At 36.8% G+C, this 62,899-nt stretch overlaps 1 protein-coding gene across 2 annotated transcripts; it reads left to right on the top strand.

The window, feature by feature from the left end:
* Window positions 1–2,406: 2,406 nt before the first annotated feature.
* On the top strand, window positions 2,407–26,442 carry LOC121417335 (proton-coupled folate transporter-like). 2 transcript variants are annotated; one of them, XM_041611009.1, is made up of 9 exons: window positions 2,407–2,645; window positions 2,891–2,988; window positions 6,763–6,931; window positions 18,101–19,040; window positions 20,488–20,658; window positions 21,910–22,053; window positions 23,589–23,672; window positions 25,298–25,454; window positions 25,989–26,442. In XM_041611009.1, the coding sequence occupies exons 4-9, from the start codon at window positions 18,164–18,166 to the stop codon at window positions 26,101–26,103; spliced, it is 1,548 nt and encodes a 515-aa protein (XP_041466943.1). In that variant the 5' UTR covers window positions 2,407–2,645; window positions 2,891–2,988; window positions 6,763–6,931; window positions 18,101–18,163; the 3' UTR covers window positions 26,104–26,442. The 2 variants fall into 2 exon arrangements, with proteins under 2 accessions (XP_041466943.1, XP_041466942.1); XM_041611008.1 differs by lacking the exon at window positions 2,891–2,988.
* The last annotated feature ends 36,457 nt before the right edge of the window (window positions 26,443–62,899 follow it).

Genomic DNA, 62,899 nt, shown 5'->3' with positions numbered 1-62,899 from the left:
CAATGTCAATATGGCTCGACTATTTCTTTATGCATGTAATTATCTACTCATGTGATGAAAATATGTCATTTTCCAAAAAAAAAATCAAGAATGTTTTTAAAAGATTTTCTATACTTTATACCTTAATATGTTCTAAAATGTACAAAAAAGGAATGTATATATATTGATGAAAATAAAAGATAGCAACCTACTAATGACTTTTTGCAGAGAGAAAAAGTGATTTTGTTTGCTCTGCTCCTGTTGTGTTACTTCGAGTCTACTTGGCCAATGAAATCATATTTTGATTGTGTTTAGGTGAGCTAGATGCGCATTGTGGGGGGGGGGGGGGGGGGGGGGGGGTGGGGGGAGTGCAAGAGAAGGAAGAAGAGAGAGGGACACAAAGCGAGGAGAAAGTGGAGGGACTGCATACTCTGCAAAAACTCCGGTGTTGATTTAACACCAGCCCGGAATCTATATATGTCCACACTAGAGAAGTGACTATTCTAACACCAGATAGGTGTTTATACAACACCAATTAGTTTTAAAGCAGCATCAAATTGATTCCAAAATGGTGTTGTTTCGATGCGTCTCTGGTGTGGACATCCTGATTCCGGGCTGGTGTTTAATCAATACCGGAGTGTTTGCAGTGTAGGAATGGGGGTGGGGGTGGAAAGAGAGGGGTAGAGGTACAGGGGATGGAGAAATAAAAGAGAGTATGAAAATAAAGAGAATGAGTAGGGGGTCTATATCTTACAACTTGTGTGTGTGTATTTGTTTTTTGGTAGACCCCTCCACTTCATGTAAAAAATGTGCATATTCCAAATGAATGAATCAATAGTTAAATAAAAGTTAGAAAGTTCTGTAGAGCCTATATGTTTATGCATTACTTATTGTACTAATATATAATATTCCGATAGCGCTTAATACATCGGAACGACGTCTCTTAGCGCTTTACAGATATATTATTACCCCGGTCATCGGTTCCTTGCATGCCCGCATACAATGTATGCACCTTCTCCACTCTCTGGGGAGCATTCCAACAAGAATTCCAAGACTCTATTACTAGGCATGCATATACATGTAGGCTTTCACATCCTACCAGGTACCCATTTAACACCTGGGTGGAGAGTGGCAAAGTGTGGATTAACGCCTTGCCAAAGGACGCTAGGCCATGGTGGGATTCGAACACACGACCCTCTGATCACAAGACCAGAGTCGGAACCGCTACACCACGACGCTTCCATAAGCTGGTACATTGGTGAATATCATTTTTTATGAAATTATTATAATATGAAGTTATGATGCTATGAAATTTATGAAGTCAGATTGTTTATACTCGCTCACTCACCATTGAAAGAATACTTTAAAAGGGGAGTGAACTTTGTGTGGTCTCTCAATTGACTGTGTGTTATATAAATACATGGTCTTAAAATAAGCGTTTTCAGATATCTACCAAAACTACAGAAAATAATTTGACCTATAATTGTATTTTGTATAGAGAAACTAAAACGTTTTGAGAGGAAAAGTAATTGTTTTGCTACTTGGCAACATAATCATTGTTCATGGTTAATTGTGTAGTATTTATATAAATTTTTATAAAATCTAATTTTTCCATTGTAAAAGAAAACTGTTGCTCGGCTAGCGCCATGAGCGTCTACTGACGGTGTGCGCGCTCTACAAATATACACTATTATTATTATTGAGGTATAAATGTATTGAGTGGTAGTAAATTAGCATGTTATCATTCAAGTGGGTCTGTATTACTAGACTAGACAATGTGGGTCAGGAAACTGACCAGGTAGTGGATAGTTGAGGATTCGATGTTGTGCTATTGGTTCGTATCTTCCAAAAAAGGAAGGAGAAAGGAAGGGGCAGTGGCTAAAAAAAATTGACAAGCAAAAAAAGAAAAAAAAGTCTTGCAATCAGAAATAAAGGATTCCGTACCAGAAAAAGAAGCTCGTCAAGGGGGGCCGGGGCATGCAATAAAGGTCTTTCAAGCTCGTCAGGGGGCAGGGATACGTCCTTTGCATGGGTTGTGGCTCGTCGGGGGGGGGCAGACGTACTGCCCCCCATAGGTACGCTAGTGGGAGGGGTATAGAGCGAAGAGATAAGAGAGAGAGAGCATGAAGAGACTTCAGTTACCCCCCCCCCCCGGCCCCCCGCCGTGATGCGTATGTGTGTCAGTGAGGGAGGGGTGGTACAGGCAACATGCTCATTTGAAACTCACATACGTTCTTAGCGTTCTATAGGCAAACTTATCCCCTGACATGAACTTTATTAGAATTTCAACGAGGTCTTTCCCTGCAGACTATACTCTACCTGTTCAAATAGACGTCATGATTGAGTGGACGAACACAAAAAGGTTCAGATCAACTATTGTATAGTGTTTTCAATAGATTTCATAGATTTTCAATCTTTGAATTGCATAACTACATAACCAGTAATCCACACGAATGAAAAAAGCTCCCATAATATCAAGGCATGATAGTGCACCGATCAGTACATTAATCTTCAGGCACTGTAGAGCTTGAATATGAAGTGTAGTACTGCTCTATGCCAATAATTAAACTCCGTTTTTATCAGATTGAGCATTGCCGGAATGGGATGCAGAATTTGTCTGTAACACGTTAGGTATACAGGAACAAATGCAGTCGAAATAAGTGTTGGTGAGTACATGCAGTACAGTACGTCCCGTTTAATTCATTCTCTTGTGATGATCTACGACAAGTTTACCATAACGCTTTAAAGTTCATATAGCAGAGTGATTACTTTGGCATTACTGGATAATCTAACACTATATAGACTCTGTTTCATGCTTTGTTGCGATTATGCTGGTCCATTATTTATTAGAGCTTGAAGAAGAAGGGTAGTACTACTCTATATATGCCAATAAACTCCGTTTTTTTATCAGATCAAGCATTATATATGCCGTGCCGGGAATGGGATGCAGAATTTGTCTGTAACACGTTAGTGTATACAGAAAATAAAAGCAGTCGAAATAAGTGTTTGGTGAGTACAGTACGTCCCGTTTAATTCATTCTCTTGTGACGTGTTTATGATTTACGACAAGTTTACCAACGTTCCAAGTTCCAAGTTTATATAAACAAAGTGATTACTTTGGCTTTACTGGATAATCTAACATTATGATTATAGACTCTGTTTCATGCTTTGTTGCAATTATGGGTCCATTATTTAGGGTAACGTCAATATAGTTGTAACTATAATCTCTCATCCTTGATAATATGAAACATATCCCTATTTATAAAGCCAAATTTTAAATGGCTACACTCTAAAAACCATTCAGTCAAAAATGAGCTGGGTGCAACTGTTATTCTAGTCACATTTGACTATTTTCTAGTCATATTTTACTAGAACATAGTTATTTCTGACTAGAATATATATCAGAAATGTGAATATCAGTGATAGCTGTATCAGTTCCTCCTAGCTGACTACTGGTATAGTCAATTTGACTGATTTGTTTTAAGAGTGTAGGTGAAGATCAAACTTGTATACAATTTATGCATGCATGTGATTGATCAGAAAAGTTGTGCACTTTATATTAAGCATATTTAGAAGCATAAGAAGATCATCCTTTTTGCCTGAAATTGCTTGCATGTTAGCAAGCTAGCAACCAGAGGACCGACGTCTTAATGTCCTATATAGGGACTGGTGAAGATCTGCCTAAAGGCGCTGTCACACCTTGGCGTTTTAGACAGCGTATGCCCGACGTATGAGGAATTTGGCGAATACGCTGGCGTACGTCGAATACGTTACGGGTAAGTTTTGCATACGTTGAGAGTACGCTAAAACACGCTGGTATACGTCGTCATACGGCGAGGTCGTCGAAAAGTTTTGTGCAAGCACAAAATTTTTCGACGTATGCCAGCGTATGGCTCATACGTCCCGCATACGCGGGTCATAAGTTGTAGGCAAGTTACGCGATCGTTGATACACGTTGACATGCGTTAGTCGAGCGGCAGCATTTTTTTAGGCTACGACACGTGTTCGTCAGCTGCCGCGCGCTATGCGTAAAGGTGGTGTCACACCTTGGCGTTTTAGACAGCGTATGCCCGACGTATCAAAATTTCTCTAAAACGTCAGCATACGCTGAACTTTGATTTTTTTTTTTAACTCTGGGCGTATACTTAGCGTATTCATAACGAGTTGGACGTATACACAACGTATTAGTAACTTATATCGAACGCTTCGTTAACTATTTCCAACGAATGCTTAGCGTATTGCTGGCGTACACAAATTATGCCCCACGATAGCCTAACTTACGCATAGCGCGCGGCAGCGTATCGCTGACGAACACGTGTCATAGCCTATAAAAAGGCTGCCCTCGACTATTCAAATCATAACCGCACGATACATCACCGTATCAACACCACCGCCATGCCGAAGAAAACTCCTGTGAACCCCACCTTTGCATACCAATTCCTATAAACGTTGTCAATACGCCATTATACGGTACCTGTAAGTTATAAACACGTTCAGTAAGTTTTGTGGTCATCCGGAGCACGTCTTCATACGTCAATATACGTTGGAGTTAAGTTACACATACGTTCAAAGCACGTTACTCATAGGTTAGAAGTAAGTTTTAGGGTACGCTGGACATTATCTCGACGTACATCGACTTATGAGTAACTTACGAGTAACGTGTGTCAACGTGTATCAACGATCGCGTAACTTGCCTACAACTTATGGCCCGCGTATGCGGGACGTAGAGCCATACGCTGGCATACGTCGAAAAATTTTGTGCTTGCACAAAATTTTTCGACGACCTCGCCGTATGACGACGTATACCAGCGTGTTTTAGCGTACTCTTAACGTATGCAAAACTTACCCGTAACGTATTCGACGTACGCCAGCGTATTCGCCAAATTCCTCATACGTCGGGCATACGCTGTCTAAAACGCCAAGGTGTGACAGCGCCTTAAGTTAGGCTATCGTAGGGCATAAGTTGTGTACGCCAGCAATACGCTAAGCATTCGTTGGAATACGTTACTTATAAGTTAACGAAGCGTTCGATATAAGTTACTAATACGTTATGTGTACGTCCAACTCGTTATGAATACGTTAAGTATACGCCCAGAGTTGAAAAAAAAACAACAAAGTTCAGCGTATGCCGACGTTTTAGAGAAATTTTGATACGTCGGGCATACGCTGTCTAAAACGCCAAGGTGTGACAGCGCCTTTACCAAAGGGCACTAGTGAACCAAGTGGGAATCGAACCAGGCGGGTATGGTCACCAGCCCCCGCTCACCGACTGATCTCGCGCCAAATGCAACACTGATACATCGCCTCAAACTGATCTGGAACCATTATGTTTTGATGTTGTGCATGTACGCCAGATCGAGGCCCAGCCATGAGACCAAGATTATAAAGAGGCCAGATGGTATGGGGCAATATTTCTAAAAAGCTGAGAGCGATCAATCGAGAAAAAAAATATGCCTTAAGTTTATACGATCCAGCTAAAGTTTAACATGATAGGCCATATAATGGTGTCATAATTTCAATAGTTTCACTCTCTTTGTATTCCGACTTACTTTCCTTTTCTCCCCCATTTTTTAAATTTATTTATTTTTATTTATTTATTTATTTTTTCGGGGGGGTTAAAACTTTAGGGGCAATGTCGCCATAAAGCCCCCCCCCCCCATCGATCCGTTAGTGATGTGTAAGATAAATGTATGATATAACATTTGTTTTTAAAAAAAAGCAGGAAGCAAAAACTTGATTGTGAGCGAGGTCGAAGTCTACTTGTATGGGACAATATTTTGATAAGATTCTCGGCTCAACAAAGTATTGTTAGATGTATATTCGCACTCGTTATTTAACAATGGTTTATCTGGTCGAATTTTTACTTTCTCTTTCCATGGTATGGCAATTCATAATGGTCAATTATTTTGTATACGCCTACTCTCTTAATCATGACGACTAAATGACGGCGAATTTTATTCAAGCACAGATTGAGGTATTACATTTTCTACAAGCTCTAGCTGCTTCTTTAAGTGCAACATTTCTCATGTGTTCTAGTCATGTGCAATCAACCTATTGATTCTGTATATGTCTGTATTATAATTTCTTCAAAATATCTTCAAAAAAGTAAAGTATCTTCAAAATTCATTGCCAATTTACTTCAACATCCATGTGCCATTTCTGTATTGTTGTATGTTCATTCGACACATGAGAAGTAAAAACGCTTGAACTGAACTTGAACTGAAAAATTACCGGAAACGGCTCAACTTATAGGAAAAGTCCACCCTGGAGTCCACCCTAAAAGGAGAATTCAAACAAACGTAGATACGAACGATTTCATCAAGATCGGGTGTAATTTGAATAGTTATGACATTGTAAAGTTTCGCTTACATTGCTACAAAACACATTCTGGTCTGATGACATCGCCTTTATATTATTCACAACTTTTTCTGTTTATTTTGTCAAATATTGTATCCACAAAAAAGAGAGAAAATTTTCCTCATTGTCACGTGAATTATTACTCTCTCAACATGGGGTATTACCATTGTTTTGAAATTGTGTCGCTCAATCAAGAGGGTCCTTGTAAAAAGGATCAAAAGTTTTCTTAGGTCGCTTCGCTACCTCACATATTTTTTCCCCTTTTTGTTGGCTCCTATGTACGCCATGTATGGCCACCCTCAAGATTCTTGTCTCGTTGCGCCCTTAATATACATGTTCATGTAGCTCGAAAGAGCTAAAGAGTCGCCAATAAATCATGATCAATTGATCCATAAAACCCTTCCGTTTTCTTTCTTAATTCATTAGAATTCTAATTATGACGCCCAGTCACGTGCCGACTTGTCAACACAATCTTAGACTTTGGAACCTCGATGGACGTTCGTCTTCTACCAAGAGTACTCTGTATCTCATTCATGTGACCGCAATAGACCTATAACTATAGTATAATCAACCACGAGATATCTCTTTCGTTGCGGTAAGAATATAGTTTCCTTAATTCTTTATAGATTACACTTGAGACCGAGTCAGTTGAAATGTGTGTAATAATAATGTTTTGGGATGTTATAATCTAGTAATTCATTTGCTGACGATGGATGCATCCAACATCATTCTGTAGCTTACTATATTATACAAATAGCGAATAGGCATGAGTGCGATGGTACGAGATTTCGCATGAGGTGAAAGAAAGTTGCTCTATTCAACGAGGCGTTAGCCGAGTTGAATAGAGCGTTTCTTTCTTTCACCGAATGCGAAATCTCGCACCATTGCACGAATAAGAATATTCGCTATTTGTGTTGTACAACGCCTCGGAATCTACCGAAAATATGAAAAAAGAAGAGTTTTTCCCTCCAGTTATCTATGAAAAAGGAGCAAAAATATTGCAAGCGAAAAGCAAAATCCCACAAGCTGGGCCCACGTAAGCGCACATGATCTTGGACAGCATTGCGCATTTAGCCAGCGGGTTTTACGCGCATTGTCATCTTATTCAATGAAATCGCATTGTGACGTCACCTCCTAAAGCCGTACGTGCAATGGTACATTTTGGATGGTACGTCTTGTGTGCAACGGTACGAATGTGTGACATTCAGCCTCCCATTTGATCGCGTACAACAAGCTAAGTAGGCGTTGTACAATATGCACTAGTGTTCATAAACTATAATCCAATGATAAACAATTTATAGTAGGCCTAATATAGTGTCATATAATAATGCTAATAATAGCTGGATTTATAAAGCGCTTTTTGCCTGAGGATACAAAGCGCTGCTATTATTACCCCGGCTTTAGCTCGAGCTACCATCACCGGCGCTCAGTGCATATTCCAGGAAATAATCCCGCCGAGTAAACATTCGCCTCACCTGGGTCAAGTGCAGAACATTGCGGATAAATATAGTAGTTATGAACTTGCTGCTTCATTGCCTTTCCCTGACTTTCTTACCTTTCCTAAAAGATATTCTGAGTAGGGGTATATTTTTTATGATGATAACCCAAGCATGGTAAGGGATATATGTAAGGTACAATACATACACATGGTAGACATAGGCGGCGGAAGCGGGGGGGGGGGGGACGATCCCCCCAAAATTTTTACCTGATGACCTTTTTTTGTACTTGTCAATTTTTTTGCCTGTGTCCCCCTCAATTTTTTTTGCTTGTCAAAAAATTGTGGCGGTCCCCCCTAAAATTTTTGGCTTCCGCCGCCAATGATGGTAGATATACAATGTATTTACGATCCATTTGCTGAACTTGAAGGAGTTTTTGCATCGCAACACACATCTCTTCTTAAAACACTGAAGATGTATTGTCAAAATGCCCTTCATGCCAAAGCACAACCAAGAAGTCTCTGCCGAAAATCTGTGAATCATAACAGAAATTTCGTCCTGCACTCTAAAATTCCAAGGATTCAAAATACTCCAGATCGGCTGTGAATAGTGACAGGCGCGGATCCAGGATTTCGAAGGGAGGGGGGCCCAAATTCGACCTGATTTTTGCGCCCCTGTGTACTTTTCAGAAAAAATGGCGGCCCCCATAGGCGGCGGAAGCGGGGGGACGTGTCCCCTCCTAAGTTTTAGGTGGGGGACGGTCCCCCCTAAATTTGTTTTTGATAAACTTTTTTTTTTTTTGGGGGGCTGGGCAATTTGTTTTCCTGGTTCCCCCCTAAATTCACGTGGACTCCCCCTGAAACGTGTGTTGTCCCCCCCCCCCCCCCCAGGTTGATGGCCTTTTTTCTTTTTTTTCTGCTTGTCAAAAATTTTTGGTTTAGCAACTCCTAAAATTTAGATTGATAACCTTTTGGGGGGCTTGTCCAATTTTTTACCTGTGTCCATCCCAAAAATTCAGGTGCACACCCCATCTTTTGGCTTCCGCCGCCAATGGCGGCCCCTCCCTCCCCCAGGCAATCATAAGTGCCTTAAATGCATGTTGAATTATCTTATTTCATAGGCACATGAATCAGGGGCGGATTCAGCCTTCGCCAATAAAGGGGCCCGGAAATATTTTTTCAGCCACATTTTCCCCGATCGGCCGCTCGAAGATGTTTTTTTTTTCGTTTGTTTCTTTGAAGGGGGTAGTCCTATAAGTCACCTCTTAGCTTTATTCTTTAAATCAACATAAATGTATATCATAATCCTTATTTTATAATGACTGCGCGAAGCGCGAGCAATTTTTTTTTGAAATTGTATGTATTTTTTCCTAAAATTTGAACATTCTGAAAAAAGATGTGCCTGCAATACTGCGAACGCGAAGCGCGAGTATAATTTTTTGATAAACGTTTTGAACTGATTGGAAACGTAGGCCTACCAGTCCTGTTAAAGACTGCATACAGTTAGCCATGAGGACGTTATATATTTCAACAATCAAATAATGCGAGCGCGAAGCGCGAGCTGAAAATTTTTGACATTTCTACATAAAGAATGGAAAAATTAATAATCAGTTTTTGTAATCATGAACAGGATAGCTATACAGTATAACTAAACAATTGATGCGAGCGCGAAGTGCGAGCGGAAAAATTCTAGTTTTAGACCTAGAACGGGACACTCTATTCATGTTTCCTAAATCATGAAAAAGATGAGTAAGAGGGGATCTTCCCACATTAATAATGCGAGCGCAAAGCGCGAGCAGAAAATGTTTGTATACGTTTTGAACTGATCGAAAAGTGCCTTTTAAGGACTGCTTGCATTTAGACATGAAGACATTACGTATTTCATCAATTAAACAATGCGAGCGCGAAGCGCGAGCTGAAAATTTTTGACATTTCTACATAAAGAATGGAAAACTTTAATACAATTTACTTAATTACAGAAAAAACAATTCGAATCTGTACTGATTCCCAATATTTATCACACACAAATCCATTATTCCATAAACTAAAGACTCTAACAGTATTTGACATAAATACACTTCAAAGTTTACTACTTATGTTTAAGTACGTAAATAACATGCTCCCACCTACCTTCATTCCACAATTTTTATTCTCTGAATACATCTATTCATTCATACCCTACCCGTAACTCTTCAAATTTCCATTTAATCAACCCCAAACTACTTATTGCGCAGAAATCCATAAGACACCATGGTCCAGATTTGTGTAACTCTCTACCAGCAGAGTCTGTAAACCAATCTTCGTCTCTTCACTCATTTAAGGCAAACGTTAAATCTATGTTATTATCAGAATATTTGAAGTAAATTATTTGTGTCATATCCTTTTTATCGTGAATTTATTCCTCCTTCGATTTCGTCATTACCAATATCTTCATCATGACCACCATCATCTCCATGGCCTTTATCATCATCATCATCATAATCATCATCAACATCATCATCATATCACCGTCACCCTCAGCTTTATCATCTTCATCTTCATACTATAATATTGCATGAATTCATGTTTCGTATTTGAAAATATATGCCAATTCTGCTTTATAAATGTATTAATTCAATTAGTATAAGTTTGGGATTGTCATTTTTTCAAGCAATCTGCTTATGATGACAATCCTCCTGCAAATTGTGAATATCATATAGTTAATCATTTTTGCCTGGAATTATTTTTTTAGTACTCATTATTTATGATTCATGCCAAAAGTGCTTACATATTATGTTTTTTATGTTGTGAAAAATGTATTATACGAATGTTATGGATGCAGAAGAAAACAATAAATCAAATCAAATCAAATCAATTGATGCGAGCGCGAAGTGCGAGCGGAAAAATTCTAGATTTAGACCTAGAACGGGACACTCTATTCATGTTTCCTAAATCATGAAAAAAGATGAGTAAGAGGGGATCTTCCTACATTAATAATGCGAGCGCAAAGCGCGAGCAGAAAATGTTTGAACACGCTTTGAACTGATCGAAAAGTGCCTTTTAAGGACTGCTTGCATTTTGCCATGAAGACATTACATATTTCACAATCAAATAAATACGTGCGCGAAGCGCGAGCTCAAAATTTTTGACATTTCTACATAAAGAATGGAAAACTTTAATCAGTTTTTGTAATCATGAACAAGATAGCTATATAACTAAACAATTGATGCGAGCGCGAAGTGCGTTTTGAACTGATCGAAAAGTGCCTTTTAAGGACTGCTTGCATTTAGCCATGAAGACGTTACATATTTCACAATCAAATTATGCGAGCGCGAAGTGCGAGCGTAAAAAAATCGAGATTTCGACCTTGAACGGGAAACTCTATTCGTGTTTTGTAAATCATGAAAGGGATGAGAAAGGGGATCTTCCTAATACGAGCACAAAGGGCGAGCAGAATTTTTTGATATTGTGATCTGAAACTGGATAACTGAATGAAAATGCGCGCGCGTGTTTCAGATTTACACCTAGAATCTAGGCATTCTAAACAATCTTTTATCAGGAAATAATCCAAGCGAGCGCGAAGCGCGAGCTTAAAATATTTGATATTCCGATCTGATATTTCAAACACTTGTAGGAAACTTGTAAGGTGGATATAAATCGCACTTGATAAAGAGCTGATATGTTTCATTATTACTTTAATTTTGAGACATAGGACCTTGACATCCTTAGGACATGTTATCATATGAATATGATGACTATATATCTTCCTATTCATCTTGCTAAGCGCGAGATAAAACAAAAGTGACAATTTAATTATTAAATTGATATCTTAGTATTAATGCATAATGAGGGCGCGGAATCTGATGATATTATGGCCTGAACACTGAACATTTCAAGCACCTTTTTATTCATGAATAGGATGCATCATTAATTAGTTGATATATTTTTAACCATTAATGCGAGCTAGCTGATGCGTTTTGACAATCAGACCTGAAAAGGGATATTTTGAAAACTTTATGGAATACATGAAAATAATAGGTACCTGATAAATCAAATTCGCGAACGCGCAGCGCAATTGGAAAATGTTAATATTCAGACCATAAAACTGACATTTTTACAGAGCACTTTTTAAAAATCAATATGTAAATCACAAAAATTAATGAAAGTTCGATTTCCAAGGAGAAATATGTTTTGTATACTGACTTCCAAACTTGATATTTAAGCTCCGTGTTGAACAAGATATGTGGATCACTTAACAGGCAATGCGAGCGCGAAGCGCGAGCGAAAATTTTATATAGTGACATAAAATATTTTTCCAAGTCTTCCTCTCATCTTATTTTATTCATTCGTCTTCCTCCTTTTATTTTTTCTTTTCCTTCCTTTTTCTTTCTTCCCCCCTTTTTTGCTCTACCAATAGGGGGTCCGGGCCCCTCGGGTCCCCACCTGGATCCGCCTATGCATGAAGAAGAGGCAATTGAATAATGGTTTTATAATGATGTGTTCATGAATAAATGTAATATCACTTTAAAAAATAATCGATGCGAGCGGGAAACTCGAGCGATTTCTATTTTAACCATTTGATGCTTTCAATTCGTTTAACTTCTCATCAGAGTAGGCCCTGCTAGAATTATGTGAGCGGGATCCCAGGCGCGGATCCAGGATTTCTTAGGGGGCCCTAATTTCAAGTCAAGTAATAATCGTTCCGAAATATTGACTCCCATTGCCGAATGGGTAATGTCTAGTTCAGTTACTTCTCACAGAAACCTCTCTTGCATTTTAGGCATTCTTCGTTCTTGTGGGTACTCCCATTATTTTTTTCTTTTCTACTTTTTGCTTCAGGGGTTGAAAAATCTTACGGGGATGACGCCCCTGTATCGCCGCGTATGAAAACTGGTTGTGCAATAACTAAATTGTATATTCTGCATGAAAGAAAATTAATATTTTATTTTGGGTAAGATATTCTTGAAAAAGATATAAATTTACATGCTTTTTATTATATCGGTGAGGTAGATTCAGTAGTCAGCACTCAGCATTTACTAATTGGGAGTGCACTGCCTACTTTGATCTGTAAGTGTTTGGATATATTATATAATCTTTTGTTATTCGCTTGAATTCCATTCAAAACAGTGAGTTGTCTTGTCAATCCTAATCAGCAAACATTGGCTCTTCCGCTCTTGCAACAATCATATAAAGTATCAAAAGGTTATGCATCTTATAATCTTGCTCAAATTTTATATACTCCAAATAGATTTTCAAAAGAAACAAAATGCGTGTAAACGGTGTATATAAAAAAAATCTAAGATACTAAAGATAAATTAATGTAAAAATATACTTTATTGTCAGTGTCTTTATAAATATGAAAACAATGCTCTTAAGTTCGCATCATTTTGGACGATAAGTTCTTATCTCTCTTTTTCATACAATACTAGTGAAACATGAATTCCAAGGTCCCATGTATCTTGTATACATCAACTATTTCAAGATGTAACAATAAATGTAAATGATAGCAATGCAGTTTAGGCCTGAGTAAATCCACGTAATATTTTCAGTGGAATTCGTTAAAAAAATAAAACGTGATTTCCCACTGTAGGTTGGAAACGAATGGTGTCGTATCATCAACTGTATATAGCTGTCTTTTTACGCATTACTACATGAAACAAAAAATATAGGAACGATATAAACCATAGAGTTATTTCAGTTATTTGATTATTTGACGATTCGTCAAAAATAAAAAACGCATCCGAAACTTTCACCATTACAATGAAAGTATCATTTATTCTTTTACATATTGCACACTAAAAAATAATGGTTCAAAATTGAACTCCGAAGGTTCTTGCAAAATCAGCACCCTATGGGTTCAAAAATTGAACCCCTGATTTGGGGTTTAAAAATTGAACCCTGCGGTTGGGGTTCATTTTTTCATTCTGCGGTTCAAAACTGTACCCCTAAATTTCAAATTGAACCCTAGGAGTGCAATTTTGAACCCGCAGGGTGCAAAAATGAACCCCAACCGCAGGGTTCAATTTTTTAACCCCAAATCAGGGGTTCAATTTTTTAACCCATAGGGTGCTGATTTTGCATCAACCTTTCGGGTTCAATTCTGAACATTTGTTTCTTAGTGTTTGCAAGTAAACTTCAAAATTTCTGTAAATAATATCTATCAATATGTCCATCAGTGTTGTAGTCAAGGCTCAAACCTCCAAGGCCAAGGCTTTAATACCCAAGACCAAGGCTTCAATCCCCAAGGCCATGCCTAAAAACCTCAGGGCCAAGGCATTTCAAACTTTCAATATATGGAACAATGAGCCAACAACAAGGCGGCAGTTCCAATATCAGTTCGGCGCCCCTACATGTAGGTCGATCATCAATTTGCCCCCCCCCCCTTCGAACATCATTTTGGCATCCCTTCGAACTCAATTTGCCTCCTTTATTCGAATATCATTTCGCCCCCTAGCTCGAATATCAATTTTGCGCCCCCCTAGTTAGAACATTAATTCGGCGCCCCCTAATTTGAGTATCAATTTGGCGCCCCTTACCTCGAACATCGATTCGGCCCCCTCCCTAGTTCAAGTGTCAATTTGGCGCCCCCACTTCGAACATCATTTCGGCGCCCTCCTAGTTCGAATATCAATTCGGCGCCCCTACATGTAGGTCCAACATCAATTCGGCGCCCCTACATGTAGGTCCAACATCAATTTGGCACCCCTAGTTGAATATTAATTTGGCGCCCCTACATGTAGGTCGATCATCAATTCGCCCCCCCCCCCCCCCCGTTCGAACATAAATTCGGCCCCTAGTTCGAACATCATTTTGGCATCCCTTCGAATTCAATTTGCCTTCCCTAGTTCGAATATCATCCCCTCCCCAGCTCGAGTATCAATTTTGCGCCCCCCTAGTTCGAACATTAATTCGGCGCCCCCCTAGTTTGAGTATCATAGGCGCCCCCCTAGCTCGAACATCGATTCGGCCCCCCTCCCCAGATCGAATATCAGTTCGGCGCCCCTACATGTAGGTCGATCATCAATTTGCCCCCCCCCCCTTCGAACATCATTTTGGCATTCCTTCGAACTCAATTTGCCTTCCTTAGTTCGAATATCATTTCGCCCCCCTAGCTCTTGTATTAATTTTGCGCCCCCCCCCCCCCTAGTTAGAACATCAATTCGGCGCCCCCTAGTTTGAGTATCAATTTGGCGCCCCCTACCTCGAACATCGATTCGGCCCCCTCCCTAGTTCGAGTATCAATTTGGCGCCCCCACTTCGAACATCATTTCGGCGCCCTCCTAGTTTGAATATCAGTTCGGCGCCCCTACATGTAGGTCGATCATCAATTTGCCCCCCCCCCCCCCGTTCGAACATCAATTCGGCCCCCAGTTCGAACATCATTTTGGCATTCCTTCGAACTCAATTTGCCTTCCCTAGTTCGAATATCATTTCGCCCCTCTAGTTTGAGTATCAATTTGGCGCCCCCTACCTCGAACATCGATTCGGCCCCTTCCCTAGTTGGAGTATCAATTTGGCGCCCCCACTTCGTACATCATTTCGGCGCCCTCCTAGTTCGAATATCAATTCGGCGCCCCTACATGTAGGTCCAACATCAATTTGGCGCCCCTAGTTGAATATTAATTTGGAACCCCTACAAGTAGGTCGATCATCAATTCCCCCCCCCCCCCCGTTCGAACATAAATTCGGCCCCTAGTTCGAACATCATTGTGACATCCCTTCGAACATCATTTCGGCGCCCTCCTAGTTCGAATATCAGTTCGGCGCCCCTACATGTAGGTCGATCATCAATTTGCCCCCCCCCCCCCTTCGAACATCATTTTGGCATTCCTTCGAACTCAATTTGCCTTCCTTAGTTCGAATATAATTTTGCCCCCCTAGCTCGAGTATTAATTTTGCGCCCCCCCCCCCCCTAGTTAGAACATCAATTCGGCGCCCCTAGTTTGAGTATCATAGGCGCCCCCTAGCTCGAACATCGTTTCGGCCCCCCTCCCCAGATCGAGTAATAATTTGGCGCCCCCAGTTCGATCATCATTTTAACATCCCTTCGAACATCATTTCGGCACCCTCCTAGTTCGAATATCAATTCGGCGCCCCTAAATGTAGGTCCAACATCAATTTGGCGCCCCTAGTTCGAATACCAATTCGGCGCCCCTACATGTAGGTCGATCATCACTTCGGCCCCCCCCCCCCCCCGTTCGAACATCAATTCTGCCCCCAGTTCGAACATCATTTTGGCATCCCTTCGAACATCATTTCAACGCCCTCCTAGTTCGAATATCGATTCGGCGCCCCTACATGTAGGTCCAACATCAATTTGGCGCCCCTAGTTCGAATACCATTCCCCCCCCCCCCCCGTAGCTCGAGTATCAATTTGGCGCCCCTACGTTGAACATCAATTTTCCTCTATCTTTTCACCCTCTTCCTCTTTTTTTCTCCCCCTCCCCTCCCCTCCCTTTTCTTCTCTTCCTTTCCCCTCTTCCTCTTTTTTCTCTTTCTTTCCCCTCTTCTTTTTTCTTCTTTTCTTTCCCCTTTTCTTTTTCTTCTTTTCTTTCCCCTCTCTTTTTTTCTTTCCTCCCTCTTCCTCTCTCTCCTTTTTCTCCTTTTCTTTCCCCTCTTCCTCTTTTTTCCCCCTCTCCCCCTCCCTTTTCTTCTCTTCCTTTCCCCTTTTCTTCCCCCTTCTCTCTCTTTTTTCCTCTTCTTTCTTCCCTCTTCCTCTCTTTCCTTTTTTCTCCTTTTCCTCTCTCTTCCCCCTCTTCCTCTTTTTTTTCTTCTCCCTCCCCTTCCCTTTTTCTTCTCTTCCTTCCCCCTCTTCCTCTTTTTTCTCTTTCTTTCCCCTCTTTTTTCTTTCCCTTCTTCTTTTCTTTCCCCTCTCTTTTTTCTTCTCTTCTTTCCTCCCTCTCCCTCCCCCTTTCTTTTCTTCTCTTCCTCCTTTTCTTTCCTCTTTTTCCTCTCTCTCCTTTTCTTCTCTTCCTTTCCCCTCTTCCCCTCTCTCTTTTTTTTCTCCTTTTCCTTTCCCTCTCTTTTTCCTTCTCTTTCTTTCCCCTTTTCCTCTCTCTTTTCCTTCCCTTCCTTCCCCCTCTTCCCTTTTTCTTCTTTTCGTTCCCCTTTCCTCTCTCTTTTTTCCCTCTTCTTTTCCCCCTCTCCTCTCTCTCTTTTCCTTTTTTCTTTCCCCCTTTTCCTCTCTTTTTTTCTTCCTTTCTTCTTTTCTTCTTTTTTTCCCCTCTTCCCCTCTTTTTCTCTTTCTTTCCCTCTCTCTTCTTTTTTTCAGCCGAAGGGGGGGGGCCAAGGCCCCCTCGGCCCCCCCCATGGATCCGCGCCGGGTGAATAGTGACTTGCCGAATATATAGATTTCGATTTAAACCTTGTTGATTTTAAATATAAATCTAAAAGATTTGAATTTAAATCTTTTGAAATTTAAAAGTTAACTTGTTTGATTTAAAATAAATTCGAAATTCGGCTGGTTACTGTTCACAGCCGGTCTGGATTTATTTTAAATCCTTGGAATTTAGAGTGTGCCGGACCCTGGACAAATAAAATAATTTGCAAATTTTCGTCAGCTCCGGATAATTATAATAATAACGTTTTATTTACCCAGGGTAGCCACTTCAGTTAGGAAACTGCTCTACCAGCGGGCCCTGCATAACATTATATGTTATTATTACCCTTCTCCAATCTAAATGCTGAGCACCTAGCGAGAAGGCAAAAGGTCCCATTTTTATAAGTCTTTGGTGTGACTCGGCCGAGGATCGAACCCACGACCTCCCGTTCATGAGGCCGACCTCCCGTTCATGACGGGCATTTTCATTACATTTACTGCGTTCTTGAATTCATTCTGCGTCGCGATGAGAAAACTCGTTATAACCGTAAGACATTCATTCAACGTGTGTATTGAGCTCGATTCTTGTGAGACTGTGTATGTTTAAATGCCTCGATGCTATTTTTTCATTTAACTCACAATTTATTTCCATTCAAACATAATGATATAAAGTAGGCTTATATCAGATGTAAAGTAAATGATTGGCATTCAATAAATGTAGTTGTTTTTTCACCTATCCTATGAATGACGCGATTTGGAATCCCTTTTCGATTCAATTTTAATTTGGAATCACTTTATCCCGTATAAGCCCTTGAGAAAGGGCGTTCCGAAAAAGGTTATTTGCATACTCAAGAACTTTAATTTTTTAAGAACCCTAAACACGTTAAAAAGGATCGGAAGTGGGTGGTCAAGGTGATTTTGACCCTTTTCAGGAACCTTTCAGGTTTCAAAATTATGGGACAAGTATAAATCAAATGCCATCATATTTTTAAATCGTACTTTTGTCGTCTTGTCTGAATTTAATTTCACAGTTGTGTTGATTGTCAGGAATAAACTACGGTTTATGGTTCGTTCAAAGCGGATTTGGCATCAGGATGGAGGAAAGTGAGGAAAGGAGCGCCCTCTACGATGGGGCTTCTTCAGACCTAAAGGACTATGCATCTCACGAAGCACCCCCTCTACCGGACCAGGATTCACCCTTGGCTATAGTCAAAAAGGTAGAAACAAGGCGAACTTGTCGTTGCTGGATCACCGTAGAGTTCATAGTTATCTTGGTGGCTGCTAGCTATGGTGGCATATCCACACTTGGCGGGCAATACATCAGGTTTCGCGTGAGCTCGGAACTCTACGGCAACGCAACCTTCAATGGCTCGCATGACAGCGCCTGTGATCAAGGCAACTCTACCGCGTTCATCGAAGGGGAGATCCAGAAGATCACGTCTAAATGGACGCTTTATCTCACCTGCTCCGCTTCTCTTCCAAGCATCTTCACGACATTGCTAATCGGGACCCTGAGTCAGCGATACGGCAGAAGAGTGTCCATCCTTCTGCCATGCTTGGGATTTCTCGGAGAATGCGTTGTCAAGCTTCTTGTAATAAACTTTGAACTTCCTCTAGGTTACCTCTTCGTTGGCAGCATCTTCTGTGGTCTTTGTGGCAACCTGGCCCTTTTCATGACAGGATGCTTCACCTACATCACCGACATAACCACAGAGAAGGACAGGATGATCCGGATTGTCGTTGTGGAGATCCTCATATTTGTTGGGATAGCAGCAATGCAGATCTGCCTCGGGTACATGATCCATGCCCTAGGTTTTGCTCTGAGCCTTTGGGTTCCGTTCACCGCCCTCGTCCTAAGTATCATCAATGCTGGGACACCATGCCTCCTGGAAGAGACTATTACCGATGACAAAAAGAGGGATACGGCTGAAGTACTCAAAGACATTGTTCGTCTGTTCCGAGTCAATACAGGTAAACATCTGTTAATAATTAACAAATCACCTGGCACTATTTCACCATGTCTCATAAAGCTGTTCGCGAGTATTACGCATGACATTGCGCACGACTGGTGATCCTTCCTTGCGGTAGATGATCTACTACATATCATCATTGTTGTCGATCTACCTCTCGAGAAAGTGATCACCAGTCGTACGTAAAAAGGTGTGAGTACTTTACCAACAGTTTCATCTGAGGACCGTCTCATGAAAGGACTTGTCGGACATTTTATCCGACAAGTTCTGTTTTATCCGACAGTTACCATAGTAACAGTGCCTCTCAGCCAATCAAATTCAAGGAAAGTTGTAGGACCTGACAACTTGTACAAAAATGCTGATGAAACACTCCCCTGGTCCGTAGTCCGCTCGCACTACAAAGTCGATGGGAGTTCCAGAACTCAGTCATCGAGCGGGCCTATATGGTGTACTCTTTTTGTGGCGCCATCCCATATGTCCGAGGGGGGCTACTTAGTATAAATGTATGATACGTATGTGCCCGGTCGAGACCCACATTTATAACCTAAATTTCCGTTCCAGCTAGAGCATCACCAATTTAGAAAGCCAAATAGAAATTCAAATTTTTTGCCCGTTCCTGAGACCCTCAAATGTGTGGTTTTGCGCATCTACCCTGTTTATATACCGCTACCCACTACCATATGGTACGTCCTGGAGATTCCCCTCTTTGATGTGGTCAGTTCAAAAGCATATTGCATTTTCAGCAATCGTTGATCCAAGATCCGTTCCGGAGACCCCCTTTTAAGACAAAGATTTCATTCCAGAGCCCCCTATTTTTGACATGTTATAATTCGAGTACTCCCCCCCCCGGCCATATGTCGTGAATTACATATCCTCCTATATTCTAAAAAGAAAGTTGTCACTATAAAATGTCTTGTGCCGTCACATCGGGATATCGCGTCTTTACAGGCAATCGTGTAAAACAACCATTCAAGAAAAGGGTCCCCCCAAATTTCGAAAAGGTCGGATCCATATTACCATTTTTTGTAAAAAATTGTAAGCCAAATGAACAACTTGACCCGATCTTTCGGGAATTTAGACGGTCACTCTCTCGATTTTTTTGTTAAACAAGTGCACACCTAGTTATCAAGAATGCGTATAGCATTTTCATTTATTTGAATGCAGAATAAGAGCATTGTTGATTAAATACCTTGCTCACGGGCATAGGTGCCGGGGATCGAACCTCGGACTTTCCATGTATCGTCAGGCACCTCAGACTACTCGGCCACGGCACTTATACGAATGGTCGTGTTACACGATTGCCTGATCGGACGTGATAGCCCGATGTGATGGCATGTTCGTCAGTATATAAGATATGTAAGTCTTTATGTATTTTAAGATCGATGATTATTACAATTATATGTTCATTATTAACTATATCGGTATCATATTTTATCGATATCAAACAGATAATCGCCTCTACATTCTGATTGCAATGCTTGCTGTCAGTATACTAGTCGGTATCGTGATTCAAGGTGGTATCGCGATCACAGTGCTCTATGGCCAAGGGCAACCCTTCTGCTGGGGACCAGTCATGATCGGATACTTCGTCACAATCTCCCTCGTGATACCAGGAATTGGTAAGCTAGACCATTGCCGAAAACAACGTTTTCGCACCGCAATGCAGAACGATTTCAAAGACGCAGTGGCCCGTATTCTGAAGTCAGGTTTAACTTAGACCATGGTCTAGCTCTGTGCTAAAATTATGGTAAGCTAAAAGTGTCAAATGTGTTATTGAGTTGTATGTTTCTTGTGTTTACTGTGCTCTTTCCTGATTCATCGATGGTGAAGACAATCATTTATTCATACTTCCTATACAATTATAAATGATTTGAGAGTCGAATGAGCTGAAATATGATGTCTCTACTGTTAGTGATTATGTAACAATTGGCTGTCCATACTTAAACCACAACTTTAAACCTGAGTTTAAGTTAAATCCAACTTCAGAATACGGGCCAGTGGCTCATTCATGATTGTCTAGGAAGTATAAATAGATGATTGTCCTCACCATTGAATAATCAGGAAAGAGCACAATAGATGTATAAAGAAACGTACAACTTAATTTAAAAAATGACACTTTTGGCTCCCCATAATTTTAGCAAAGAGTTAGACCATGGTCTAAGTTAAACTTGACTTCAGAATACGGGCCTATAGATGCAATAAAACATACTGCTCGTCAAATGACAGTAAACAGCTGGGAGGCCTATGTCGAAGATTGGTAAAACCGAAACCCTAAGTTTCGGAGCTGAAAATTTAATTGCAAATAATTCGTCACTCATGACTAGTCCAAGACCAAATTGCTGTTTGAGTATTATGTATAACATATGCGAATTTCTTTATCTTTTTGCACGATACTTTGACTCTCAATCCTATTTTTCTTTCCCTTTGCTATATATATAGATGCAATCGTTTTTCCTGCATTTTACCACTTTCTGCTTTTCTTTTTTTCTTTTAGTTTGTGTAGTCATTAGTCTTTTTCGTTGTTATCAAAAACCTAATTTCCACTTCGATGTATATGATTACGATTACCCAACCAGACTTTTAACTACCTATTAGAAGATATATGATATGCCCAGAGTGGCGTACCAATACAAGCTATACTTTTTAATAAGACCCTCACTTTCATTTGTTAGTTAAAATCTGTAAATTGTTCATTTTCTAAAAGTTTTATTGAAACCGACGTTTTATTCATTTATTAAGTGATCGTTTTGATAAGCTATTGTTTATAAGTATGATATAACACGCATCAAAGTTCAGGAATGTTTAAATAAGATATTTATATTCGACCTATTAATGTTACCCTATGTTTTTATATTTATGGTATTATACAGGAACTGTAGCCGGAGCTGGGATTTTTCAACGATTGAAGCTAAGCTACATGTGGATCGTGCAGGTCTCGACTATAAGTGGTTTAGCTAATACCTTAGCATTGGCATTCACATTTGTCATACCGTCAACTGTCCTAATATTTGCAAGTAAGTTCGCTTGTTTTAACATGTTTTATCGAAGTTCAGTGATTTTTATTGATTTCTTCCCTGTTTATGATTGTTCCAGCCTTTTTATCCAAAATTAAAAGTAGAGAGTGTGTGATTGTTATATATTTAGTAATATGATAATAATAAGCATGATAATGATGATAATGTGCAAAATAGAACTTAATACAATGTTTCTCAGCGCTGCGATCTATTACCTCGGCGAATTAGCACGGCTACCGTAATCGGGTGGCCGAGCATTCAACGAAGTCCACCATACAGGGTAGCCATTCACTTCCTGGGTGGAGAGAGGCAAATGTAGATAAATGCGCCTTGCCGAAGGTCGCCGTTATAAATGGTGGAATTCGAACCCCGAAACTTGTGGTTCAAAGTCTGGAGACTTAGCCACGATATCTCTATGACGAGACTAAATAGGAAGCATGTGCATCACCACTAGCGTACTTAAAAGATGGGGGGGGGGTACAGAGTGCCCCTTGTAGAATTCTAATAACCTTTGATTTTTCATTTAACGGAACGTCCTACCCTTGACATTTTTTATTGTCGTTGTTGTTGCTATTGTTGTCATCAAATGTTTTTCCCTTCCCAACAAAGTTTTTTCCCCGTACACTTCCGTTAACGCCTATCTCAGAACGCCCATTCAAACAGGGGAGGAGCTAAATATTTTTCCAAGGAGGGGGTTTGACAAATAAATTTGACAAGCTAAAAAAAAAGAGGGCTTCACTACAAAACGAAGGCTGCTATGCTTCAAGCGTATTATATTTGCTTACGTAGGTTGCCTCTGCATTTTCCCCATTATTTTTTTTTCCTTTCTTTTCCTATATTGCATTCATGTCTTTCTCCATAAGATTGTCACTTTGTTATATGTACTTTATGCCATATTTTGACTATGTCTCACGCATTGTAAATTGGTTTTATTATTCCAATAAAATCCTTAAAAAAAGGTCCTTGTGGTTCCGAGAAATTTGACAAGTAAAAAGGGTTTCACTACCAAATGATGGTCATTAAAAAGAGTTTTACTTTAGGTTTGAGGTTAGGTTTAGGATAGAGGATAGTGTTAACCCATGGTTGAAGTACGTCATTCCGTTAGTGTGTGGAATTCACAGCGGAGCAATTATCGCTGGAGCAAATGTCATGGAGCCGTTTTAACACGCCAGTTTATATCAGTGCATTTCCAACAATCTGAATAATCTATCGTGATAGGTTATTTATTGGTCAAAATCTTAATAAGCTATCGTGATAGGTCATTTATTGGTAGAAAAGTGATTTTTGTTCACAATGCTTTTATTCCCTTCCTGCAGGTACGTTCGTGATAGGTCATTTATTGGTAAAAGAATGATTTTTATTCACAATGCTTTTATTCCCTTCCTGCAGGTACGTTCGTGATAGGTCATTTATTGGTAAAAGAATGATTTTTATTCACAATGCTTTTATTCCCTTCCTGCAGGTACGTTCGTGATAGGTCATTTATTGGTAAAAGAATGATTTTTATTCACAATACTTCTATTGCCTTCACGCAGGTACGTTCCTTGGGTTGTTCAAGCTCCTAGGACTGCCCGTAATTCGTACATTCCTCTCAACTGTAGTGCAGAAAAACGAACATGGTAACATTTACTTGCTTATTCTTTTTCTTACCACGTAGTATTTAAAGGGATGGTCCGGGTTGAAAATATTTATATCCTAATACATAGAGTAGAATTCACTGAGCAAATTGCCGAAAAATTCATCAAAATCGGATGGGAAATGATAAAGTTATTGGAGTTTAAAGTTTAGCAATAATTTGTGAAAACAGTAGTCATGAATATTCATTAGGTGGGCTGATGATATCACATCTCCACTTTCCGTTTTCTTATGCTATTACATGAAATCATATTTTTTTCATTATTTCATACTTGTGTGAATAATATGTCTCCCTTATAATGAAATAAATTGCATCAATAAATATCTAGCGCACTAAATCAGTTTTCAATCAATTTTTTTGAGTTCTTGGAGGAAAAAAAATGAATAACCCTTATTTCATATAATGAAATACAAAAGAATAAGTGGGGATGTGGCATCATCAGCCCACCTAATGAATATTCATGACAACTAACTTTAACAAAATATTACTAAAGTTTAAAATTCAATAACTTTGTTTTTTGTTATCCGATTTTGATGAAATTTTCATCCTTTTGCCCAGTGAATTCTACTCTTTTTGTTAAATTATAAATATTTTCAGCCCGGACCATCCCTTTAAAATATCCACCGATCCCATGAGGTTCGAAGAAATTAGAACGCCCTAAAAGTTTTGGGTATGGTGCACAGACGACTATACTATAGCTATTTCTCGTTTTACGCATTACTATAATAACTATTGTTCAAACTGTCCCAAAATGTTGAAAATTTGTGTTTTGGGCACCATGACGTTCGAATAAAAGTAGTACCTAAAAGTTGGGAGGGAAGGTAATGTGTACATTTGACTATTGTTTTTTTACGCACATGCTACAATAACTATTGATCGTATTGTCCCAAAAAAGTTCAAAATTTGTGTTATGGGCACTATTTTGGATAATATTATTTAAATATATGCCTGGTTTGTATAACAATGTTGGAAAACTTGTCGAAGATTATTGTAAATTAATCTTTTAAACAATACAAGTATGCAGTATATATGGAATTTGCGATAGACACGTTTGATTTTTACCCCCTACACGGCATTGTCAGTTTCATATCAGACGTTTCTTTGAAAGTAAAATCTTCAACAACCTATTGGTTGTTTAAGATCTTAACAATACTGGATACAGTGATACACAAAATCTTAAAATGCGTCTTAGAAGGTAATGCAACCTAACTTGCCAGATATATTGTCCCATTTACACAATGATTTACACATTACACAAATTATTACATATAGTAAAGAAGTGAGTTTTATTTTATTTCATGGTAAATGATGAGGGAGGGGTCATCATGTCCATTTCGTAAACATGTCAAGAGTATATTTTTAACACCGAAATTACTACCACGTTTGAATGATTCGGAGCAATACGGTGAAACAACAAAGAAAATCATTACACAAAAGAAATTAAATAAAAAGAAAAATCAATGATTCACGTAAATGTCACAATATACCCGTTAGTTAAATGAGTGCTTGGGGCAACGCGTAATCACTTGTTGGGGTTATTTGTTTTATGTTGTTCCTGAATGCTTTGTTTCTATTACAATCATATTTTTATCTTTTATGAACTTAAAGGCGCATTATTTGCTGCTTTGGGCGTCTTGGACGGCCTTTCTGCCTTTCTCGCCACGCCCATAGTAAATGGAATATACTACGCTACTATCGATCTCCTATCAACGGTTGTCTTCTTCGTGATGTCGGCACTGTTAATCATACCAATCATCATTACCGGGTAAGGTATCTTAAACACAAGCATTCTTTATTCATGTGTGTCATCTTGTCATTCTTTGCCTTTGCTTCTTCATTTTGTTTATCAAAAATTATACTTGCTTTCTACTACCATTTCTTTCTTCTTCATCTTCTCTTTCCTCATTCTTCTCTTCTTCTTCCCCTTCTTCATATTCTTGTTCTTCTATGCCTTCTTATCATTTTCAAACTTCCATATCGATTTAATAATTTTTGTTTATTCAATTCATTTATTGATGAACATTTTTACCTTAATGTATTTCAATATTCATGTTTTTCATAATTCATTTATTTGTATGTATGTTTGCCCTCTTTGGCAAGGCTATCCATGCAAACTTAAACAAAAATAAAATTTAATCAATTTCATTCACATACACTCTGTCTCCCCCCCCCCCCCCTTCTCTCTCTTTCTCTCCGAGACCCTCTCTTTGTCTCCCTCTCTTTGTCACCTTTTCTTTCTCCCTCTCTCTTTCCCTCTCTCTTTCCCTGTTCCTATTGTATTTGCATATCACTTCTTCAGTGTTCTACAATGCAAGGGTCTCGGCAAGGTTGATGGAAGGCGCCCTCTATCGATTAATACAGATGCTGATGATGTCACAGAACCTTTTCTATCAAGTGATGCCCCAAATAGATGAAAATGTGTTATGCAATTTAATTCAACTCCAATTATTTACATATTTCATTGTAGCATGGACAGAACTATTATAATTTTGGGGGATCTTCAACGACACAATTCAGCAAAATTTTTGCCATTATGCCACGACTCTGTGATTTACTTCGATAAAGCACGATTTTGCTCTTTCGAATATTAATGTTTGTTTAAGAAACTCAATTGAACTCCAATATGAATATTGCACCACCCCAAACCCTCATCTTCTCATATCTTGCCAGATATTTCCTAATTCATAATGCTGCATTCTTTGCATGGTCACCACCCCCACCACTGCGAAGCACATTTGCTGTAATGCCCCCCCCCAAAAAAAAAAAAAAAAATAATAATAATGCTAATAATATATTATTATATACAATAATAATAAATGAATAAATGTTAATAAAGAATAAATAAATAAAATAATATAATGAAATAAAGAAAGAAATAGTGATAATAATAAATAAATTAATGAATTGATAAAAAAACTGATAAATAACAAAATAAAATAATAATGAATAAGTTACTAATCAAATAAATAAATGAAATTAAATTAAATTGAAAAAGAGAAAAATAAATGAAATGATAATAATGACATTAGTAATAATAATAAATAAATGAAAACTGTGACCCCTATTAGAGAGAATGTTACAAATATAACACAAAGCAAATTTATTAAGATTCAATCTTAGAAGAAGGGCATTAAAGGGGAATCCAGCCTTGGTCATAGAATGTTGGGTTGGAAACAATAAAAATAACCAAAACAGAATGGTGAACGTTTGAACGAAATCGGACGAGCAATACGCAAGTTATATTTGCTGTAAAATTGAGATCCCTATGAAGATTTCAAATTCTCAACTGTGTAAGTAAATTATGACAAGGTGAAAGGACAACTTTCCCATAGACCATGTACTTAATTATTACGGATTTCTGGTTCTCGCGTAAGGGCCCATTCCCCTGGGACAGTAATCTGAATATAAACCAGGTAGTATATTGTTTTATGTCCTCGTAAAAGGAGCAAATGATTTGAAATAAAACTTTAAATTTGGAAAGAAAAAATAACTATTGTACGCATTGGAGTATATGGAAGATACACGGCAGCCCTTTATGATGCCATCTTGGATTTCCAGGTACCTTTGGATCCTTATGTTCACCATACCCCCTGTCAGCAAATTATTTTACCTCCTAGAGTCCTAGACCATAGTAGTATGAAACAAAATAGGATTCTAGGATGGATACACTATGAACACGAGCAGGAATTGCTCTCGTTTTACTCTCAACAAAACGAGAGCCACTTCTCCCGAAAAAGTGTCTCATTTTGAACCATTTTTAACGGATTTTCATCTCAAAATTTTCGAGAGAAAAGTTAGTTTTTATGATCCTCTCGAAGGCCACACCTAGAATTTAATGGCCGTTTGGCCCTGAATGGCCCAAGCGAATCACTTCGCTGATGGGATTTACGATCCTACAGGGAGTATCCGTTCCCTCTCGATCGTGGCCACTAGTGCGCTTAATCTCAGTCCCAGGCTTTCATGAAATTAAAAAAAAGTGCAGGCTTATGCAGTGAACTGTACATAAAAACCGATATAAAAAAATTATTAGAATAAGTTTGAAATTGAAAAGAGCTTTTGATAGACGGTGCTCTGCAGCATCCTTTGGCAGTATCACGTTTGTGTTGTTTTTAATATACTTCTACGGATCTGAAAGGCCCAGAATTTTGTGGCACCGTCGAACAGGAAAGAAAATTGTGCTGTTAGATAGTGGCTGTTCTCATATCTGAAATTTACTAGGAAAACTCTTCATCATAATTGTCTTCGAATAGTATCATATCACAGCATGACTTCAATAATATTTCATGAATTTGTAAATGTTATTATAACTTTATCACATTTTAAATCAATTACTGTTCTGTGCTATTTTCCACAGATCCCTGTAGAAAGCGTAATGGCAAAAAAGGGTTAAAAGTTACAGTTGATTTTTCTTCAGTTCTTGTAAATTGAAAAAATAGATGCAAAAAAAAATACAAAGTATACCCAAGTATATTTTTGCTTTGTAAAGTACATACTGCATGCGTTCATCGCATCTGTGGCTGAACAATCATTATTCGCAGCGAATAAAAAAATAAAGGAAACATTAGCTCAGACAACACCCTAAAGAATTATTACTCCCAGTTTTCACCTATTCGTTTTATTTTCAATTTTAAACAAAGTCAACAAAGTTAATGAGCGTACAGATGCAAATCATCGTGTTATAGCAAAGCAAACTCAATACAATAATCTCATATCGACATTTTCATAAGATAAACTAAACAATTCTGAAATTAGGCATATATGACATATTGAATGAATGCGTTTAAAATGAGATCAACAGCAAAGGAGCGAGAGGCTTATAACACTCAAAATGAACGCAAATATAAAACGGACGAAATTTTTTAGCAGATGGCCATGGATAAATGGGGTGGGGCTTCAATAAAAGAGAGAAAATGATACAACAGAAGAAGGAAACAACAATAATGGAGGCATCTAATCAAGGGGGCACGATCAAGCTACAAGCTAGTTCTATTGACAGGAAGCATTGGGGCGTAGTGAGTATAAACGGGTCCTACGTAAATGTTGTAAGAGTTCTTTGCAGGCAGGCGACACTTTTTCTCAAAATAAATTGTTAAAGGGATGATCCAGACTGGAGATATTTATATCTTGAAAAATAAAGTAAAATTCACAAAGCAAAATGCTGAAAATTTCATCAAATTCGGATAACAATAACGAAGTTATTGAATTTTAAAGATTTGCATTATTCCAGTGAAACAGTTCTAGGCATGTTTTTATAACATTCGGTAAGCTGATGATGTCATATCCCCACTTCTTCTTTTGAATTTTATTATATGAAATCAGGTTTATTCAAAAATTTTCTAACATGAACTAAAACAATTGGATGGACAACCGATTAAATTCATTACATGTAGTTATTTACTGCCGCAACTTATTTTATCATAAATGAGAGACATGCATCATTTACACATGCATGGAAAAATGAAACACTTATGATCTCATGTAATAACACAAGGAAAAGGGAAAGTGGGGATGTGACATCATCGGCCACCCCATGACGATGTGCATATAACTGTTTTCACAAAATATTGATAAACTTCAAAATTCAATAACTTCGTTATTTGTTATCCGATTTTGATGAAATATTCAGCATATTGCACTGAAAATTTCACTTTATTTAGTTAGATATAAATATTTTCAGCCCGGACCATTCCTTTAAGTAGGGTAATTCTTGGTAATTATACCCGAGTATATATGGCAAGATTCGATCGATAAAGGATGTTTGAATAAAAGAGACTGTCTAGGGAATGTCTAAAATTAAACATACTTATAATCTGCAGAGGTTTCTTTTTGTAAAATCATGGTTCTATAGGATCCATGGTAAAAATTAATAATTCAACATTATGTTGCACTAATATTACGAATATTACGCGATGAGATTTGAGCAGAACTGACGATGAATATAGGTCAAATCCCAGGGTCAAATAATTTGTATGTGGGGGCGGGGTCCATTTGAGTGTGTGATTTGTGTGAGTGTGTTTATTACATATACACCAACATTTGTAAGTATGGAGGGACTATATCCCCCCCCCCCCCTGAATAGGGACAGGGGAATCCAGCGTTGATCATAAAATGTCGTGGTAGAAAGGGCAAAATAAATAAAACAGAATGGTGTAAAGGAGTTAGAGAAGCACTTTGTCCGCTATTCAACTTTCCCCTTTCAACTTGTCTGATTTTTCTTTTTCTTTAAGTCAAAACCGTTTGTATTTGGGTTGGATTCCCCTGAAATACTAGTAGGGTCCGTGATTAGCGACATCATCGGGCGCGTGCGACCTTCAACATGCCCACTTTAGATCAGATTCTACAAAAAAAAAAACAGGTAAAGATAAATCTCATCACGTGTAAGCCCTTTACGACATAGTCTGCTGTGCAAACCCTTACTCGAGTAAAGGGTCTGACTTGCAGCCTATATGCCTTGTGTGAAACAGAAAGTTTTGTATTTGCTAGTCTGTGCGTGGAGACACACCTGTTGATCAGTTTCAATCAGGGTCTGTGCCTGCAAACTATTTAGGTCATTGTGTGCAGGGGCGTAACAGGCGTCGTTGGTGGAGGGGGGGGGGGCAAAAATTTACCAGTCATATCATGGTATGAACGGGCAGTGGTTTAAAGGGGAAGTTCACCCTGACAAAAAGTTTATTGTAAAAATAGCAGAAAAAATGATAAAAAATATTGCCGAAGGTTTGAGAAAAAAATCATCAAATAATTAAAAAGTTATTAGAATTTCAATTATTTGATTTGTGACGTCATATGCAAGCAGCATTCCTACATAGCGAATGGTAAAAAATCAATGAAATGCCATTTTCTCAGAAAATTGAAAATGGTTTTCACTGTAACTTTTGTATATCAATAAAATCATTTCACACCCGATCATGAAAAGAAAACAAAATTAAGTCATCATGAACCATACAAAATTTGAAATTCATACATTTTATATTATATAACACATGGGGCAGCTGCTCGTTTATGACGTCACAAATCCAAAATTGTGAAATCTAATAACTTTCTTATACTCTTTAACGGATTTTCCTCAAACCTTCACCAATATTTTTTACTATTTTTACAACAAAGTTTTCTTCAGGGTGAACTTCCCCTTTAATGAGGCAAAATTTTTGAGGGGGTCAGATATGGCGTATCGGAAAGAAATTATCTTTAAAAAAAGTTGCGATGGAGCAAAGCGAGCAAACAAAAAAGATCAAATTTTGTGATAGATTTTGACATAATATTCAGAAAATAAAATATCATACTTCACCCTTATCTCTTTCCTTTTTTGGTCTTGGCACTTGCATAAGATGGCTATGGTTAGATATACAGTAGGCCTATATATTCTTAATGGATTCCTAAACTGTATTCCTCAAATGTCTCTGTTTGGGGTCATACACGAAAATGTCAGGTCGCGCTTCGCGCTTGCATTATTTGTTTAGCTAAACAGGTACGTATCGTGATTACAAAAATTGCTGTAATGTCCCTTTTTAGGTCTGAATATCAAAACTTGAGATTGCGCATCACGCTCGCATTATTTGATGAGTGAGATACATATCCGTTCAATGGCACTGTCCCTAATAGGTCAGTCAAAGTAAATACCTGGAATTTTTGCCGGTCCCCCCCCCCCCCTCCTTCAATGCCGCAACCCAAGGTATGCCAGTAAAGGAATATAACAATTTATGTGTAGCGTCTCCGGGAGAACTACTCTGTTACAATCATCCACTTTCCAATATTTTATGTCTTTTGACACCATTATGTACATGTCCCTAGTTCCTGCTTTGTTATTTGTAGTTAATTTGCAAGTTTTCTTTTAAAGGCATACCACCCGCGCACATACACCCATACGCACACCCAAACATAAAATATGATAACTGATCCACTTACCGTGCCGGATAAGTTTTCCTTTGGCAGGGCATTGCACTGTTTTTGCCTCTTTTGGCGGAACGTGGTTGGTATTATTCTCCATATTTCATTAGCTTCAGTACTTAGTAGTCACTGAATGCTGGACTGACCATATTTGCAGGGCAGTGGCTGCTGGCAGAGTGACCGATCGAAAGGGTGTGGATGGGCGTGGCACAATTTTTAATGTATGTGGTTGGAACATGGTCGGAATCACGAAAGCAATCTTGATATTTCTTTGGTTCAGTTCTGCTTTTGAATAACGGTGTACTGAGGGGAAAGTGTCCTTGACTTTTAAAGGCCAAGCCGATAACTATTTAGTCCAAGTGCTATATGGAGTAATTGGCTTGAAGCGGAAATGGAAGCCAATCTCCACTTACCGACTTTATGCGTCGTGTAGAGAAATCCGACAGACAATTCTTCAATGTGTCGAATTATTATTGCACGATCCCAGTATTTGTATTTATACGTGTATAAAATATACACAAGATCACACAGATTACCAAAAAATAACTTGACTAGCACAAGCGGTATTTGGGATTTTTCTCTGAGTGAAATGACGGAGAAAAAGGGTAGTACGATAACTGGTATGTGAGATGAAGTGGATGAAGTTTGCTCCAAGTGAGATGATGGAAGTCCACATAATATAAAGCCTGGGGTATAAAGTAATTTGACAACGTTCTCAAAACACGTGTTTACGAAAGTAGGAAACCTTGAGAAGTGTGCCAGAAAAGAAAGTACATGTACATGGAATACTTTTCATCCCAAATGAGATGGAGAATGTAAACAAAGAGAGAGAGAGAGAGGAGGGGTACCAATTCAGAGAATTTATGAGTCACAGGTGAGTGTGCGGTGTTTGAGAGTCACCACTTGTTGGCATGTTTATTGCTAAGGAGTGGATCGAGGTAACCTGTATCCAAGGGTGATGTCCTCTCGAAGATGATGGGCAAATTTGAGAAATGGAAAGCGATAAGATTTTGAAAATACTACAGGCTTTTTAACCAACTGGTTAATATGGTGAGTGGATACATTGGCAGTTAGACCATGTGGATAGTGGAAAGGCTGATGGTAAATCATAATTATGATAGACGAGTTGGCAATTGGCTTGAGACTAATTGAAAATAAAGAGCTATAATCTTCAATGCCAAAACTTTTATTCATCCGAGGAAAGCAAATGAAAAACCATGGTTTGTTATTGTAAGAACATGCGAAAAAACAGTGGGACATACTTATTTTTGCCTGTAATATACCTATATGTTCACACCTTTGTCAGCTCGTTCTACAAACGTCGCGGTCTCATGAGATCGCGCGGCCTCCTGATAGAAGCAACATCATAACATGTAGAATGATTTGATTCTATTTTCTACAATACTCGATCGTGTTGACTTATGTATACAAGGCAGTGATTATTGGGGTGCATTCATTTGCAGCCTGTATACATGCTGAGTATCCAATTAAGTAACTTAACGATGTTACAGATGTATTCGGATGTTCATAAAGTGCTCCAAATGCAATTAAGGTTTCACTTCAAAATGTTTCTACCTGGTCACCACATTCCCTCGTAATAAAAGGGTGTCATTGACATTAAAACCCAATATCTTGCTTTATTCTGTATAATACATTTTTTTGCATTTAAGGGCTCTAAAATATGAGAATATCGCTCTTAAAAAAAATCCTGAACGTACCAGTCCCATGAATCCCAGCCCCCCCCCCCTATCGTTAAATGCCCTAACACCCATTAGGGTGTTCTCAAGCATTTTGAAAGTTTGATTTTTTTTCGTCTGTCGGTCGCTACGCTCCCTCGCATATTACAAATATTTTAATGGAGGGGGTGTACAGCTTCTTGGTCAGTATAAGGCTAGCAGCAATAGGTCATTTTCAGTGTAATGAGTAAACCAACGTCAAAATTTTCCCAACTAAGCGCCCCCCCCCCCTCACCAAATAAAAAAAAACACTTTCGTCTAGAATCGCGCCTGTTCATATTGTGTCTTATGGCTATGGAGAGGCATCAATTAGCACTTGAACGTCTTTCAATAAATGGAAATAAAATTATCCAAATGATGAAATGAGTGATTGATTTGTTTATTCTTATTAAGAAACATGTTCAAACAATAAACCTTTTATGACTCGGTAATGACATGGTAAATAATTGTTAGTCACAGCATAGAGCTATTGTCAAATCTGTAAAGATTGAAATATTGTAGATTTCAAACAATAAAACACAATAGAAGTGGTGAGTGAGGGTGAGGGACATCATCGATTTTGTCATTTGCATGTGACTAAATTGTGCATAGGCCCTATAACTATATTTTGTGAAAAATAAACGAAACTTTAAAATGTCCCCACTTTCTCATTCTACATCCGATTTTGATGTAATTGTCAGCATTATTCTTGTCTGATTTTTCTTTGATTCAAATTACACTATTTTTTAGGTGGACTAGACCTTTAAGTTGTTCCCAATGTATTGCTCTATGGTCACATCATGGACCTATTACGTGGTAGGGTCCATGATGTAGGTAAACTATTCTCGACCTTAACCCTTAGCCTTTTTATGGGTACTTCAGAGGGAAAACAAAGGTGCCACTAGTCTGCTATGCAGACTCTGAATGGCTCGTGAGGTGGGATCTGCTACTGGTTTGCGAAGCAAACCAGCCTGAAAGGGCGAGCGAAGCGAGCCATTTCATCCATCTTCTGCAGCCTCATCCATCTTCTGCAGCCTCAGTAGACCTAGTCTGCTGTGCAGACTCGTTGAATCAGCTGAGGTGCAGATGTGGGTCTGCATGTAGACTAAGGTGCCACCGTCTCGAAAGATGGGTGTGTTTGGACCGATCACCATGTATAGTAAAAGTTGTGAACATGATCATGATTTCAAATGAACAGTGAAACGCGAATAAGACCGGGGAATAAGAACCTTGTCTATTTGTTGCTCTGGGATATGAAGCTTCAAATGCCATGGCAGCTAATAATGAACACGGTCCCTTTGCACATGATAGAACAAACGTTTAATACACAGTCCTCTATATGGCTTTGTGTTTTTTTCTTTCTGTCCAAAGAATAAAACCTATATTCTTCTCTCTCTCCATATAAATTTTGGTTTCCATTAGTTCCCACACCTTTTTTCTACTCAGTTTTCCCCTATCTTGCCAGAAATTGTAAAGTATACACGATGTAAGGGTATGAAAAGTATTTTTTTCATTGCACATAAATACACAAAATTTCGGCTCTTCTGTTCGGAGCGGATTAACACTTCCGTCACTCCCCGAGTTCCAAAATACTATTTCTTCCGCTTTTCAGCAAGCAATTTTTGAGCAAAGTATCTGCTCACAGGGGCGGAGGCATTTAATTCGTGTCATGCTACATGAAAATGTATATGTGATGAAACTTTTTATATCGCTGCACATCCATCTCCTGTCTGTTTTGAATAGTGTTTTAATTATAGTTACAGAGGTTTCCATGCCTCGCCTGCATGGAAAAGTAAAAGTCCAGCATCTAGCTTGCATCATGCCGTTCATTATTATGTTGAGCTCTTTTTTTTCTTCGTAATCGAGTTATAAATTTATAAAAATATCAAAACTATAGAGCAGGTTAGAGTTTCAGAGAAAGTTCTAAAATTCAGAGCTTCAACGCCATTCGCGGTAAGGAGTATTTGCTCCCATTGCACATTTTACAGACAGATCAAGTGAAGATTATCTACATGAATTACAGAGATAACTGGATATTATGCAATTTGCATGACATCCATTAAAAGTTAATTTGCATATTTGAAACGGATTAAAATAGGAAACAATCAAAGTCGTGTAATTCCCTATCAGAACAACACATCACCGTGACACACTTCCAAACGTATAGGGTTTCTCAAATGTAAGATCTCGATAAATTCAGAGATTCAGTGATATACAGATCATGCAGATGGAGTTATTTTAATTATTGAACCGAAAGCCTTTTAAATGAATTCACATTTGTGAAAGGTGGGCCTGAATAGCAAACAGTTGTCAAACATTGTTGGTTGTTGGCAAGATATGATATATAGAATGTTTCCCACAATCCTAAAATGTTTGGCAACATGCTGTCCACACAACAATAACTGGTTAAAACTTTTTTTTTCAATTTTGTGTAGTTTTAAACCAATAATGTGTGCTTTGGGTGAACGACTGTGTTCATTTTTTTTCTTTAATCCGTTTCAAATACGCAAATTAACTTTTAATGGATGTTATGCAAATTGTATACTATCCAGTTTATATCTCAGTGATTCATAATATTCACTTGATCTGTCTGTAAAATGTGCAAAGGGAGCAAATACTCCTTCCCGCGAATGGCGTTGAAGCTCTGAATTTTAGAACTTTTTCTGAAACTTTAACCTGCTCTAGTTTTGATATTCTTTATATAACTCGAGTACGAAGAAAAAAGAGCTCAACATGATTATGAAAGGCATATACATGCTGCAAGCTAGATGCGGGACTTTTACTTTTCCATGTACACTCTAAATTACAGGGATTTAAAATATTAAGTCCAGATGGACTGTAGTTAGGGACCAATCGATTTTTGGACTTAGTTTTAATCACAAAGACTTAAATTTAAATCTCAAATGATTTAAATTTAAATCTTTCGAGATTTAGAAATGAATCTTAAGGATTCAAACTAAATCCGGAATTCGATTGGTCCCTAACTACAGTCCATGTGGACTTATTTTAAATCCCTGTAATTTAGAGTGTAGGCGAGGCTTGGAAATAACCTCTATATAACTTGGTTAAAAAACTTCAAAACAGACAGGAGATGGATGTGTATAGATCTCGATAAATTCAGAGATTCAGTCATACAGATGGTGTTATTTCAATTGAACGGAAAGCCTTTTAAATGAATTCAAATTTGCGAAAGGTGGGCCTGAATAGCAAACAGTCGGCAAACATTGTTGGTGGTTGGCAAGACATGTTATTCTAGAATGTTTCCCACACTCCTAAAATGTTTGGCAACACAACAATTGGTTAAAACTGTATTAAATATTGTGTAGTTTTGGGGTGAAAACTACAGTACCGGTTGAAAACTATTGTTGGCCAATTGTGTGGACAGTTTGTTACCCAACATTTTACGAGCGTATTTTTAGTTATTATTACAAAAAATACAGTCTTATTCAAAAGAAGATATGGTTGATACTGCTGTATAATGGGGATATGGATCAAGATTATTAACTTTTATTCAAATTATAGCAATTTACAATTTCATTTGGGAAGTCTGTCAAACTTTGGATTGAATGCATGCATTTTACGTGTTTGAGAAGTGTATATACATGTGTGAACTTGTAAATTGAACGAAGGCACTAGTGAAGTATAATTAGACAAGGAAAAACATCATATTCGCTCTTTTACCAGTACATGCATAATTATAATGAAAAATGTATAGGCCTTTGACTTCAAACATCACAAAATGACCATATTTCAGAAGTTCTTATATATTGTATTCGGTCTTAAAAAGATGGAAAAGGAATACACTATAATATCATTGCATTATGGTATAAAGGCATATTACTTTCAATTTTATTCATACTGAATCAATGTTTAACCATAGAATGTGTAAAATTTCAAAACAGACATATTTGTTTAAAAATCAGTAAATGCAAATAAAATCATACAAATTATGAAATAATTTATTGATTTGTCTAATCAATAAGAATAACAAATCAACCTTGCACGATTTGTTTTTATCGAATACTTTGTTATAAGAAGCTGGAGAAAGGTTAATTTTCTTACAGCTTTCAAATAACCTCATTTTCATACAGGCCTGGATATGTTGCATGTAATTTCAGAGGAGCAAATTTAACGAAAACCCTGTTGAAATGACATTTGATTATATTGTTAAACGGGACAATCATACGGATCTTATCGAAAACAAGGAGAAAACATAAATATTACGTATGGCATAAAATCTTTCAAAATATCCAGCAGGAATGATGCCCGACCCGGACTGTAATTCCCCCGGAACTCAAGGCGGGATGTGTCAGGCGTAGCCGTAGAAGCAGCAGGCTGGAATTGCCAGGCTTGACATGATTTAGAATTCTTTGCACATTTTACAGAAAAATCAAGTGAAGATTGTTTATATGAATTATAGAGATAACTGGATATTATACAATTTACATGACATCCATTAAAAGTTAATTTGCATATTCATTGAAACAGATTCAAGAGAACACAAACATAGTCGTGTAATTCCCTATCAGAACAACACATCACCGTGACCCTTCCATTTAGGTGGTTCTCAAAGTGTAGGCTAAGGGCTATCTAAGAAATAAAACAGATGTCTATATAATGTATATAATATATTAATGTATTGATGTAAGATCTCGATATATCAGAGATTCAGTCATACAGATGGAGTTATTTTAAATGAACCAAAGTCTTTTAAATTAAATTTGTATTTGTGAAAGGTGTTCCTGAATAGCGAACAGTTGTCAAACATTGTTGGTGGTTGGCAATATATGATATTTAGAATGTTTCCCACACTCCTAGAATGTTTGGCAACATGCTGTCCACACAACGATAATTGGTTTAAAAAAAATTTCAATTTTGTGTAGTTTTAAACCAATAATGTGTGCTTTGGGTGAAACTACAGTACTGGTTGAAAATTACCCAGAATTTGATTTTTTTAATAATTGTTGTGTGGACAGTTTGTTACCCAACAGTTTAAGAGTGTATTTTTAGTTATTATTATAAAAAATACAGTCCTATTCAAAAGAAGATCTGGTCGATGCCATAACGGGGATATGGATCAAGATTATTAACTTTTATTCAAAATAATGATAGCATTTTACAATTTCATTTGGGAAGTCTGTCAAACTTTGGTTTGATGCATGGGTGTGTTTGAGAAGTTTATACTACAGTACATGTGTGAACCTGTAAATTTAAAGAAAGCAACAGTGAAGTATAATCAGACAAGGAAAAACATCCCATTCGCCCTTTTACCAGTACATGCATAATGTAATGGAAAAAAGTAGGCCTTTTGACTTCAAACATCACAAAATGACCATATTTCAGAAGTTTTTATACATTGAATCCAGTCTTAAAAAGATGGGAAAGGAATGCACTATAATATCATTGTATTATGGTATAAAATCATGTTACTTTTAAACTATTTTAAGAAAGAAAACTGTTACAATAATTCTATAATATTCATACTGAATCAATGTTCAACCATAGAGGGCGTAAAATTTCAAAACAGAAATATTTGTTTAAAAATCATCAAATGCAAATAAAATCATGCAAATAATGAAATAAATTATTGATATGTCTAATTAGTCAGCATAAAAAAAATCAGCCTTGTAAAATTTCTTTTTATCGAATAGCGAGTGCTTTGATTAAGAAGCTGGAGAAAGGTTGATTTTCTTTACAGCTTTCAAAATGACCTCATTTTATAGGCCCAAACATGTTGCATGTAATTTCAGAGGAGCAAATTTAACGAAAACTCTGTTGAAATGACATTTGATTATATTGTTAACGGGACAATTATACGGATCTTATCGAAAACAAGGAGAAAACATAAATATTACGTATGGCATAAAATCTTTCAAAATATCCAGCAGGAATGATGCCCGACCCGGACTGTAATTCCCCCGGAACTCAAGGCGGGATGTGTCAGGCGTAGCCGTAGAAGCAGCAGGCTGGAATTGCCAGGCTTGACATGATTTAGAATTCTTTGCACATTTTACAGAAAAATCAAGTGAAGATTGTTTATATGAATTATAGAGATAACTGGATATTATACAATTTACATGACATCCATTAAAAGTTAATTTGCATAATTGAAACGGATTAAAGAGAACACAAACATAGTCGTGTATTCCCTATTAGAACAACACATCACCATACAGATGGAGTTATTTATGAACCGAAGCCTTTTAAATTGAATTTGTATTTGTGAAATTTGTATTTGTTGGTGGTTGGTAAGATATATTTAAAAAAAATTCCACCAGTATGATCTGTTTAATATCAAGAATACAAAGTTATCCCACAGCTCTATAACAGCCAAGTTGCAGTGGTAATAATTGGTGGGAAGAGCACCGAAAAATGATTGATTGATTGCATTTATTCTTTTTCATTCCAAATTTAACAAAAGTTACAATGTAAAGCATAACACAAAAATATCATATACAGAAATGAAAAAAGGGAACCCACTGGAAAGCAAAGCTTGTTAGTATGGGTTCCCTGCAATAAATAGTTAAAGTATATATTTGATCGATGAAATTCAATTCGTAAATTAAAAAGGTTTGTACAATGAAAAAGAATACCAGTGGGGTCAAGCTTTTTATGTTTACTAAATAAGTTACAATTAACAGAAAAAAATGTTATATCGTGCCCCTGCTGTATAAATAAAAAAACCTAAGTTCAGGAGTGTTTGAACAGACAATCACTTGGACAAGAGAGGACGAATACTAAAAACAAAACAAAGACAAAAACAAAAACGGCACACACACAAACAAAAAACAAAACAGAACAGGACAAGACAGCAAAAAAAGGAAAAGAAACAAAATGGCACACACACACACAAACAAAAACAAAACAGAACAGGACAAACAGCAGAAAAAAGGAAAAGAAACATAACAAAACACACTACAAAACATAGACGGACAGAAAGATTATAAAAGCAATAGAACTAGACATAAAGATGACAGGAAGAGAGAGAGAAAAAAGAAATGTGAGAGGAGAGGGAGAAAGATAAGAAGGAAGAAAATAAGAAGGGAAGAAGAACAAAAGAGGTGGTAGCTGCTTACACAGAAATGTTTGAGTTCTGGGGTTTATACTGAAGGATAAAAATTTTCTTCAACCCTCGACCGAAACTTAAATGTGTTGGTTTGTTACGTAATGATTCTATAAGGGAGTTCCATAGTTTGATACCTGTAAAAATAAATGTTTTATTCAAGAGGATTGTTCTAGCTCTTGGTGGATGAAAGAGCCCGGCAGACCTAGTAGGATAATGATGAATATCGACATTTTTAGTAAACATGGAATAAAAAATATTTGGAAGTTCATTTTTATCTAAACTATACATGAGTTTTCCGAGATTGTATACAAGTCACCAATCTTTAAAATATTATATTTATAGAAAAGTTCGTCAGTGTGTGAACGAAAATCAGCATGACAAATAATACGAATAGCCTTTTTCTGCAAAAGTAAAATTCTGTTCAGGAGGCAGTCAGCACAATTCCCCCATGCTGTTATACCATAGTTTAAATGAGGCAGGATCAAAGTTGAATACAAATTAAATAGTATATATAAAATGACTTTATATCAATGTGTTATTATTATTATTTAAACAAAATACAGTCGATCATATTCAAGAGAAAATCTGCATTGGTATACAATAACGGGATATGGATCAAGATGATTTAATTCAAATTACAGCATTTAACAATTTAATTTCAGTAATCTACATCGGTCAAACCATGCGTTTGAGAAGTGTTGTAAAACCCACTCTCAAAACTGTTTGGCAACATACAGTCCACACAACAATTGGTTAAAACTTTATCAAATTCTGGGTAGTTTTAAACCAATAATGTGTGCTTTGTTTGAAAACTACCCAGAGTTGGATAAAAATTTCAAATCAATTTTTGTGTGGACAGTATTTTTCCTAACATTTTGCATATGTGTACCTTTAAATTGAAGGAAATCAACGGTGAACTGTCATCAGACAAGGAAAGTCATATTTGGCCCGTATGGCTTAATAAGAGCTCACAGAATTCCAGGGGTGGTGGAGCGAAGTTGAAAAGGGGGAGGGTTAAGGGCACATTTTTTTCCCGAAATGGCACTCACTGCACTCACAAAGCTTTGACATGAAACTAATGTACATAGCTTATCATTTGATTTTAGCAACAGCCTCGTTTTCCTCGAGGCTCGATATAATATTTAGTAATTTAAAATGTGTGTTTCCAGAATCTTTATACATGTAGTAGGAAAACTTGTGCAAAAGGAAAAGGGACGCTATTAGAACATTATCAAATTGAAAATTTATCAAAAGTAAACAAGGGTATGTTTTAAGACTTTATGCAACGCTGTTTACTATATGAACCTTGCAGTATTTGTTTAACCATTTAAACAATCCTGTTTAATTTATTGAAGATAAGATATTGAAAATTAAACTTTGTTGCTTAAGAGTAAAACACTAACCCTTGTTTAATCATTTTACACAATTACTGTAAGGTTCGTATAGTAAACAGCATTGTATATATTTTTTTTTACTATGTAGGACAATCAATAATTTAGAGGTTATAGGGATGAATTTCATTATCAAAATAAATTTGTTCTCGTACACAAAGGCTCGAACAAGATAGAATTTCGATTTCATTACCACTACTTTGAACGCTAAGATTTTATTGGATGTAATGTTAATAAAATTTGCATCAAATGTTATTACAATTTATTTGCTTTTCGGATCGCTACGAATCGTTTTGCACCGCGGGCTTAAGGGGAATCCAGTCTTCATATTTTGTAATGTTGAGGTCCGTGCGGGGGTGCACCTTTATAAAAGTTTAATTACAGATCTATGGATTAACAATGTACAGAAAAGTAACCCATCAGTAGATTAAGTAAATTAAAAAAAGACCTCTGGAATAATATATCTTGTACGAGAAAACAATGATAGTTATTCAACAACACAATGATAATAACTGTGACGATAATGAATAATTCTTGGCCAACAGAAAGTTTGGGAAGCAACAAAAAATATCGATACAACGTTTATAGCTTTGATGAAAAATGAAACTGAAAAACGTAGGAAATATAGTATTCTGGCTTAAAATGTTTCACACAGCCTTAATATTACGATCATGGTTCCTGTTGATTGTTTTTAAATGCTAACTGTATTAAGCTATGCAAACCAATGTGGTGTGATTGCTGTACTTCTAATTATTTCGTTTAATCCAATACTGTTCGGCGCTAGGAGGACAGGATTCCTTGCAAATTTATAAGATCACTGACATACTGATGGGTTACACTCCCCGGGGTTACACTCACGGTCTACATTTGATTACCGTATATTTTTTTCGGAATCTCAGCTGTAATTGACAACATACAGAAAACAAAATCAGCTGAAAAAAAGAAAATCATTCCCCTATGTTAAAGTTATGCCTGCCATGACTCATGTAAAAATAAATCAGATAAGCACACGCACCATGATATCGACCAAAGATCGTTGCACGCTGCATATGCCTTTTGGCTGCCACATTTTTGGCACACCCGACGATCCGAAGTGGGGGGGGGGGGTCTCATCCTTGAATTCTAAAGCAAAATATACTATTTTAGAGTCTAAATTTGGCGTGTTGGCTAAAAATATTTTTTACGAATCATTTAGGCTATAAACAATTATTTATGTTAGCAGGGAGTATTTTTTAATAGAAAAATTATTTTGCCTCTCTCGTATGTTATGCAACTTTCTTTTTATTTTGTTTTCTTCTCACTGGTATAACAATCAAGGGGCTATGTTCCGAAAGAGATGTATAATATTAAGTGGTAAGCTTTGAAGCTCCATTTGCACCCCCTCTCCTTCCCTCCATGCATGTATAGCATGTAAAAAAATCGTCTCCTGCCAGAAAGTATAAATGCCTCAGACCATAGAGCTATTAATACTAGACCTACCATAAAGCGTGCAGACCATGGGTCAGGGGGTCAAGGCGGGGTTCCATTATTGTTAGCACTGACTTCTAGCAAGATTTTATTGTTTACGAAACACGTCTACAAATTTCATGAAAGAGTTTCCCGACTTCGTTTGATCGCAGGAGATGGAAAGTTTCCTCCCCCCCCCCCCTCGACCCAGATAGATTGTGCCTTTATTTATTTGATGGCGTAAATGATATAAATCAATGTGGGAACTAGGCGAGTGAAACAGTTTTCAATTATTACTACATCAAAGGACAGAATTATGTTGTCCAAACCATATTTCAAGTGTAGTTTACAGTATTTATCACACGCATATGGGGCTCCGTGAACAATAATACTACCATTTCTGAATTTAATATCGTGTTAACAGATAAGGCCTCTCTCGATTTTTTTTCCAGATGGCTATTGCTATGGAAATTAGATCTTTAGCAGCTAAAGGCAGAATAGTATCTAAAACGTCGTTCAAGGGGTATGTAAGCGAGCGTAGTGAGTGAGCCTTGAAGATTGCTTAGAAAGTAATGTGCATATTATTACAGAAGAAAGTAAGTGCAAGAAGAACGAAAACTTAAAGGACAAGTCCACCCCAACAAAAACTTGATTTGAATAAAAAGAGAAAAAATTCAACAAACATAACACTGAATATTTGATCAAAATCGGATGTAATAAGAAAGTTATGACATTTTAAAGTTTCGCTTCATTTTACAAATCAGTTAGGCCTATATGCACATCTCGGTCGGTAAGCAAATAAAGAACTGATGACATCACTCACTCACTATTTCTTTTGTATTTTGTTATATGAAATATGAAATTTTTTTATTTTCTCATCATTGTCATGTGAATGAAGTTTTATTCCTACCTGAACACGTGGAGTTCCATTATTTTAACATTGTGTGCGTCAGGTAAGGAGGTCCTAATCGTCAAATTCGTAAAAAGTGAAATATTGTATAATTCAAACAATAAAATAAAATAAATAAATAGTGGGTGAGTGACATCATCGACTCTCTCATTTGGCATGTTTGGATGTAACTGGCTCGTTCATATAACTATTTTGTTAAAAATAAGCGAAACTTTGAAATGTCATTACTTTCTTATTTTACATCCGATTTTGATAACATTTTCAGCATTGTGCTTGTCTGATCTTTCTCTATTGATTCAAATCAACATTGCTCTGAGGTGGACTTGAACTCTAATAAGAATAGGAAAACGAAATATAAATTAGTTGTTACATCACAGTTGGCAAATAAGGATAAAAAACAAAAACAAATTGCTCTTTGAAGTCGAATCATTTAAGTATTAGGTAATTATTACAAATGTTAATATAATGAGCAGAACAAATTTCCATGTGAACAATAAAATAAAACTAAAATTGAAATGAAAACTAGTTTCCTAACTTTTTAGAGGTGAGATATTTAGACGATGGTTATCGGGTATAGGGATGTCTTATGAAATGATTATGCCATTACAGGCCACAACTTCAAACAAAAAACTTGGAAATATCACGATGATTAAAATGAAAAGGAAAATATTGCGAAAAGGACAGAGTTTGAACAATCTTTAAAACTACGCAGAGATGATGTAATTACCCTATAAAATGAATATTGTAGAGATATGTCGGAAATGTTGTTGTCCTATCGTATAAGTGTTTCATTAATGACATTGATCATATATATACACTTAACTGTTTTGAAGTATTAAAAAAAAGAAGAAAAGAATATGTCACTCGCTTCCACACACACCGCTAACATCCACGCCAGTGAATGTCAGGATGGTTCGGTTCATGATCAAAGTTATATTATTAAAGTTAATGAAATCATACACGGAGCCGTTAATGATAATAAGAAACATGATTGCGGTCATAGACTTAATTGTGCACAATATTATGTACACAGTAACATATGAATAATGAGAATCTGAAATGATTGATATTCACAATAAATAAAAAAAAATATGTATACTTAAAAATCGAGATAAAATGAATTAGAAACAAAAAAAAATATTATATCATGATTGACTGCAAAAGCGGAAAGACCGCAGAGGAACTTTTCGTTTTTAGAATGCAAAATAATAGGCAAAATAAAACATTTTGAGTGCATTAAATTATGAATTCACGCGTTATTATTTGAACATTAATCAATTAATATTTTTTCTTTTAAGTACATTTCTCTTCACAAGGTGCGTATTGATTATCTCTAATGAAAATACTATTACTGGCGGGCAATGCTTGCATATATTGCCTACTTGGATGTGGAAGTTATATATCCATGTTCTGCATGACACAAGTCATGTCCAGTCCTCCTGGCAGTGGTTGAGAATGGGGCTAATAGCTCCATGGGTCAAGGGTTTAACCCCTAGCTCAAACTACAAGGTCTGAAGTAGATGAAATGAACATTTGTATTATGATTTATTGGTCTATGGTCATACCGTGGACCATATATTGGACAAAATAAAGACGTCCAGATCTATAGACGAATGACTTTCCTCTATATGGATATTGCCATCCTCCAAGATGGTTGGATCATCTGGCACAAACTTACAATAATGTGAACAATATATGGATTAATATTTTCATTGAACAATCCATCATGCTTTCTCTCTCTCTGGCTCTCCATCCTCTAAACACATGTATGTGTGTATTTTATACGGTGAACCCAGCTGGGTTCACCCAGGGATATAACCCCGGGATGCGCGGATATAACTTTCGCGCGTAACGTGACTGTCAGTGGTGGCGGGAACTATCTCACTGGGAAACTCTGAGGGAATATGCTTTCGCGCAGGCTTCTGTACATTAATATTGTGATATATATCATGGCGACGAATTGTCCACCAGTAGCATGAATGACCAGCAGAACACGTGGATGTTTGTGAGTATACCTTTTCCCTATAAATTGTATTCGTCCCGAAGGAAAAGTAAATTTTAATATTATAACCACATACAATATATATGTGTTTTCGAAACATACGTCAACATAATAATGTAATTTTCACATGATTGGCGTCTCATAAATTAAAGCAGCTCGTTTATTAGGCCTGTTGCCTAATAAATCCTGTAAATTGCCATTGTAAATAAGAGTAAATACAATTGAATGAATGAATGAATGAATATGCGCGAGCAGTATGATATCAGGAGGATTCATCATTTTGATGTTTTTGAGCGTTGGTCCCTTTTCCATGAAGGCGGGGGGGGGGGGGGGGCGGGAGTCAACATAAACTTTATTCAACTCAGTGGCGTGCATATGGAGAACTTGGCCTTGGGGCGCTTGCTCCTGACTAAAAAAATCACGACCAAGAAAAAAAGAAATTGAAAAGAGAGAAAGGTGAAATACATTTTCTGAATATGTCAAAATTTATCATAATACTTATGTCAGAATTTTTGCTTGCACGCTGACAACTTTTCATAAATGTTGTCTAATAAGCCATGATCCTTTTCACTTTTTATTTTTTACCCCTCATATGATTCCAATTAGTGTATATACATGTTTTTATATATATATATATATATATGTTGTCTCAATGCAATCTGTAGTTTTATGCTGAATTCCTTTCAATATTTTTACACTCTTATATTGTTTGTCCTCTTAAAATTGTATGCGTGCACCAGAATTGTGTGTTATGATGACAGTTTCCAATAATTACATATTCATTTTGAATCATTGTACCTATTTTATTATTCCTTGCTCCTTGTGAAAGCCTTTTCAATAACGTGGTATCAGCCTAATTCATTCAATTTTATAAAATATTTAGTGTAAATTCTTGCCAAACTATTTAATTTTATGATCTTTTCTTATAACAACATATATCATGTCACTTTTGTTATTCTGTTTGATTTACCGTATAATGTGTTTACTTTTTTCTTTGTATATATGGACCCATGAAAGAACAGTATAGTCATGTAGACTAAACTGAAAATGGGCTATCCATCCGTTTTGCATTTTTTTAATATACGGAAAATAAATACTTTACTATAGTATAATATCCAGCCCTTACAAAAAAATGGCTCATTATGCCACTTATTCAATTCAATTAAAGGGGTACTCCAGCCGGGCTGAAAATAATATAATTTAAAGAGATAAATAAAAATCAGGCAAACAATACATTGGATCCGAATGGGATAAGGAATAGTTTCGGCATTTTAAAGATTTGAATTATTTTGGTGAAACAGTTCTAGGCATGTCTTTATGAATATTCAGTGAGCAAGGTGAAGTCATATCTCCACTTGTTCTTTTGTATTTAATTATATGAAATTAGCTTTTTACATTCTTTTTCAAGCAAGAACTGAAAAAAAATGCATTGACAACATATTAAGTGCATCAGATATTCATTGCTTCAACTGATTTCATTAAAAGGGAAACACATCATTTACACGTATTGATTTAATGTAATAACATTTAAAAAAAGACAATGGGGATGTGACATCATCAGCCCACCTAATGAATATTAAACGTGCAGATAACTATTTTCACAAAATATTGATAAAACTTGAAATTCAATCACTTCGTTATTCCTAATCCGATTTTGATTAAATTTTCAGCATTTTGCTCTGTGAATTATACTCTATTCATTTAGATGTAAATATTGTTCAGATTGGAGTACCCATTGAAAAATGAATTGAGAATTAAAAATGATTTATATTCACAATAGTAAATGATAAAGAAGAGAGATAAAATGTGTGCAATTGAAAATATAGATAAAAATGAATAAAAACGAATATGTTTGCTTAATACTATAAACGAGGAGAAGGCATAGAATACAGAGAAGCCTTATTGGTGCTGCCACCAAAAGAACAAAATAATGAATCTATATCAAATGTATTGGCATGAGGCTATGCTCAATGTGGAGAAAAGCTTACTTGTCAATTTTCTTGTTCAAAGTTTATCTAAACATAAAATTTCATTTTATTCATTTTTGCATATTTTTTTTCGAAATCGTGTAAATGAGCAATGGAAATAGATTAGCCATCTGTACTTCACCTAGTCCAATGACCTTCTATTTGGACCAGATTTCAGTCGCTCTTGTTTGTCCAGACCAGTCGGGAGGGAATGTCAGTTAAACAAAACAAAAACAATGGCGTTGGTGTTATATTTATTACACTTTGCTTCATTTAATTGCTAATTTAAAAACTGCATATTTAATTTCAGAATAGTTATTGCTGGTCAAATTGGTTGTTGTCATTATCTAGGATGCCTTATGAAATAATTATAATCCACCACAGGCCACAACAGGCTTATATAAATACGTGGAAATAGCAGGATGATTAAAATAAAAATAAAAATTTATAGGACAGATTTTAAACTTATATTAAAAAATGATGCAGTCACCATATATATTGGATACTTTGCAAAGATATTATATGGGAAATATTGTCCAAACGTAATGTGTCATTAACGGGTTGATTTGATCAATGTAATCTCATCATACACTCTTGATTGCCTTGCAGTATGGGATAGGACTTTTTTTTGTAAAAAATATCATCCGCCTCCACAAAGATGACAGGGTATGACACCACCGCTTACATTCACGCCAGTGTGTCTATACTTTGATTGTTTGTCTATCTGTTTTATATTGGACAAAACGAAGTGTTTAGATCTACACTAGAATAAACAGAAGTTTAATGACTTTCTCTATCAATATTACCATGGAGCTATTAACAGATATTACCACACTCCAAGCTCCAAGAGTTGGAGCACAAACTTACAATGAAATGCCAACATATGGATTGAATCAATCACGCATCTCTCCCTTTCTCTATCCTCTTTCACATACATGCGTGTATTCTCAACGGATGTGTCCATGGCGAAACCAAGGATATACAATAACTCAAAATTTCGCCCTTATAGTGTAACTGCCATAAGTGGTGGCGGGAGTTACCCAATGAAAAAATAAACTGAGGAATTTCAATATGCTTTTGCGCCAGCGTCCGTACATGACTCTCATGGCGATGACAATTTAATGTATACGAACACTTTTAGAAAAAATAAAAGAAGTTCCTGCAGCAGAGTCTCGAGAACACCTGTAATCTTACCGAATTGCGTAATAATCATTCTGTAAATTCATAAAACAAGTATTTTTCTGCAATTTAACAGAACAGGTCTGTTTAAAAAGGGGGAAAAGGGTGTTTTATTCAAGGAAATTTGTAAGATTCCATACATCAAATACCAATTTCCTGTAAGATTACGCAATTCGGTAAGATTACAGGTGTTCTCGAGACTCTGCTGCAGGAACTTCTTCTATTTTTTCTAACAGTGAATTCTAGACCTGTACAAATATAGAATGCATGACCAGCGGAGCGCATTGATGCTTGAGAATATACCTATATATATATATATATATATATATATATATATATATCCTATAGACCTAATATTGTATTAATTTAAGGGAAATCCTTCCTGAAAGAAATATATTTGCATACTATAAGCATACGAATAGAGGTTCTCTAAACAAACGTCAAGAAATAAATGTAATTTTCACATGACTGCGTCTCTGCATTTAATCAAAACAGCTCTTCCGTTAGGCCTGTCCTGAACATTTTCATTGTACATGAAAATAGATAAATGATTGAATAAATAAGTAAATCAATTATTTAATGATTTAAAAATCATTTTTATTACTTTTTTTTCTTGAAAACAAAGCTTGCGTAATGTTTTCAATGAATACGGATGCAGTACCATGATCATTATAATAGGTGGAATCGTGTTTATGGTATTTTAGAGCCTTATGCAGTTGGGCCCCTTTTCCTCGAAGTTTGGTGGGGGAGCTCAACTTAAAGCTTTATCATTTCAGTGGCGCACAGATGCCCCCCCTACTTGGGGCGCTTTACCCCCCACCCCAAAAGAAATTAAAATCACGATTAAGAATGAAAAAATAGAGAAGTGTCAAATTTATTATTTGAGTATTATGCCAACATTTATCACAATATCGTAAATTTGTTTTGAAATGTTGAAATCTTTTTCATAAATATACCCGAAAAGCTATACAGCTCCCTCATTTATTATTATTATTATTTTTTTTTGGGGGGGGGTCATTACGCCACTGATTTAATTCAATTCAGGCGAGGTTTATTGAAAAAAAAACCCTGCTACAACCACCATAGTGCCAGAATTATTTAGATGTTGGCGGAAATTGCTTTAAAAGTTTTAGTTGGTAAGCTTAATATTTCTTCATGCGAGAGATACACAAGAAATCGAAATGATTTGTGAAATGAGGAGACAGCTCAGAAGGCAGCAGAAATAGCCTTATTATGGGGCTGCCACCAAAAGAACAAAATAATAAACCGATACCAAAAGTCTTGACATGAGGCTATGTTCCATGTGCAGAAAGTCGACTTCTCGTGCATCAATTTCCTTCGTTTAAAGTTTGTTTTAACATGAAATTTCATACTCTATTCATTTTTTTACATGTTTAGTCGATATCATGTAAATGAGATAGGGAAATAATCATGATTAGCTAATTTCTATACTTCACCCAGACCAATGACCTTCTGTTTATATCGGGGCCAGACTTCATAGTCTACGTACAGTTGTTTGTCCAGACCAAATTGGTGGGAATGTCAGATAAAAAACAATAAACAATGGTGTTGGTGGAAAAATGAATTAAAGTATATGATACATTGATTCATTTCATTGTTAATTCATTAACTATATTACTTGCAGAATAGAAAATGCTGGCCATGTTGGTCGATGCCATTATCATATCCAATCCAATGTATGAATATACAGACTATTTGATGACCTATCTGGGGAGTGAGCGCCCTTCGGCCGCTCGTAAAAAGGGACATTAAATCGGGACGGTTTCTAGTGATTCAGCAATGGTTTACGACCGTTGTCAAAATTTGAGAGGAATTGAAGTTCTCTGACCTTCGCCATTGGCTCAACGATGTATGAAAAATCTCAAATATATCCTTTTTCCAACTTTTTTACAACTACCCCCTTTCACCCTGACGAGATAAAAACGAGTGATTTTGGCCAAGTAGAAAATTAGTCGAATTGGAGGCCATTCGTGACATTGATGAGTTAATAACGAGAGAGTATGGAGAGATTTTGGCCGGGGATCTCATAGTGATAATGAGTGAGTCGTTTTTGTCTCACCTGCATAGCAGAGTGAGACTATAGGCGCCGCTTTTCCGGCGGCGTCGGCGGCGGCGCCGTCAACACCAAATCTTAACTTGAGATTAAGTTTTTGAAATGACAGCATAACTTAGAAAGTATATGAACCTAGTTCATGGAACTTGGCCATAAGGTTAATCAAGTATTACTAAAGATCCTGCCTGAGTTTCATGTCACATGACCAAAGTCAAAAGTCATTTAGGGTCAATGAACTTTGGCCAAATTGGGGTATTTGTTGAATTACCATCATATCTCTGTAAGTGTATTGGTCTAGTTATAAAACGTTTAACCCTAAATAGACTGGGCTATTTCGACGCCTATAAAGACTGGGGGGGGGGCTGATTCAGCCCCCCCCCCTTATGATCTCGGCCGTTGATCGGGCGATCGTGACGAAAATTGGCACATGCATTACCCATGGCATTATCTGCAACACTGTAACATCAAATTCGGAAAAAAAATCTCATGTCTCATTAATTATGCTAATTTATGCGTAAAATCATAAGTTTGCTCTAATTAATATAATGCCCCTGAAATGCTAATTTTTGTTTCACATACTCTAGATGGCATCTGATCAAATTGATTTTTAAAAAAAATTCAAAATCAAATTTATTTTCTTATGTATTCTATTGTTTTCTAAATTTCTTATGTATTTCTTTGTTTTTCGACTTTTTGTTTTTTATTGTTTTTCAATGGAAATTGTCGGGGACTTTATTTTGACCATAAACAAGATAAAATTAATTGATTTTAAGCAGTAAAAGGAAAAATAATGAAACATTTATGAATTTTGGCTAAGAACACTATTTGCATTAGATTTGTACACAAATTCACGTTTTTGAGTAATTTTGGGTCTGCATGCACTTAGGAAATGTTGCGTAATTTTGGAACCGCGTACCCGGGGGTCACAATTTTGGTCTCAAAAGTTGCGCGAGACTTGAAAGTAAAAAGTCAGCGAGCGACGCGGTCAAAAAATTTCGCACAGCGGATTTATCGCGAAAAATGTTGAGGGGGGGGGCTGAATCAGCCCCCCCCCAGTCTTTTTAGGGTTAAATAAGAGTAACCAAGTATCACTGAACATTTTGTGCGAGTTATAGTAGTTTTCAAAATCAGCACTGCTGCTATATTGAATCGCTTGATGCAGGTGAGACCGCCAGAGGCATTTCACTTGTCATTATTTTTCAATGAATGTTGGCCATCTTTCTGTCTATCAGCAAGTGGAAATTTGCCGAAGAGTGTATACGACTATTTCAATGATGTATCAAATTTTCTGTTATATTTTCATCAATTTTGTGATTGCATCGAAATGACTGATAATTCGAAGTCTTATCCACACTTGCTTGTAAATTTGGTATATGTTGGTACACTGATAGTCAAGGTAAATGATTAACATACTTAGCCTATTAAACTAAACTACAGCGATTTCATTGTTTTTAGGATTTTAGTATCGCAGACATATTGGAGAGTGAGCAAAGTGATGCTATACCATATGACGGCGGACTTTCCAAAAAAAAATGCTGGGAAAATGTAAAGTATTACCCCCAAAACGTTATTTTCCCCTCCTTTTGGCACTAGAATTAGGACAAAGGATAACAAAATGAAATGAATACGTCTTGTTATACAGTCCAATAACAGAGGAATACATCACACATAATTCATATCATTATTGTTGGTCAATTGATGTAATAACCCCATTTCAGAATTTTATGCAGTGAAAATCTTACTACAACGCTAGATGGTGCCATAACTTATGATAATCATTTCCCTCAAAAACACCGAATATTAGGCACTTTAATTCTATCAATGAATTTGAAATCTGACACATTTCAAGAGCTATTATTTCGTATGCCACTTCATAAAAGTATGGGCATTTATTTTGTTTTGATTCTACAAAACAAAGGCAAAAATGGCTGCATTATAGGCTATAAATCCACCATTCATTTTTTACTTACTTAAGTGGCCTTAATTTGGTTTCTATTTAAAGGTTTTAAGGGTGAAGAAGGATATCAGGAAAGGTTACAAGAAGAGCCAGTGGTCTCTGCTGTGTCCAGGAATCCAAGATGGCGTCCAAAAAAGGAGCTAATATGGCTGTTAATACTTTAAATAGACATAGCACATTTTATATCCACCTGAGCTACACTGGCTTTGGTGTCTATACCATTGTTTCAATGATCAAATAAAACATTGGGACAAGATAAAAGGGCAGTCAGTGGTTCGGTAGGTTGAAACATATAAAATTGCTGCTGCTACTAAAAAAAAGACAAAGTTTGTTCAATATCCGGGAATATGATTTCTGTGTACACCATGGTTAAATGGATTAAATAAGAATAAGTTACAAGGAAAGTTGTTGGTCAAGTATGTTAAAATGGAGTATAAAGTAACCGTTTTTATCTCAAAATGGACATGTAATATCAATTAAGGATATGGTTTTGATGTCCAAACCCTGATTTTTAAAGTCAGAAAATTAGTTACGGGGACAGACAGTGGTCGAGTACGTCGACAAATCCAAGATGGCGTCAAGAAATCTGAGTCTAAAGTGACTGTTGTTTAAAAATGCTCATAATACATTTATGATTTCGGTTTCCATTTCAATACTTTTGATTGATTACAAAGATATGCACTTGTCAATCTTGCCTAAAAATCCAAGAGTGTATTCAAAATGGCATCTAAAACTACGCCTATCACTACATAATGGTCAGAATTCATACAATATTAAAGGAGAATGAAACCTTGGGAACGAGATAGCTTTTCTGAAAACAGATAAATCAAAGAAACAGATCAACGAAAATCGGAAAGATAACGAGAAAGGTATGACATCACACAGCCTTGTTTGCATTGCCAATGGGAGGATCTCCATAGCATTAGTGATTGCAATATTCAAATGCTCATAACTTTCTCATTATTTGTCCGATTTTTCTCAAACTTTCTTTGTTCTTATTTCTTTGATTTTTCTGTTTCGACACAAGCCTACTTGTTCCAAAGTTTTCATTCCCCCTTAATCTGTGAAAAATACACTGTGGTATAAACTGATAAAGGGTCAGGTAATACATTCGACAAGTAAGAAGGATATTAATTTTCCATTTCGTCCAAACATCCATGGCAAATAAAAAAAAATGATCGAAATGGGTGCTGTTACAAACTCATGAATCAATATGATAACTTTTCTCATACATTTAAGTTTAGGCACCAATATATTTCTCACAGGTGGATATTGTATAAATGATATGTCCACTTTTAGATAACACTTGTCATTTTTAGAGCCCATTTTTGGAAGCCTACTTTGATTTCAAGGCAAAATTGATAAATGCACAGTAATTGTAACCAGTCCTTAAGTATTATAAACCCTTTAAATACGGGTGTAGGCACCAGAATAATATCCCCATGTGTATATTTATTGTTCTATATCCCCTTTTAGGTAACATCAGTGGAAGCGCCGTGGTGTAGCGGTTCTGACTCTCGACTTGTAATCAGAGGGTCGTGTGTTCGAATCCCACCATGGCCTAGCGCCCTTTGGCAAGGCCAAGATCCACAGTTTGCCACTCTCACCCAGGCGCTAATTGGGTACCGGTAGGAAACAACCGTCATTGTGGTTGGTTTAGCAAGTTTGCGCCTAACAGGCTGCTTGGAATGCTATGAATCCACTGACCGGGTAATAATAATTGGGAAGCGCTTTGAACTGTCGTAGATTGATAAAGCGCTATATAAATGCCAATTGTTATTTCCTACCCCAAAAATCTTGAATTTTTTATATACTTGACACCCGACTGTTTTTTCAATTTGACCCAATATATTATTTGACCATTTAAACTCTATAGAGTTTAAAGGGTCAAATAATAGTATAAACACCAAAATCAAATCAATACAATGTGTATTTCCAATAAACTATTTTTGCTTTTAAGTAGCCACACTCAATTAAAGAGTCAAGTTAGACCCTAATACATGACTTTTTCCAGACCGATATGAAATGAACTATGTCCGCTCTAAGTATCAGCAGCCTTTTAAAATTTAAGATCAATTTTTGGAAGCCATCTTTTTTATTTGTGGACCCACAAGTCACCGTCCTTGTAACTTTTCCAATTTACTTCTTCATTCTTAAAATCATTGGCCCGTATTTTGAAGTCGAGTTTAAGTTCAACTCAGGTTTAAAGTTGTGGTTTAAGTATTGATGGCAAATTGTTACATAAATCACTGACAGTAGAGATATCATATTTCAGCTCATTTGGCTCTTAAATTATTCATAATTGTCTAGGGAGTATCAATAGATGATTGTTTTCACCATCGATGAATCAGGAAAGAGAAGAGTCAATGTAAGAAACGTACAACTTAATAACAATTCTGATACTTTTGGCTTTCCATACTTAAACCACAACTGTAAACCTGAGTTTCAGTTAAACCCGACTTCAGAATTCGGGCCAATGAAACCAAGTCAAAGCCGCTTAAGAAAGTAAAAAAATAGATGAATCATGGATTTTTAGAGCACGGCAGCCATTATTGATGCCATCTTAGATTTTATAGGTACCCTGGAGTCCTTTTATTTACTCTATCCCGAGTCAACAAATTATTTTACCTCCAAGATCATAGTAGTATGAAACGAAATAGGATTCTAGGGTGAATACTGAGGAAGCCGTTTTCATTATTTTTCAGTGAATGATGGCCATCTTGGACGCTATCTTGAAAATAACCATTTTCCCTGGTACGGATTTTGGTAGACTTTTAGTATATTATTCATAAGGTAAAATAGTACTAAAACCTGATTAAAAATTTGTTGCAATTTTTCCGGGTAAGGGTTTTTTTTTGTTGTACATTGACTGGTCTATAGGCCCTATCTTAGAAATTGAGGAATAATGCAGGTCTGTAAGTTTGGAAGTACTCTAAGTCTCGTGAAGATCAATTAATGAAATATTACACATTATGTGAATAATGATTATATTCATGTGTGTGCGTGTGTGCAGGGGGTGGACATAACAATATAGTTTGTGTTTCTTTCTGTATATCAGTAATTGAAAATTGGCCGAGCAGTATTACAATTCCAATAGAAGTCCTTCAATCGTAAATTCTACTCGAGAACGAGTGACCAAATGGTGGAAATTGTATGCCAGTCAGGGTGGGGGTGGGGAGGGGGAAGGGGATATGGTTGGAAGGATGGGCTTCTAGCTAGAAGTCTTCAGAAAGCATTCTAGCTGTCTAGGGATGATAAGAATATCACAAAACAATTCATTGTTTTACCCAGTCGAAAAATTGCTAATAAACTTGATTTTAGGGGGTGATGAGATTTCCCCCCCCCCCCTCGGGGAATGGGTGAGGGTCGCGAAAATTTGAATCCTTTCACTTCCTGTTAAATTGGATCCATATGAATCCAAACGCAAACAAAAAATATTTGGGGAAAAAATCCTACAGGAGCTGTGTCATGACGTACCGTAGCACATTATCATTATCATGATAAGTCATGGCGTCATCTAGTAATGTAACGTTTCCACGGCATAAAATCCTGACATTGGGTTGATTTTTACATAAATTGACCAATAATAATCATATGAATCACATGTGATGTATTCCTCTGTTATTGGACTATATAACAAGACATATTCATTTAATTTTGTAATCTTTCCTCCCAATTTTTGTGCCAAAAAGGGCGGCCGTGATCTGGCAGAACTACGTATCTCCTTTTATGCGATTCCGAGATATTCGAGTTTCAAAATTCAAAATTGATTCTTTAGCTTTCTTTGAAAAAATGGATAATGACGTATCGGACTTTTTTGTTTTCCTTTGTCCTGTGGAACATATATAAGGAATTGGGACAAAAAAACGATTTCTTCATTAAATCTTGTAATTTTCTTCAATTTTTTAAACTTACGTGCTTTTGCCTGATTAAATCGACGACTACACTCCTAGCTTTTGATCAGGCAAAACTATGAATGTCCTGCGCATCGCAAAGTTTTATCAGGCAAAACTACGTATGTCCTACGAATTGCAAACTTATCGGGCAAAACTACGTTCAATGTATCGTATTACCAGGGAGTCCCTGGTATTAGCAAACAACTATTAATTCAATATCAAACAAAATATTCTAATAAAATTCATCAAACTTTTACCAAAAATACACAAATAAAAAAAAGTTGCAAAACGTACCGAATCTGTTTGTCTTTTTTTTTCAATGTCAGCTTCCAATCACACCCCATTTGCATATGAAATATTTTGGTCACTTGAAAAGGATGTATTACCGCACGCATTATTTTTTTATGGAAAAATTGAGACTGAACTCAGTGATTTAGTCTATCAGTAGATCTACTTTGTTAAAGAAAAATATCTAACAGTAAAAGTGTAGCTAAGATATGGATCTTTTTTATAAAGACTGTATAAAATTTTGTTAACTTGTAATGTTTCATATTGCTTATTCTAAATGTTAATTCTTAACGTCGGCCTACTGTGTCTGGTTATTACAGGGATATTCCATTATAAATCCTGATTTTTCTTTAAAAAAGAGGAAATGTGCAAATGAGGTAAACCACGTGATCAGCATCATCAGAATTACTGGTGTTACTGGTCTTGACTAGTTTTATTTATTTCAAACATTGAATTACTTTAAACCGGTTGACTATATCAGAGGAATACATCTTGCTTCGATCTTAATCATAATTAGAGGAAATAATTATTTTAATGATAATATTAATACTTGATAATTATGATAATATTAATGATGATAATTACAATATCAATAACAGTAATAAGAATGATTATAACAACGATCATAATAATTATAATAATAATAATTGTGATAATTATAAGAGCGATGATGATAACAATGATAAATGATAACGATAACTTTCTCTGAATTGCTAGATTAATTTTTCATAATTTGTTAAAGGGGAAGTTCACCCTGACAAAAAGTTTATTGTAAAAATAGCAGAAAAAATAATAAAAAATATTGCCGAAGGTTTGAGAAAAATTCATCAAATAATTAAAAGGTTATTAGAATTTCAATTATTTGATTTGTGACGTCATATGCGAGCAGCATTCTTACATAGCGAATGGTAAAAAATCAATGAAATTTCATTTTCTCAGAAAATTGAAAATGGTTTTTTACTGTACCTTATGTGTATCAATAGACACATCATTTCACACCCGATCATGAATAGAAAACAAAATTAAGTCATCAGGAACCATACAAAATTTCAAATTCATGCATTTTATATTACATAACACATGGGGCAGCTGCTCGTTTATGACGTCACAAATCCAAAATTTTGAACTCTAATAACTTTTTTACTCTTTAACGGATTTCCCTCAAACCTTCACCAATATTTTTTACTATTTTTTCTGCTATTTTTACAACAAAGTTTTCTTCAGGGTGAACTTCCCCTTTAAATGATCTGACTTGAAATAAAGTCATTATTTATTGGACCATTAACTAGAATGCAATTGTTTGAACTGGTCTCCAGTTGATTTTTACTGGTCCAGTTAAAAATCAACTGGTTTAGTAAACATATACTGGAAACCAGTAAAAATCTACTGGAAACCATTTATTGGACCAGTAACACCAGTTCAATGAAAAACAATTTAACTGGTATTACTAATTGCTTCAACTGGAATGCAATTGTTGGAACGGGTCTCCAGTTGAGTTTTACCGGTCCAGTTAAAAATTAACTGGCCCAGTAAAAATATACTGAAAACCAGTATAATTATACTGGAAACTAGTAAAAAAAAAATTTAATGGTCTTACTGGTTTTTCCTTCTGGGATATGGCACAATGGCGACTAATAACTACAGTGTAGATCTATAGTCTAGATGTGACTCAAAAGTTAGATAAGAATTCAATTGCGTAAATCTATAGGAAAATAGTTTATAAACCCTTACTTACTCTTGGCCTACCTTAAAGTTTAGAAATGATGATCAGACGGTGATAGACCTCTAACGTAGATCTAGTCTTTGATAAAATCTCATGTTTATCATCTAAACAATAAAGTATACTACATAGTTTAGCTTACTTTCAGTTGGAAAATTTTAATTTTCTCTATAGTTAAATTCAAAATCCGTTTCCCTCTCCAGCCTCACGAATTTGAAGCCATGGCACCACAGTGACTGTGGGAAGTTTAAATGGCGGCTCCTTATTGCGCTGAGCAACATTAGCTAACTGCGCGTGATGCGGTTCTCCAGACCGTTAGAATGCAGAAATGTGGGAGATACGTAATTTTGCCTAATAAATCAACTCTTACTTTCGAAGAGATTGTTCTAATAAAACTATGTAAGTAGACTTACGTAGTTTTGCCTTTTCATTTTCGTCAAAAATTGAAAAAATACTTTTGTAAGTCGACCTACGTAGTTCTGCCATTTAAATCTTCTGATTTTTGAGACAATTTACAAAAACTGGTTTTCGAATCTCAAGAAATAGAGTTAGAAATTAAAATTTTTCCAGATGAAAGAGCACATTTAAAACGATAAGAAACTCTAAAAAACTGAAAAAAAAACCAATAAGTGACTTACATAGTTTTGCCAGATCACGGCCGAGGGGCAAAATTACATTTTTGGGCAAATATTTTACAATTTTTCGGCAATTTTCGTAAATCCGCCCCCATATGGTAAAAGGGAAAAAACATTGGCATCACACCATCATCAAATATTCATTATTGTATTCCTCACACAACTTCAGGAAAAAAATGGCGAAGAAAAGTGAGAAATAAGGGTGAAACAATGGATTATCCTATTGGGCTTGTACAGGCCAACATGGCGCCAAAAAGGACCACCCCCCACGAAGGGAGGGAGGGGTCTGACAAATTGAACCCCATCATTTTTGGTCTTAAGGGACCCTATTAAAGCCAAACCACCCCCCCAAAAAAAATCAATTTTGGCAAAAGAATTCCTTCGGAATTACGCATCATAGACATATGAACTCGACGAATCCGACGACACGTCTAAGGTCCTCTCTGACAATGCTGACTGGGCTGAATTGTGTTGTACATCCATGGCTAAATCAAGAAAAGGTTTGGAAATGAACATTGCTCGCTTAATTTCTACCAATGCAAATACAATTCTGGATAATTGGTGACGGTGTTAATTGTGTTGACTTGTAAAAAATGATGAATGATGATGTAAAATTAAATTATGACCATTGTCATACACCATGTATTCATCGTCTCCAACCTGTGTGATCGGCTACACTTCGTAATTCCGAAGGTTCGTAATTCCGAAGGTTCGTAATTCCGAAACAAGTAAATTGCCTTTACCTCGATGTTCGTTAATCCGCAAACGTAAAAGGGTTCGTTTATCCGAACATTTATGGCGCTATTCCGAAGGTTCGATAATCCGAAAACGAAATAAGGTTCGTTATTCCGAAGGTTCGATAATCTGAAAACGAAATAAGGTTCGTTAATCATTTCGTTTTCGGACTAACAAACCTTCGGAATTACGAACCTCATTTCGTTTCGGATTAACGAACCTTCGAAATTACGAACCTCACTTTGTTTTCGGACTAACGAACATTCGGAATTACGAACCTCATTTCGTTTTCGGACTAACGAACCTTCAGAATTACGAACCCTCGGAAATACGAACTTTCGGAATAACGAACCTTCGGAATATCCAAACCTTCGGAATAACGAATGTATGCGGTGTTATCTATGGAGTCCCATTGACTACTGCAGTATATAAGTACCCCATATAGAATCTAGAGCAGTACAGCTCCAATAAAAATCCCCTCTTATACATTTCGCCTGTTCACACTACCTGTCAACACTCCATCCCCATATACATGATGTATTTTGGGAAAACGGAACACGCCCAGGTCTCTACACAACGCCCTATATGCAGATATAAGGAAACCACTCGCATTAAGGATGGCTAGTAATTCATCAACGGATGAGGGTGATTATAGGCAAGGGACATGCCCCCCCCCCCCCCGCATCAAGGACCTGTTCCAAGACTGAGGATAGGGGATTTATTGTTGGAACTACGATGGCAGGACACTATACAAGATTCTTTTTTAAAAGAAAGACTTGACCAAACGTATCTCAATCAAACTGACACTCAGTATAAATTGATTGTTTTCATATGAGTGCTGAAAAACAGGGAGTTTCAACTAGGTTATGAGAGCCATATTCAGGACACAGCGACGCAAAACACTTTCAAGAACATAGAAAATATGTTGTCAATAACCCTTTATGACAAAGTTCAACCAAAAATATCTAGGTCGAAAATTTACGAATCCAAACACTGGTTTCGTCCTGGATTCTGCACAAACTTCATTGCATTTTGTCGACAGCTCCAAAAATTAGCACGACACTGCTGTCGTGTTTCACTCATTTCCGATAAAGACCTTCCAGCTGTTCATTGTCATTTGACTTCATTTTCAATACATTTACTGGGTTCTTGAAACTGTTCTGCGTCCCAGTGCGAAAACAATGATTGGCTTCCACAACCTGGGATTGATTATATGAGTTAGGTACTAAACCGCAATTACTAATCCGCACCTATGCTAATATCCCTGTGTATTATTTGTTTTATTATAACAAGTCCCTTCCCAACTGTGCTAAAGTTATTTTATCCTTACTCACCAGGCTCATCTGGTACACTGCAAATGAATCCCGTATCAGTCTCGGTACACATGTGCATGTCCCCATTGCACGGATTAGGAATACAATCTGGAAATATTATATTCACAGTCATGTATATTAGTTTGGCACAGTTGATGGGGATTACAAATAAATTATGAAATTATCCTTTTAATCGAAGCTGAAGGTTCAATATCTTAGAAATATCAAATTGAACAATCTAATTTCGATGCATGTTGCCAGGGTCCCGTCTTACAATGAGTTCGATTGATCAAATCAACCACGACTATGGAAGGAAAACAAGCAACGCCAACATCTAAAATGCATGTTTTTTCCCAAACCTTTTCTACATTTGATTTATATTTATACATTGTTTATTTATTATTAGTATTGTTATTATTATTCAGTGTGATTTTTATTGTTTACAAAGGATCTTGTGCAAATTTCTTGTAAAGAAATTTTAGAATGGATGAATTCCCATGCAGTTAAGGTTGAACGGGGTCCGTTGCAGAAAGAGTTGCCATCAATCGCAACTCCAGAAATCATGCGCAACTTGATTTTCAACCAATCAACAGCACGCATTTTTGACTTGCGATTGTTTTTTTGCCTTGTGTTTATAGGACGGGCCCCATAATTCATTTGAATCGTCTAGAGAGAGACTACGGACAGAGTCTCTTCAGCGGCATGATAGTTTGGGATACCAGACGTGCTTAGGAATTATATATAAGCACCTGAACATGAGTGCCTTCGCTTGTCAATGTGACAACCCCACCCCCACCCTCACTCAGGTACACTAACCTGGCATCGCACATTTAAGACGGCGCCCTATATTTCTCTGACTCAAGACTTCCGCCATTCCTTTGGCGTCTTCCAACATGTCCGTGTTGGCAAGTTTCAGTACCTTTCTTACGGCAGTGCCATTGGCCAAGATCCCGGTAGGGCAAACAATGGCAGGGTGACAGGAGACGTCACCGTGGACAACTGTAAGAGAGATGTACAACTAAGGTTAGGGAG

This window comes from Lytechinus variegatus, chromosome 6 (genome assembly GCF_018143015.1).
Source record: "Lytechinus variegatus isolate NC3 chromosome 6, Lvar_3.0, whole genome shotgun sequence".
In the NCBI taxonomy this organism is placed as follows: Eukaryota; Metazoa; Echinodermata; class Echinoidea; order Temnopleuroida; family Toxopneustidae; genus Lytechinus; species Lytechinus variegatus.
Note: the sequence above shows the minus strand (reverse complement) of the source record. Positions and strands in the feature narration are given on the sequence as shown.

Bases quoted from the DNA above. Each gene is read 5' to 3' on its own strand.
- LOC121417335 (XM_041611008.1), top strand. From the start codon at position 18,164: ATGGAGGAAAGTGAGGAAAGGAGCGCCCTCTACGATGGGGCTTCTTCA. The intron at 22,054-23,588 runs GTAAGTTCGCTT...GCCTTCACGCAG, and splicing joins AACTGTCCTAATATTTGCAA to GTACGTTCCTTGGGTTGTTC. The intron at 23,673-25,297 runs GTAACATTTACT...ATGAACTTAAAG, and splicing joins AGTGCAGAAAAACGAACATG to GCGCATTATTTGCTGCTTTG.